Here is a 71,282-nt window from a genome sequence, read left to right on the forward strand (position 1 = left end):
TTTATCTGGGAAGTATCTTCAGTTGCAAATTGATGTCTCGTATGAGGGTAAAAGAGAAAGCCACCAGGAAGGAGACGAGTGTTCCGTCCTTGGTTGGGGATGGAACCAGAGGACAGCTGGGTGGGTCAGGTTGACTAGGACAAAGCTCGTCCATCTTGGAGGGCAGGCCTTTCCCACCACTAAGCTCCAGTGGCTTGAGGAAGAGCTTCAGTGTCAGAAAGACACTGTTACTACCAGATCCTGGAGACAGGCTGTCCATCGGAGTTCTTAACTAGAAGCATGGACCCTGGAGTTTATTTTAAGTGGGGTAGGTACTCGAGACAAGCAAACTGTAAGCAGTCAAAAAATGTCACCTAAGTGAGAAAATAAGCAAGATGCTGGTAGCCCACCTCGCCTCTCCTCTATCTCAGGGTTCATTACAGATGTGTGTTAGCCCCACCAAGCGCTAACAGAGGTAGCAGCGATGGAGGCCCTGCAGGATACGTAATATGTGCTTGGCTGGTCACACTGTCAGAGAGGATATCCAGGCTACCAGAGGCACCGAAAGTGGGAGGCCGCTCCTGCAACCTGTCCGTGTTTGGTTTCTATTTCAGAGATAAACACAATGACCTGTAGCGTCTTCAAATTTTATTTTTAATGATGGTTTAATGATGCTTTAACCTTCCTTGTAGCCCACCACCCACCAGAGACAGTGAAAAAGAAAGGATACAGGGAAGGGGAAGTGAACCTGTTTAGAAAGGTTCTTTGGAGCAACTCCCATCTGTGTTGTCTGGAAATCCACAGTTCAGTTCACAGGTTACCAGTGGCAGCTCGATCCACTCACAAACACCTCACGTGTGCACCAGCAGTCCAGTTTGGTGGAGTCAGGTTAGCAACAGCAGTGACATGACCTAGCAGAGACAGCCAGGCCATAGCAGGAGGGACCCAGAAGGACACCAGGAGAAGTTCTCGGCTATGCCTCTCTCATGGAAGAGAAGATCAGTGAAGAGAACTGCAAGTGTTGCACAGCTAGCTGGGCCAGCGAGCCTAACTCAGCCTGTCACTCCGTGGAGTCCTGTTGATACCCTCCAAAAATCACGTGGCCTTGCCTCAGCACGGCATCCAATCAGCCTGAGTCCTTGGAAGCAGGAACAAACTGCAGCACACCACCACAAGTTTTTGGGTGCATTTCTCTCTATAGTGTCCCGACAAATTCAGCTCAACTCCACGATGTAAGGCGGACCAATACATGTGTGTCATTATCAAAGACTCCTACATCACCCGTCCTTTCACGTGCTTGCTTTAGCAGAACATCCTCTCTCCTGTGTCTGCTTCAGTGAAACGTTCCTTCACGAGTCGGCCTTAGGCTTTCACAGCTGTGTCCACTTTAATGCAATGTTCCTTTCCCGTGTTTTCTCCATCATCCAACCGACTTTCCAAAGAACCCTTTAAGCTTCCACTTCGATGACCTGGGGAGTAAAGGGTTTGTCTCATTAACCCTTCCACCATGAAAAGAAGTCAGGGTGGGAACCTGAGGCAGGAACTGAAGCAGAGGTCAGAGAATTGATGCTTACAGGTTTGCCCTCCGTGGCAGGCTCTGCACTGTGGGCTTGGCCCCTCCCGCATCAATCATCAATCAAGAAAATGCCCCCAGACTTTCCTATAAGCTAATCTGATGGAGGCATTTTCTTAGTTAAGGTTTCCTCTTCTCAGGTGGCTCTAGCTGACAGAAAACTAACCAGAAAACTTCCCTAGTTGGGGCCATCTCTGACCCACCATCCCAGAGTAAGTGTAATTCTAGAACTGTCCTGTAGAGGGCAGCAGAAGCACACAGACTCCAGCCTAACCGCAGCTAACCCACGTGCTGCCCAGGCAGAAGACTCTGGTTCTTCCAATGTTTAGGTCTTTTTTTTTTTTTTTTGCCATCAGGATCCAGAGGACAGGAGTCACCTTGTTCCTGAAGGAGGCATGAAAGGGGACTGAGAACAGCTTTATGCTTAGCGAGGCAAGCCTCTCTATCTTCTTTAGCCACTGCTCAGGGCTCTCAAGTCTGTGGCAGCAAGAGGGATCGTTGAGCCCTAAGGTCTGTGGGACCCATGATTTCCTCTGAGGTGCTTTCTTGGGCCTGCGGTTTCATTTCTGACCAGATATGGTGGATGGAGGAATTCTAGTGAAGTTCAGTAGGATTCTTACTAAAACCGGACAGTTCAGGGACAATATGAGGCCCTACAGTGAGAAGTTCAATTGAACTTTTGAATAGCTGACAAGTTCAGGAAAGGCTGCGAATAGTTTAGTCAAGGAGGGAAATGCTATCAAGACCCAGATACCCATCCACTTTGTGTTTCCCTCCCCTTTGACAGCTCCCTCTGTGTCCCTCACGCCTTGCACTGGCATGCTCTCTGTTCTCCTAGCTGCCCTGAGAGGAAATCATCCTGGCCCTGGTTAGCAGAGGACATCAAGGTTCAGCGACAGAATGGGGCTCATGGTGAAGGTCAGGGACTCAGGAAACTTGCCTTAGAGGACCACGAGGTGCAAATAACCTCTAGCGGTGAGCAACAGGAATTCGCTGTTGTCAGGCTCTCGCCACTAGAGGTCACCCACGAGGCAGGGCACCTGCATCCATTCTGCAGGCTTGCTGCATCTCCTACATGGAGCCCCGTGTTCAAGGTCACAATATCATTAAATATTTGCAGGATATGTGAGTGTCGCCCTAAATCTAGACCACGGACAGCCACATGGGGTAGCCCCCAATTGTCTGTACAGAGAAGAACCAGGAAGGTCTCTCAGTGTTGTGTTATGTCAAACATAGCACCTCTCTATACTTTCATTTAGGGACCAGTCAGTCCTGATTATGAGCAAAGGGATGGGTATACACACTCTAGAAGGCAGTTTGGGGGATGCCCTGCCCTTCCCTGGGGAAGTGAGCTCTGTCCTGTAGACCTTAGTTCTTGGTAGCTCAGGCCCCAGCCTTGACATTGCATGGCCTTGCTTACCAAGGGCTTGGGCTTTAAGATCCTTAAGCCTTGGACACAGGTGGCTGGACAGGGCTCCACAGTGACAAATTAATACTGGCACTCTCTGGCAAGTGAGCACAAAATTTATCTATTATGACATCACTGGGGTGTCTCCAGTGTCCACGCACATGGGAAATGGTGATCACATTGAATCCTGTCCGATTTGTTGAAATAATTGGTTTCCAACTCAGAAAACTGACTGGTAGCTTCTGGATGATGGTGAGCCAACTGATAATTTCCCAGCACACTGGCACACTCCTCCTCTGGCCTGGTCTTAGGGTTTCTATTGCTGAGATGAAACACTATGACCAACAAGCAAGTGGGGAAGGAAAGGATTTATTTGGCTTACACTTCCACATTGCTGTTCATCACTGAAGGAAGTTAGGACAAGAACTCACACAGGGCAGGAACCTGGAGGCAGGAGCTGATGCAGAGGCCATGGGGGTGGGGAAAAGACGCTGCTTACAGGTTTGCTCTCCATAGCTTGTTCAGCCTGCTTTCTTATAGATACTAGCCCAGGGATGGAACCACCCACAATGGACTGGGTCCTCTGCCATCACCAATTAACAAAATGTCACAGCCAGATTACAGCATTTTCTCATCTGAGGTTCCTTCCTTTAGATAACTCTAGTCTGTGTCAAGTTGATAGAAGATTAGCTAACACAGATCCCATGTTTCTCAGACTTTAGATCTGGTGGCTACTGTCTCAACCCAGCTTTCCTGTCCAGCTGACCCTCTTCTGAGCCCATGTCTGGAGTTTCTCTGTCCATCTAGCCTGTAGGCATGTGTGTGTTTGGCTGATCCCAAACTAGGGCCTTAAGTGGACACCACCCCTGTTGTGGCCTTGGAGAGAGGGGACTGCATAGGTTCACAGGAGAGATGGTGGGTGGGCTCCATCTTTCAGAATCTTTATTGTAACCTTCAGAAGTTAGGTGACTTGACCATCAAGAGGAAAACTAGGACAAAAATCACTGCTTTCTGGGGTGGGTGGGCGTTAGGTTGACTAGGGCTTAAGGGCAGTTCCAACATAGGACTTTGTTTCCATTTGTCAAGAAGATGCTGTAGCTGTGGATGTGTGTGTGAGTTTGTTGTGGACCAGATGGAGCTGGGTCAATGCTGTGCCTGGTAGGAAACGGTCGTCTCCGAGGACGAATGGATTCCATGCACACTCCAGTTAGTTTACAAGACAACCTGGCAATAGAAGTGTTTCCTCGTGGCTGACACAGCTGAGCAATTTTTACACACACACACACACACACACACACACACACACACGGCTCCTGCCGTGGAGTCCATGAATGATGGGGTCCAGCTAGGCTCTGGCCAGAAGTTCTCTTAGTTCTCTTGCACAAACTACTGTACTTGGCTGTTTGGAATTCTTTGTAAGTGTGTGGGTGGTGGGGGAGAGGTCATGTCTCTGTGTGGAGGTGTGTGCATGTGGTGTAGGTGGCCGTGGAGATCAGCAGAGGATGTTGGATCCCCGAGAACTGGAGTTAGAGACAATTAGGAACTGCTTGATACGGTGCTAGGACCTGTACTCTGGTCCTCGGCCAGAGCAATACCTGTCCTCAGTACTGAGTGCTTCCTGCATCCCCAGACTCTGGGTGAGTTAGCTCTTAACCCCAGCCAGCTCCATGGCTGCTAAATGGTCACAGCTTCCTTCTCCTGTGACAATTGTTCTTTTTGCCTAAGCCCAATTCTCTAACAGTTTCTGAACATATCTTACTTCTCCCTTGGCAGATCTTTTGTTGGGATATGCTGATGTATCTAAACGCTCAGAGAAGGACTCCAATCCCTGTAGGAAAGAGATTAGCAAACTGGTGTGAGTTCAAATATGGAAGAATCCTCCCAAGGTCACCCTGAGGCAGAGGCAGGGTGATAATGGTCAGTCTGCTTACTTTGACCTTTGGAATTGGGCTGCCTGGAGTCTTGACTGACTCCAGAAACACACCTGCCACCACCACAGCCATGCTTGCCCATGCCTATAGCACACTCTATAAGGTCCATTCTGCTGGATCACCATGGTACCAACACTGTGTTGGAGGGAGGGAACAAGAATATGGCCAGAGCTGCCATTTTAAAAAGCCCAGTGAGATGAGGTTTGTGACGGAAAGCTATGGGAGCAGCCAGTGAGTGCTTTGGGTCAATAGAATCAGGTAATGGTTTTCTGTGCGGCTGAAGGATCTTAGACCTCCAGATTAGAGGACTGGGGTGGGAATCTTCCCACTGACCCTGGTTGGAATGCCAAGCTGCTTCTTATGTTTCAAGAGTTTGTCAAATAATTAGACCAAAGAGATTTGCTTTCTGGGCTGCACCTAAAAGATTAGCCTGAGGGGAAGGACAGTGAAGAAAGAAGGCCTTGAGTGTCTAGCTGCAGATTGAGGCTCTATAGAACCCATGGGGCATTGGGTGGACTTGGTGGCATGGGGTGGTGTGTGTAGGTTCCCCATGTCTGTCTTCCCAGACACCACTGCGAAGGGTCCCACCGTCACGGCAGGGTCTAGTCACCCCATGAGCAAGTGGCAAGACTAGGAATTGACCATGCATCTGGCCATGTCTGTGCCAACCAGCTGGTATTCCTCCAATGTTTCACTAAAGTGTTTTGCACTTTCTTCTTCAAATGTTGGCCTTTTTCCATCCCACACAGCCTGGCATTTGCTAGCATAAGTCCAACCTTAGTGAAGTACCTGCCATTTTTCCAAGCACCTGGCCAGGTTGGGGTGGGGGGCTGAGCATTGTCCCCAAACCTTTCTGCTGAAACATGGCTTTTGGAGTCCTCAGCCCTTTCTGCGAGCCACAGTGGCTCCATCGGTCTTCCCATCACCACAGCTGAGCAAGAGGTGGGTCTGTCCACTCCCAGAGGCACACTGCCTTTTATTTGAGAAGCTCGTTCTATGAGCACAGCTTGCTTTCAACATTTGCTGCTTCGGGCAAATGAAAAAGTTCAGGCCCAGTGAGATGGCTCAGCTAGCAAAGACCCTTGTCACCAAGCCTGACAGCGTGAGTTCAATCCCTGGCACCTGCAGAGCAGAAGGAGGAGTTGCTTGTATTCTCTCTCTCTTCCTCTCTCTCAATCCCTGTGTCTATCTGACACACACACACACACACACACACACACCATTAATTTAAAACAATGAAGCTGGGTGTGTTTTCTGACATGTCCCAGACCTGCTCCCCACAGATCTTCCTGCCAGTCTCAGGAAATGGCACCATATCTACCCAGGTGCTTCAAGCCACACCCGGCGACAGTTCCTCTTCCTGCTCTAAGCTCTGTCAACCCACCCTGCGTGTTAAACACCAAGTCGTCATCACACATCTACCCACCTCAGCCACTGCCTTAGTCTGGCCTTGTATGGTAGCAATGGCTTTGCCTTTTCCCTAGTGATGGCCTGCGAGGCTGCATTTGGAACAGGGTGGGGGGATGGAGGACGTCAGGTAGGGCTGGGAAAGTAGCTCAGTGGGCAGGAATGCTTGTTGAGTGAATGCTTGTTGAGTGAATGCTAGTTCCATAACCAGTACCACATACATTAGGACAGTGGTGCTCACCTGTAGGTCTACCTCAGGAGACCTCAGCTGGAAGGGCTAGAAGTTCAAGGTCATCTTCTCCTTTGCGCTGTCTCTCTCTCTCTCTCTCTCTCTCTCTCTCTCTCTCTCTCTCTCTCTGTCACACTGGCTCCCTGCTATCCTTTGAGATCTCCCTCTGGAGTGTGCTGCTCCAGGTCCCCGGCATTCTCTGCTCTTTGTAGAATGCTCCCTCCAGCTTCTGACATGCCTTGCTCTGGAAATTTGTGTGGTGAGTTAGTCAGACATGCCTTTTACCCCTCCAAAGAGGAGCAATCCTTTTCACCCTTCCTTAGTTAGGAGGCCACTCAGAATGAACCTGCTCCTCTTCCTGGGGTCTGCCACATGGGTCGTTAGATTATGTAAGTATCAATTACTGGTTTATCTCCCCAGCAAGAATATAAGACTTGTCCCCACAGACAAGTGGATTCGTCAAATGAATAAGTTCCTATGTGCAACTGTCACAGGGGACCTCTTTCGGTGGGTTCTCTTGTTGTTGTTGGGCGTCTGGGCCAGGAATTAGCTCATTAGATTTCCACAGGACTCTGGGAGGTGGCTACACGTAATTCCATTTTACAGATCAGGAATCTAAGGCTCAAAAAATCCAAGGGAGACCACACAGCTAGCACAGACGGAGCCCAGCTCCGACGCCAAGTCAGCCTGCTACCCAAGCTCACACGCTCAGCGGCCACTGAGCCATGCTTGGGCATGAGAGACAGGCCCCCGTGCTGCCTGGCTCTCCTGGGCCTCTGCCCGAGTGTTCAGATAATTTTTCCCTCCAAATTTACCCACGAAGTTATCAGATTTCGCTTATCAGCCCTTTCTGTTTTTACCCTTCCAGACTCTGGCTTGTTAAGTGAGAACCCTAAGAATTGTTTTCCTTGCTTTTGCTTGGGGGCACAACCCAGGAGCCTACGATCCCTCTCACCACAGGCAAAGGCCTTAACATTGAGCTACATACCCACTCCACACCATCTGTGTTCTAGCAACATAGGCAGTTTGGGATGGGGCCAGAGAGGATACTTCACTGGTTATGCTAAAGCCCTTGTGTAGTCAGGCTGACTGGCCTTGGCCCAGGTCTGCACCCGAGCAACTGCCATGCATAATGAAGACAAGAGTACTCAGACTTAAGGTGTTGGGCCCGTACACTTGAGATGCAAATTCTCCTGTTGATGAGGGCAATGAGCGGTGTGGTATTTAGGAAAGAATTCTTGTGGGTTAAATTTAGGGGCCTGAAGAAATTCCAAGCCCCAAATATTTTTTTGGCAAGTGTCACAGAGCACTTTCGTCTGATGGAGAAGCAAGGACTTTTTCCCTGTGCCTGGCTTTTCCACAATCTGTCCTGTGTGTGGCTCATGCCAATGGCCCTGCCACCACTCTGCTGCTCTCCTGTTGTTACGTAGCCAATTGACCACTGGGAGTGAGGCCTTTAGGTACTGACAATGCAGGAGTGGGTGTATATAGCTCCTTCCTCTTAGATCAGCCCTTCGGGGGTCTCTTTAAGAGCCTGTGGTTTTGTTTCTTTGTTTTATAAAGCAAGGCTCTTGAACTTTCTCTCCTCACATCTGGTTCTGGGGTTGTGTGTGGGGTGGGGATACATACTCTCTGGATCTCTCCTCTTGCTGGCCTGTCGTCACCTCTCCTCCCCAGGCTGTGCGGGCCCTTCCTCTGTGGGGGAACAGATGAAGTGAATGTGGGGGGGGGGGTAGGGAGGCTCAGAGGGTTAAATGACTTGTCCAAGGTCACTTATGTGGGACTTCCACTTGGCTTGTGCTCTTCTGTACCAGGAACAGAGTATCTCAAGCAAAACAGACCTAGGTATATCTATTTCTTGGCTCTGCCTTTGCCAGGGCATGGTACAGGTGCGTACATCTAACTCAGATCTTAATCTGTTAAATTGTTTGGGTCCCTTGACACTGACTCACTGGGTAGTTTTTTTTTTTTTTTAAATGGATGACATGTGACCATAGTCAGCAGGGAGCCTGGCTTTGCACAGGTCTAGACAGTGGTCCTATCAGAGTATGTCACTGGGCCCCTAGACTGGGTATTAAGGGATGCTCAAGAGATTAAGGGTTGTGACTTGGGCTTCTCGGCCATGCTGGCTTGGATGAAGCCATTACGGATCTCAGACCCTCTGCCTCTCCAACTGTGTCCTAGAAGACAGACCTTAGCCTTTCACTTTAGAGCACCGGTCTGCTCCAGTGTGCCTAGAGCAAGGAAAACCGGACCAACCAAGTCCTCCTAATGGCTCCAGGTGAAGAAGGCAGGAAAGTAATCTCAGTCCCCGAGGGCCATCGTGGCTACACAGCTGCACTTCACAGCTCACAGAGTTCGGGCACACACAGCCCATCTTGACACACTCTGTAGTGGGACACATCCCACCACCATCCACCTCACCTCTCCACCCGGCAAGGACCAAAGTCTGTTTAGAAAATAAACTCCAACAGCTCGTCTAAAAGAAAATAACAAAACGAAACAAAACTTTACTTGCATTTAGCCGTTAATAAATAATTTACAGTATGTACAAGCAGTGGCACTCCACACAGGTCGCAGACATGTGGACTCAGTGAGGGGTCCCCACTTCCAAGCAGAAGGTGATCAAACACAACCAAAATAAAGTGCTTCAACTCTTTTACTTCCAACCTAGGGATAGCTAAAAACCAGCAGGGAGGAGGGGTGGGGCTGACCCCTTCCAGCTACCCACGTGGTTTTGGCAGGGGTTGGGACCTCTGGGAGGGAGAGGCAGGCTCTGCAGCCTCCTGGCCAGTGTATGGAGAGGTCCCTGGGGAGCAGCAGAGGGCTGCTATAAACATTGAGTGTGGCTCCGGTAGGCTCTGTAGGGCCGCTGGCTGGGTGGCCCAGGGGGCTGGCTACACCATTGTGCTGGTCCCTTGGGGGCCTCTGGAACAGCAGCAGAGATGGGAATGGCTCTGGGCTCTGTGGATGGACTCTTGCCTCGAGCTGAAGGAAAGAAAGCTAGGCTCCCAGTGACAGGCCTCTGGCTGTGGCCAGAGAGTTGAAAGAAGGTTCTAGTGGGAGGAGAACCTGCCAGGGTACACGGTGCTGGAAGGCCTCTTACATGATGCCCCCCCCAACCCCCACATAGAAATGCAGACAAGAGGGCTGGGGGTGGAGCTGCTGACCAGCAGCCAGGGAAGTCTAGGAGGCAAGTGAAAGAGCAGAGGACAGGGCAGGCCCGCTGGCCCTATCCACTGGGTCTGCTGCTCGAGCTCTGAGGCCCCAGGGCCGCTCTTGGGAGGGGGACTCTTATGTCTGCTGGCAGGGGCAGGGGTGAGGGTGAGGGGTAGAGTAGGGGTGGTCATGGCAGGAACCGGAGGATCACGTCTCTGTTGAAAACATTCAGAACCAAGCACTTTGATTTCTTAAGTGCAATGGGAGAGGGAAAAAGGGTGGAGCCAGAGAAGGGGCCCTGAGCCCATGAGTGGTACCGCTTAGACCTCAGGCCAAATCACACCCTCCCTTCAACTGTGGGGCTTTCCAGACACCTGCCTGGAAATGGCACCTCAGACACACCCACAGTAGCTGGATGCACAGGACAGTCTCTGTGTAGCACTGGGTAGGAAGGTACCAGGAGGACACAGCCTACTGGCTACAAGGTTACAGCCATTAGCTAAAGATACTGAGCAGGGCCCTCTGGGGGGATCATACTGCTAAGGGGGACCTGTCTGGGGACAGAACCATGTAGACACTCCAGCCCTACTGACGTCAGGTCTTGCGGTGTCCCCATGGGCTTAGTGTGTGCGAGTGTGCTTGTGTAACAGTGTGTGCGCGTGTGTGGTAGGGCACAGAGGCCCCAGAGTAGGTGTGCAGCAGTCAGCCGGGCCTGTCTCAGTGCATTGGGACGGTGTGGAAGGAGCCGACTTTCCCAGTGTCTCTCTGGTGGTGGGGGTGGGACTTCAGCTTAGGGGGCTCTGGTTCGCACATTCACACGGCGGGGTCGGGGTGGAGGGAGCTGTTCTCCCCTTCACACAACTCTACTGTCACAAAAACACAGCATCAATCACCACAACCTTGTCACGTGCACTAATCGAGAGGGGAGAGCTGTCCCACGCGCCCTTAGCCCCAGCCGAAACATCTGACGACGGCTCTGAGGGCACCATGTTCAGGCCATCAGCCAGAGGTCACCTCTGCTGCCGAATGGTCTGCAGAGAACACTGGGTCACAGGGAGCCCACCTGCTGGGCTGCACCCTGATGCTGACTTGGGCCCTCAGACAAAGGAGAAGCCAGGGGCAGGAGCCCAAGGCTCAGGGCAGAGTCTATACTTTCCTCTGTATCCTATATGGCCAAACGTCTAACACAATACAGGCAGGAGGACCAGGAGTGTGAGGGTGCCAAGGAGCATCTGGGGGGCCAAGGGAAAAGCTGCGGCGGCCACAGCGCCTGGCAGCTCCCGAGTCCTTTCAAAGAGGTGTAGCTTGTCCTTGTTGGAGTGAAGCATCTTGCCATCCTCCAGAGCATAGTAGGCGGCCAGCGTGAAGTTCACATCGCCAGTCGTGAGGAGGTCGAAGACGCAGGCCTGGTAGTACAGGTCTTCTACGGGCAGCTTCTCCTTGCACTTGGCCACAGCTGTCTCATATGGAAATGTCTCGGGGACCACAGGAGAGGGGCTGGCAGCTGCCGACCTATGAGGGCTTTCAGCGTTGGCACGGAAAGCCTGGAAGTCGATCTGCTGGTTGAGTGGGCAGCCCCGCAGGCAGAGGTAGAGGCCTTGGCTGTCACGGTCCTCCACAGCGTTGACTACCTCCTCGGGCATTCGGACGGCAAAGGTCAGGTAGCGGCCCACCTGGCGTACCACGATGGTGGTGCCGATGTACTTGGCCTGGATCTCCACGTGCTGGCCTGACACCTTCTCTGTGATCTTCAGGCTATTGGCTCCATGTTTATCTCCTCCATTTTTGGAGCCGTCAGCAAAGGCAGATGGAAGTTCGTCCATCTCAGCTTGGTAGACCTTCTGGTCCACACACTCTTGGAAGTTCTTGAAGATGATGGTGAGCTAAGGGAAAGGATACAGAGAGAGTGGATTAGGGTGTGGGGAGATGTGCCTTAGAGATCTTAGGGAACTGGGAGGCACCCCAGGATGCTGTGAGCCCCCGTTTCTCCATAATGGTCATAGTTCAATACCAACCACACTTTTGTACACTTAATATTCTTCTTCATATATATATATGGGCATACACACACACACACACATACATATATATATATATATATGGAAATTACTTAGAAAAACTTTAGCTCACTACCATAATTTAAAAAAAAATCAGCTCACTCAATATAGAGAAATGAACCATAAAGATAAAATAAAAAAATAACATTAAAGTCTCCAATTAAAAAAAAAGAGGTCCTTAGTTTACTATGATCAGGCTGGAAACTGCTCCCTCCGACATCAGACCCCAAATTGTTCTGACTCATGAGTGCTACCTGATATGGCAGAAGGGACCTGTAAGCTGTGACTGGCTTAAGGACCGAGAGGTGAACATACCCTGGGTTGCCTGCATGGCTCCCAGGACGATCACCAGTGTCTGCAGAGAGGTCAAGGGAGACATGGCCGAGAGGACAGGGCAAAGTGACTAGGAGTGGAGTGGAGAAAGCAGCTCCGCGCCAAGGGATGCCAGCAGCAGGAGCTAGCAAGTTGGGAAGGACGGCCCTGCTACACCTTCCTGATCTTGCATGGAACCTAGCAGAATGGAGGGCTGGAAAGCCCAAAGAGATGAGTGGAAAGCCCATGCAAGTGAGACGACAAGGGTCATGACCCCAGTGCAATTTGGGTGAGGGCAGGGAGGTCATTTCCAAATGGAGCCTACAGGGGAGGGTCTAGGCTGAGCCGGCGGTACCTGTCCTTAGGACCACAGACTCTCCCTGTGCTTGGCATTGCAGGTACTGCAGTAATTATTTCCACTCCCCTGTGACACTGCAAGAGCAGGCGACACCCCCAGTTGCATGGCTACTCGGAGCACTGCAGTAGTAGCTTGCCGAGGGCCACACAGTCACAAAAGGCAGAAGTGTGTCGTTCTGGGTTTCTGACCTCTAAGGCAGTGGTTTTCAACCTGTGGATCACAACGACCCCTTTGGCAAACTTCTATCTCCCAAAATATTTACATTATGATTCATAACAGTATCAAAATTACAGTTGTGAAGTAGCAACAAGTAATTTTGTGGGTGGGGGGTGTGTCACCATAACGTGGAGGAGCTATAGTAAAGGGACATAGCATTAGGAGAGTTGAGAACCACTGCTTTCGGGTCTTGTGGCCACTAGTCTATAGGGTAGCCTTGGGATGGGGCTGAGTGTGGTGTTCTGGTCTGTCATCCTGGGTGTGGTATCTGGCTGTTTTCTAGGGAGGATGCAAAGCTGGAGTCATGAATAATTCTGTGGAAGGAATGGACACCTCCTAGCTAGCTGGTGGGGCCCCAGAGGAGATACTGACTCCACTGTTACCCCAGTGGATTTGCCAACTTAAGGGACGTAGGCTGCTGACAGCACAGGGAGCCTGGCTGAGGCTGGATGCCCTGTCTGGATGCTCAGGAGGTATGTTTGGCAGCATAAAGCGCCATAATAGCCTGAGAAGACTCACAGGGTCAACAGCCGTCCTGCAAGGGTGAAGGGAGTCTCTGGCCCCATAAGCACAGGACCAGAAACCACAATCATTACTTGGATGGGATCAGAAGTAGGACAGTCAAAGAGCCTGGGTTCAGAGATACAGGAGAGCCAGCCAGGAAGGCCAGATATGAGGCCTGGGGAAGGCAGACGGTGCCTAGCTGAATTTCCAAGTTGCCACAGCTGCAAAGAACCCAGGAGGCCCAGGTAAGCAGAATGGCTGCCAGAGGGGAGAAGTCTATAGCCTGTGCCCACCTCAGGCTGAGCAGGCCGACAAGTGTTCAGTTTCAGGAGGGGTTCCCCAGCTCATTGTCTTGTTTTGTGGGTACCCCAGGTAGGGGCCCCGGGACCTGAGAAGACCTGGAGCCTTGTCTTCTCACTGTATCACAGACTCATAGACAGGAGGGGTGAAAGGCATCGGTAGTGTGGGCTGCATGTGACTCTCAGGGGCTAGGGTATTCTGGCTTTTCTAAAAAATGGGTATCTTCCTCCATAGAGATACTAAAAACCAAACCAAACAACCCCCACCACCCCCAAACCAATCCCCCCAAAACAAAAACAAAACAAAAACCCAAAAAAGCCACCCCCCCCCACTCCAACACCAACACGGTTTTAGATTCCACTTATATAAAAACAATACAGGCCAGGTGGTGTACTTCTTTAATCCCAGCACTTGGGAGGCAGAGGCAGGCAGATATCTAAATTCGAGGCTAGCCTGGTCTAAAGAGTGAGTTCCAGGACAGCCAGGGCTACACAGAGAAATCCTGTCTCGAAAACAAACAAGCAAGCAAGCAAGCAAGCAAGCAAGCAAGCAAACCAGAACAACACAACACACACAGCCTGGGCTGGATCATACTATTTCCTTCTTACTTTAAAGAATCAAGGACCTTCCCATGGCTATGGCAGCTTGGGGTCAGGATGCCATGTGATGAGTGACCAGCCCCATTCATTCTATTGCTCTGTGGGAGAAAGGGCCGGGGAGGGGTAAGCCCCAGAGTGTGAGCCTAGGAGACACTGGCCATAGAGCTTTTTAAGAACGGGACTCTATTTCCTGCCTCCCTCCCTATGGCTCCCATTTCCAGTTTGCACAAGGATGTCAACAGAGGCTGGAGCCTGTCCCTGTTGCAGAGCCTTGGGCTGAATGAAAATGCAACCACTCTGATCCCTGACCTGTAAAAATGGCGACTTCATACAGAACAGAGGTGGCCCGGCCAGGGTGGTCTGGGAAGTGGGTGGTCCTGCCACTGGAGGGATGACAAGGTGAGGGACGCTGGTGCTCTTGTTTAGTGTACAAGGCCACACAGACTTGGGGAAGGGGGCTCCTGCTCTCCCAGTGTCAGCAGTCTCCTCGGAACAGGAAAGGCTGGTTTGGCTTGAACCCCCATCTCTCATGGAGACAGCCTCCTGGAAGGCTGACAGGCTGCCTGACTCCTTGGCACTTGAGCCAGGGACCACAAGTAACAACATGAAGGGGGCCTGTCGAAAGCCTGGCGGCCCGCTGCCAACCCACCATGGATGGATGACTTTCTGCCTTTGGTATCCTCTTTTTCAAAGGGGCCCCTGGACTTCTCAGTGCCCCGCCCCAATACACACACACACACACACACACACACACACAATGTGTAGGGGGTGGAGAGAGGGAGTGAGTAAGGGACTGAGGGAAGGAGGAGAGAATGTTAATGATGTCATCTGAAGCCAAGGGCTGGGGGGGGGATACAGGAGGGGGAAAGAGTTCATGACCCCTGGAGGTCACTGACCTGAGCAGATGAAGTAAATAGTATAACGGGTTTCTGAGTGCTGGGGGGGTGGGGGTGGGACAAACGAGGGTGAAGAGGATTGGGGAAGTAGAAGAGTCGACTTCCTACCCTCACAGTCTCAGTTTCTTTTGTAAAATGGGCACAACCAGCCAAACTGGGAGGAGGCCTTGGAGTGGGAAGCTGGCTGACAACTCTGCTCTTCTGTAGAAAATTCTATCTTGATTGTCTTTGAAGACAGAGGAAGGGACCAGGAGGGCTAATGGCAGTACCCTGAGAATGACCAAAGGTCCTGTGTGAGACCCTGTCTGCACGTGGCTTTTACGACAGTGGGTGGGCAAGGTTACCAGGTAGTGAGCTCAGGGTAAGGACCAGTTTGGGGGACTAGGCTGTTTCTGGGAAGTTGGGGTTGGGGCTGCTGGAGCTAGGGAGTCTGTGCTCTGGTAGGAGAAGGTCCCCAGAGACTCTACCACTTTGGGGATGAAAGTCTCTTACATCCCCTGCTTTTCTGGGCACTGTGTTCCCCATTCCTTTACTGGGGACTCCCTCTGTCATCAGGGGTCAGCTCAATGGCAAACCCTACTAGTTCCCAGAGCAGGGCCAGGGCTAAAAGCATCTTCTGAGCACCCCGGGTTGGGCTCTGTCTGCATGAGCCAGGAGTTGAGCCAGGGAAGACACAGCATGGCACGGAGGGGCTGGCATGAGGGAGACTCCATGTTGCTGAATCAGAGAGCACACACATACTGGGAGCAAGAGGCTTCCAGAACAGTGGAATGCCAAGGCACTGGAAATTGGCCACTGAGGTAGCTCACCTGGGGACCACAGGGCTCCCAGTCTGGTCTGAGTTTTGAGTTTGGCTTGGCTACAGAAACCAATAGTGTCACTGTCTGGTCTCGAACAGAGCCAAGCTGATGGGGTCTGAGAGTTTTCTGCCTGCTGTGATCAAAAGTCTGGGTCACAGAGGAAGGGCTGGTTTGCTCAAGCTCTTGCCACTCAACCCCATACCATTCTGGAAGTCTCCATGCTGGCCTGGGTGGGAAAGGCCTCCCATTCCTCCTCAGGCAGCTCTTTGGTGCCCAGAGCTCTGTATCGTAGGTAGAGGGAGTGAACGAATCACACAAACAAATCAACGATCAATCAATCCGCTTGGCTGGTGCACAGTATTACTGTGCTGAGGGCTGGGGTCTAGGTGGACCTCAGCTGTGCAGGTGTTCAAGGCCAGGCACACTGCCTCCAGGACACTGCCAGTTCCAAGGTGGCAGAGGTCAGGCCTCCCTGGTCATGTACAAGCTCTGTATGGGCTCTGTTGCCATTGGTGACCACACCTCTCTCTCCATCAAGAGGAGCAGCAGCCACTTGGAGTCCCCATCCCTTTTGCATCCTCAGCTCTCTCCTTGTGCCCAGATGCCAGCCCTCTGGAGGCCACAGCATGGGGCAGGGAGGCTGGGTCCCTTCCAGAGCCATGTTTGTTGCTGCATTTAGAAGCCACCGCCTCAGGCTCCCAGGAATCATCTATCTTGGCTCTGGGGAAGGAAGGTGGTAAGCAGCTGAAAGCTGCAGGAAGGTGTTTGGATCCTTGCCTGGGGTACCCTTAAGTCTTCTGAGGGCCAGGAGAGGGAAGGGGAGGGGGAAGGCTCTGGCCATAGAGCTGCTGCCTGCTGGGCAGCATAACCTAGTTCTAGGAACCCGGCAGGGCAGCCATGGTGAAGACCCGTTTGTTTCCTACCCAGTAGGAGGGCCCAGAAAGAACTCCCTTGGTAGGTCAGGGCCACCAGAGCAGAAGGAAGTGGCGGCGATGGAGCATTTTTTTCTGGCTGCCAGGTCACCTCACTGTCCTCTTCTAGGGTGTGACATAGAGAGAAGGAACAGAAACAGCCTTGTGGGCCAGCCTGGCACTGCCTAACATGAGGTCTTCCAACACATTCCTCCTGGGGAAATAGACCTACTGTCTCTGAGCCAGACTGGAAGCCCCAGGGGGCTATGGTGACAGGGCAGGCAGCATATAGAGGCCAGGCACTGAGGAGGCCAGACATATGCCCACTGTCTGACAGCACTGTCCCCTCACCTTGATACCTTAGCTCCTGGCAAGCCTGCGGTCACTGGAGACCTTCCCCCTTCCCTAGCAGAAGTAAGCAGGGGAGGGAGAATCTGGGGTGGGTAGGAGTATCCTCTTGCCTGGGAAAATGGGGCTTAGCTGTCTGTGGCACTGACCAGTGAGCAGGGCTTGAGACCTGCCACCCAAACACCGGGCCGTCCTTGGAGGAGAAAACGAGAAGCCCTCAGTGGATTCCGTGGTAAATAGAGAACATGCCAGGCTCAGGAGCTGTCCTGGCTGAGGACAAATCCTAGCTTGGTATTTCCCATCAACTGCATTTTGGGTGAGGAAGTAAGTCCCTTTGCCTCCTGGAACCTCCTGTTTGGTCAAAGGGAGCTACACTAGGCCTGGCCCCCAGGAGGAGGAATGAGAACTTCTGGAGAGCCTCTAGGGTCCTCTGTGAAGCTGGTCCATGCTCCATCCCATTTCTCCCATTTCAGATGCTCAAGGCTCCCACTCTGCCTCTCAGCATCCAGGGAAGTCAAGGAGGCAGGACTCTATGCAGCCAGCAGCTTCAGGTGCTCAGTCATCCCATCCCATAGCCGTGGCCTCGGACCTACATTAAAACGACTGCATGGCATGCTTGTTTGTTTTTTTTTTGAGACAAAGTCTCACAGAGTCCAGGCTGCTCTCAAAGTCACTATGTAGGCAAGGATAACCTTGAGCTGATGGTCCTTCTACTCTATTTCCTAAGACCTGGGATTACGGGGATTTGCCACTATGTGGAATTTTATATGGTGCTGGGGACTCCATACTGAGGGCTTAAAAAAAAATAACTCATGTCCAATCTCATCCCAGAGATGCAGCGGTCAAACCAGGAGGGTTGTATGTGTTCTGGAGCTCGGGTGCAGAGAGCAGTACTACCGCCTTTAACAACTGCTGTGTCTATAAATTCGGCTGAAGAGGCAGGCAAGGCACGGATCCAGAGAGAAGAACACAGACCACAGACTCCTCCTTTGATTGTCTCTTTTTTTGTTTTTTTGAGACACTGCTTTCTCACGTAGCCCTGGATGTCCTGGAACTAACATATTAACATATTCATATTCTCATATATTCTCTCTCTCTCTCTCTCTCCTCTCTCCTCTCTCTCTCTCTCTCTCTCTCTCCCTCCCTCCCTCCCTCCCTCCCTCCCTCCCCCCCTCCCCTCTCTCTCTCTCTCTCTCTTTCTCTCTCTCTCTCTCTCACCCTCTCTCTCCATAGACCAGCCTGGCCTTGAACTCAGATCTGCCTGCCTCTGCCTAAAATGCATGCACCCCACCATCACCCGGCCTCTGACTGGGTTTAACATGCTTCCACCAAGACAGAGTCTGGGGATCAGACTATTCCAAAAGCTTGAGAGTAAGTGTCTTGGGAGCATTTCTGAAATTTGTATTTACGTGTGTGTTTGTGTGTAAAGTGTACCTAAGACTACGGACGTGTGGAGGCCAGAGGTCAATAAAGCTTGTCCTCCTCAATTAATTCTCTGCTGTTTTGAGACAGGGTCTCCTGTTGAACCTGGAGCTCGTCAATTCAGCTAGACTGGCTGGCCAGGGGCTGTCTCTGCCTTCCCAAGGCTGGGGCTACAGCACATGCTGCTGCATGTGAGTCCATGTGAGTGCTGGTGACCTAAATTCAGTCCTCACACTTGTGTGGCAAGCGCTTTATTGACTGAACACTATAGTTTTTAGAGCTATAAGGTTAGCGGGAAACCACCTCACATCTTCGCCTGTGCCGCTCTCACACTTGTACAGGCAGAAGCACACATACTGGAAGCTAAGTTTCTCAAACATTTGTCTTTATTGTACCCATCCCATTCACAGATATCGTTTTATATCTGCGCCATGCTTGGCTATTCTTGTTCTATTTTGCCTAATTAAAAAAAATGTAAGTGTTTAAGGCTGACCGCTTGGGACTGGATAACCGGTCATTTCTGGAGAAGACTGCTTCTCCACCTCTCAGCAGCTATTGATTGACTGTACATACAAGCAACACTAAAGAGACTCAGTAGATTATGTGTAGGTACCACATAATATAAAACACGTATATATGTCATGACAATCAAAGGAGAGGTTGATATACTGAGAGGTCGGAAAGAACATATGAGTTGGAATGGGGACAGAAAGGGGTAGAAATGGTGTAAATACAATGTAAACAAGCAAGCAAATAAACCTATATATTTTATACGCTACTTTCTGACACCAGGAAAGGTTCTCACGACTCTCTCCTGAGCAGTGTCTGTTAAGTCTGAGAAAAAAAATAGACACTAAAGGCAAAACACGGGCGGGCATAGTTGTAAGTTGGTTTATCTCCTGACAAGGAATCTCCAGAACCATTTCTAAACCATTTGCTTCTTCACTGACCACAGTGGTGCCAACAGTGACTGAATAACGTGACCCTGCCGGCCTGGCCCAGCCTCCCCACACCCCTTACCTTGCTGGTGGCGGTGGCGGCAGAGCCGGGCAGCACAGGTGTATTGGTGACTTGGACGTTCAGGTAATTATTGTCAATGAGAGGCCAGGCTCCTTGCACCTTGCATGTCTGGAAGTGGTCTGTGAAAGTCCTGAGGTGTGGGTCCCCAAAGAGGCCGCAGTGAGTGTAGTTGGGGGCAGCTGAGTGCTTGTGGAAACTCTTCTCATAGTGGCAGATTTCGGGGCTATCCGAGCGCTCCTGGCTGTCCGCAGCTGGCGGGAGCGTGCGCACTCGTGGCTGTGAGGTGGGGCCATCCTTGGAGCAGTTGTGCTGGCTCATGAGGTCCTCTATGCCATGGACAGCCGAGTGGTAAGCCAGGTCGCCCCGGCAGGTGCGGGCTGTCCGCCGCGTGCACAGGGCGTAGGTGCGCAGGGCGGCACAGAACTCCGGCACGTCGTCAGAGGCAGGGGTGTGGCTGCCTGATGACGTGGCGCTCCAGAACTCAGAGTTGCACTTGAGGATCTTGCAGGGGGAGATAGCTACGGAGAAAAACACACGTGCCATCATGTTGGGATCCTCTTCTAAGGATCTCTCTGGGCGAGAGGCCTAGGGAGACCTCACCTAAGATGGGGCCACCTATAATACACTGGTATGTGAGCTGTGGAGTAGCTTGCCCTGTCTAGCCTTCCAGATTCTTCTGCATGGCCTGCTATGGTGAGGAGGGTCCAAGACACATGGAACAGATGGCAGAAAAGGGACAGCATTTGGTTTTAGCAGGATGGTGATCATTGACCAATCATCTTTGGGCATTTAAAAAAAAAAGCCAATACATAAGAAAGAAAACAAGACAAACAAGATACTCTCTTATGGGTATCTCCAAGAATTCCAGTGAAAACAACAGAGATTTGATAGGGATTTAGATAATACTGTGCACCCACTCACATTATTTAGATAATACTGTGAGACCCTGTAGCTCTTCACTTACACTCACTTAAAATAAGAGATGACAGTAGACAGTTCTACTGTGTGAATCTGCTGAATGTTAATTTAAGTGATTTCTCTCACACAGCTACAGGGCCAAGAGCCCCTGCTCAGACGCAGCAGTTCTAAGTGTGGAGACAACCTTATCAACCAAAACATCCCCAGTCCCTCCACCAGGTCAGAACAATAACATAATGCCCTGCTGACTTCAAAGATCTTTCCTGTGATACTGAGGACCCCACCTACCACAGGTCTTGGACCTCACTCTCTGTAAGTCATTTCTAGCTGACTAGCTCCAAGGAACAGTTTCGTAGGCTGGGCAGGGAACGCTATCAACCTCAATCAATGTTGGTTGCTATGGTAATTGTATCACATCCCAGAGGAACTGGCTTCCTTGGTCATCTTTCTCCTGCCTGCAGTCTGGGAAGCTAACAGAAAGAGTTGAATTGGCTTACGTGTGGAAGCCAGAGGACATCTTTGGAGAATTGGTTCTTGTGTTCTACCTTGTTGGAGCAGTGACTCTGGTTGTCTCTGCTATGTTCCCTACCATAGGCTGACCAGCCCATGAAATTCTGGAGGAACTCTCCCTCCATCTTTACCTCCCATTCTCTGGGTGGTACACTGGCATTACAGACCCGTGTGTGACTACGGAGCTTCTCGCACGGGTTCTGGGGATTGAACTTACGTTGTCAGGCTTGCATGTCAAGCACTTCTCACTGAGCCATCTTGTTGGCAAACAAAAAGTTACAAACCTTGAGCTCTTAGAGATGACAATAGAGGCTCTGAGAGAACCTGAGAACTGATGGTGTATTGTATCTACATCTTATTTCTGGACATCAGCCACCTATCTGTTCCTGGTCTTTTAGATTCTTCCATACAATCTACAGTGACTATGAGCAGCCAGGCATGTATCCCTGCAGCAAGATGAAAGTTTCTATGCATGTCTCAAGATAAAGGAGCCAGAGGTCCAGCCAGAAGGCTGAGGGAGGGTCACAGCCTAATGCTGGCAAGGGAGCTATCTGAAAGGGAAAGGGGTCTTGCTCCAGCTACTCCAGGCTGGGCCACTAATTTGGCTTATAACCTTGGAAAAGTTCAGTTTGTTTCTCTGCTGTCTGATTTTCTTATACAATCAACCTTCACATCGAAACAAGAAGTAAAATCTTTGAGGGCATGTTCATGGGAACAAGCACTCATTCCAGCAGGGTCTCTTGGTCTGCAGCACGTGCCGGCTGATCTGATCTCTCATGGGTCTCTGACCTACTTTGAGGATGGGGTGCTTACAACCTTTTCTTAAAGGTGCATGCCAGGTCACACACCCGAGTTGTGATGGTATGAGTGAGAAGAGCCCCATAAGGCTCATGTACTCGAGTGCTTAGTCAATGTGACTGAAACTGTTTGGGAAGGATCAGGAAGTGTGGACTGTTTGGGAGGTGTGTCATTGGGGGATAGGCTTTGGGGTTTCAAAAACCTGTGGCAAGTCCAGTGTTTCTCCAACACCCCCCCCCCTGGGGCCCACTGTTTGTGGATCAGGATGTGAAGCTCTCAGCTACTGCTCCAACACCATGCCTGTCCACTTCCTGCCATGACACTCATGAACCATGAGCAAGCCCTCACTTAAATGCTTTCTTTTGTAAGAGTTACCTTGCTCATAGCTCTTCACAGCAATAGAACAGTAACTAAGACATAAGCACAGAGAAGTCAGCCTCCATCTTGAGACTCAGGCTTCAGGCTCAGACTCCGGCGTGATTGCGATGCCACTAGTAAACAAGTTCCCTTTGGTTGGTACCTGTTGAACTTGTTTTTCTTTTGGTTTGAGAAGTTATGAATTATCTGTGCATTAGGGAAAATATCTGATAGAAGACATCAGTTTCCCCATTTTTATAGTTTTATGTACATCGAAGAAGGTTGACTTACATCAGACTAGACCCAGGCATGGCGGTACTGTTCACAATTTTAATATCTGAGAGGCAGCAACAGGAGGGCTGGCAAGTTCTGGGACAATCAGGGTGACACAGTGAGACCCTGTCTCAAAACAATCAAAATATGACCGGTGAATCAGCCAAGGCCATTGGTCTTTTGGACAGCAGCCATGGGACACTAAAAGACTCCTTAACATGGTCTCTCACCCAAAACTTGTGCTCCTGGCATCCACAACCGGGAGCATCCGAGGGCCCAGCCTGTGTGGAGATGGAAAACCTTGAATATTTCCCATCCAGACGGAGGTGAAGAGAGGCAAAAGGTATGTGGGAGCAGAGGGACAAAAGAACTGCTGCACTGCATTGGCTTCAGTGGCCTCTGCTTACCCCATTCCTCGGAGCAGAAGGCTGGCTTGCCACCCTGCTGTCTCAGAATCACAGGAAGAGGTACTGAGAAAAACACCTCAGACACAGACGCTGCCCTGACCGGAGCCTACATGGGTTCAGTTCACTTCATGCTCACCATGATGAGAGGAACAAAGATGGAGGCCCTCTATCACCCATGACACAGTCCCTTCTAGAGCCTCCCATCCTTCTGAGCTGGCCATCTCCAAATCAGGCTGCCTGCACATCTGTGGCTGACAGATGGCATCAGAGAGAGGCCACTCTTCGGGCACTCTCGCACTAGGCATTGGTTCCCTACTCCTCGGGAAGCTAAGGGACCCTAAGTGAACATCTGTGTCTCATTCGCTCCATTTCTCAGCCATGTGGGAGAATGTTCGCCATGCTACTGCCCAGGACAGAGGAAACAGAGGGCCGAGGAGAATGGTGGCATGTGAAATGGCAGGCAGTGGAAGGAAGACACTGGACTCCATTTCAGTTCTGATAGTTGTGAGGACCTGACTCTGCCTCAGTTTCTTTCTCTGCAAAGAACGATATGTTCCCATCATGCCTGAGACCCAGGGGCATACAATAAACAGGGTCCCAGGTCTAACAAAGAGACACAATGTTCTGAGGCTAGAAGTTGATCGTAGGAGACAGAAAGGGTACAGATGGCAGTCATCCTCCCTCTGTCCTCTACAGCAGAATGGTCCAGCCCTGCCTCAACTAGGAGTTAGCTCTTCCTTCCTCTTCCCTGCTCCCAGAGGTCTGAGCTGTCATTTCAGAGCTCAGCGGACTCCCCTTTCCATCCTGGCTCATATCACCTTAACTGGGCAGTTCCTTCAGTCCACTGACCACTCACACTCAATTTGGACCACCCTAGGGGGACCAACTGTCCAAGGCACTGATGTTGTTAGCCTGCTGCCTCCTTTCTCACCTCCTTTTCACCAGGCCGTGTGCTATGAATTGAATCCCACCTCTCCCTGCAAATCAGTCCCAAGGCCTAACACAAAGAGCGTCTGGATTGAGGTCTCTGGGACATGACTAGGCTCAGATGAGGTTATGAAGATAAAGTCCCATCATGGTGTTACTGCCCTTACAAGGAATACCAGAACTTGCTATCTCTCTCCTCACTTCGAGAAGATGCTAAAGTTGGCAGTCTGCAAGCCAGGAAGAGGTTCTCCCTGGAACCAAAGCTAGCTCTGCTGGCTCTACTTTCCAGAACCCCAAGAAGTAAAATGAGAACTGTGTGGTGCTATTACATAGCCTGTACTGACTGATATATGTATGTATGTGTATATATATATATATATATATATATATATATATATATGTGTGTGTGTGTGTGTGTGTGTGTATGTGTACATACATTTCTTTCTATCTATCTATCTATCTATCTATCTATCTATCTATCTATCTCACCCACTCCATTTCCTTCCTGGGCCCTCTTTATAAGCAGCCACTCTCAGTGGAGGCATCATCTGGCTAGGTATCAAAGGTCTAGGCAGATTTTGCTTCTCACACTCTGTTCCTCCTATCACATCCTGAGAACCTGTTCCCAAGGTGACCCAGGCTTGGCATGATCCCCTTGGCTCTGCAGAAAGCCAGGGTATTGATCAAGAAGTGGCAAGTAAGCTCTTGCCTCTCTGCCTGGTGATTCCTGCCCCTCCTGCTTGGGTGACCTATGCCTCAGCCTGATTCAGGGCACCCATTAATGTCCCCTCCCTACTTCTTGGAGGATGGAACGGTCAGAAGGGCTGGCTCCTGAACTTGTCCAGTCTATTTTGTCCTTGCTAGAGAGCAAATGAAGAAACTTTGGATTCTGTGCAGGAAAGAAAAATGGGGGGCACTTGTAATGTTTTCACTTAGAGAGATTCAGAGGAGACTGAGTGTCAGCAAACAAGTGGCAGATTTGTGTTACAGGCTATACCTAGTCAGTCTCAAAAAATGGGGACCATGCTGAAGAGGCATTTTGAGTTTGGGGCAGATATACAGGGTCAGACCCACAGTTGTGTGACCACCTTGAGCTGCAGGCATGCAATGGGGGTGGGGCAGGGCTAGAAGTGCTGATTAAGCAAAGCCTGCAGAACTCAAAAAAGAGGCTCCATGAAAGAGAAGTTTGTGCTGCTAACGCTGTTCAGCTGTCATGAGCACTACTAAGGTGACCTGAAGACGTATCATGCACCAGATGTGTGCACATTGCCTCTAACTCTGCAATGGTTCCAGGACTTACTCTTCTTTTGAGGCAAAAAGATGCACACACAGGCCTTGAATGGCTTTTTTCTTAGGTTCCTTGACACAGTAACCACAGAGCAAACTGCTTTCATCTCGGGCTCTCACTACTACCCTGGGGGCAGGACTTTTTTTTACCTTCATTTTACCAGTTGGAGGCCTCAGGGGGTGGAGCTGCCCCCCCACCCCCCCACCCCCCCCACCCCCCCACCCCCAGTCACAAGAGTGCCTTAGATGTGCACTGGTCTTGGGACTGCTTCTAACCTTTTCTTTTTCTCTCTCTCTGTGGGGGTATGCAGGTATCACCGCACCCCACGTTTGTGTGTGTGTGTGTGTGTGTGTGTGTGTGTGTGTGTGTGTGTGTGTTGGACTGGCTAACCAGCAAGCCCTCAGGATCCAGAGCTGGGGTTACAGACATGTGCTACCATGCCTGACTGTTAAGTGAATGCTTGGGATCTGAGCTCAGACCCTCAAGTTCACACAGCAAGCACTTTATCTGCTGAGGCATCTCCTCAGCCTCATTCCCATGCTTTGCAGAGCCTTTCTTCAAGAAACCATCTGAGATGGTCAGTTCCCCAATGTCCCAAATGCTGCGGTTCTGTGGCCCTGCCTGGTTCCGTTGTCACAGTACAAAGTGATTCTGTGCCCCATGCCTCTAGCAGAAAGGCTCGTGGAAGGTGGCTGGACTCAGATGCTGCTGAGAAATGACCTATCTCTGACTCTTGAGGATTCACTGCGGCCCGCCCCATAGCTCTGAGACCTTAAACTAGCCTTGTGGATCCTCACTGAAGCTTCAGAAAAAGGCTGAACTCTCCCACTGTGGAGCTCAGAGCAAGCCAACAGCTTGCAAGACAGTTTGCAAGATGATACTGACAGTGATAAGTTGGGGGCAGGAGTGACTGTGCCCAGTGAGTGCCCTCTGCTGCTGCTTCAGAAGGTAATTTGACTCTGTGGTCTGTCAGTCTGAAGTGATATACATACAGCTGTCATTCCTTAAAGACCTTGGGGAGGGACCTCAAAGATGCCAAGGCTGGACTGTCCTCAAGGGTAGTAAGCCGAGAGGGCCCAGAGACTACTCTACAGAGGCTTCACCCTGCACCCCATGTGCACTGCACTAAATCACCAACTGCAGACTGCTTAGAGGTCAGGAACCTAGAGGCAACCGGTCCTGGCATCAAAAGCAGAAACCATAGGGTCCTCTAGTTCCAGGAGGCTGATTATTTTATGTGCTATATGCTTTTCTTTTCCTTCCTTCCCTTTTTTTTGGGGGGGGGGTTTGGTTTTTCGAGACAGGGTTTCTCTGTGTAGCCCTGGCTGTCCTGGAACTCACTCTGTAGACCAGGCTGGCCTCAAACTCAGAAATCTGCCTGCCCCTGCCTCCCAAGTGCTGGGATTAAAGGTGTGCGCCACCACCGCCCGGCCCTTTCCTTTATTCTTAAAGGAAGGGATTCCAGGCAGTAAACTGGGTCTTCTGAGGCCAGTGTTCATACACACACTGCCCCAGTGTGTAACACATCTTACAGCAGTTTGTACAAACAAGGGAGAGGCAGCCTTTCTGAGCAAGTCCTGAATGCTTTCTGCTTGGCAGAAGGATGCTCACTGCCCCACAGCGGCACGTTACTGCTCTTTTTCTGGGTATTACAGACAAGAGAGTGGTGCTCACCTCACCTGGTAGCCAATACGTCCAGAGTGGACATGATTAGAAGTTCAAACATTTTCCTATTTCTTTTTTTTAATTATTTTTTTACATATGTGTGTATTATGCAGACATGCGTGTGTGCATACGTCTATCCCTCAACACATATGTGGAGGTTTTCGAACAGCCTGTAGGAGTCGATCTCCTACCACGTGGGTTGTGGGACTCTAACTCAGGTGGTTAGTACTGGTGGCAATACTAAGCTCCTTCAACCTTCTGAACCATTCAGCAGCCCTGTTTTTCTATTTCTCATCATTCTGGGGCCAAGGAAGCTTCTGGGGTCCCCTTTGACTCTTACTTCCTGGCAAATCCGGTCTTGACAAGCTTTATTGATACCATTGTGCCTCCATCGAGATGAAACATTCCAGAATTTCTAATGCCAGCCCCGCCTAAGCACAGAGTGTGTTCTGAGAACAGCATTCACACAGCAAGGGTCTTTTGAGATTTCAGATGTCATGTGCACTCCCCTCATCCCCTCCCCCACACCTGTGTCCAACCCTGTCTGGTGGAAACCTGGGACTTCCATGTATCCAGGGCTCAGAGAGCATGTATTTGCTCATAGCTAGTCACTCACATTTTAAAGACAGAGCTCCACAGTGCCTTCCGATTGGATTGAGCCACAAGGCTCAGGCTCAGATGTCATTATTTTTCCGTGGATGGCAACCCCTCTGGGAGGCAGAAAGGCAAAGCAAGATCTCAGAATACCAAATCGGCCAGCATGATAAAAAATATCTTCACGCTAGAGCAGCAACATCTCCGTTTGTTCTCAAGTCCTCCTTTGAGCTGTTAATCAAGCCCAATCTTTCGGAATAATAGCCTGCATATTACCACCCTGTTTGCATGACAAAGCATCCCAATAAAACTTATTTTGCTGGGGCCCAGAGGGGGTGTGAAGGATCAACCCTGAGAAAGGAGTCTTAGGAATTCCGTGAGGCGCTCCAGGGGCCATGAGTCCACGAATAAAGACAATGTAATTTGCCACCAAGAAAAGCCCAATAGACCAATAAATTACCCTCGTGCAAAGGGATTAGATCAGGTTTCAGAGGCCTAGGGGAGGGGCAGGGTAAGACGGGAGGGAGACAGCCATGCCTTCTCTTAAAGAGGTAAGAATCGCTTAGAACACAAGCTCCAGGGTAAAGATGTTTTCAACTCTGCTTGCACAGTGACTGAACTGATTTACTTGCACGGAGCTCTGGATCCTGATGGGTGCTGGAACTGTGCTGTTCTCGGAACACACTCTGAGCTTAGGCGGGGCTAGCCTTACAAATGCTGGAATGTTTCATCTGAGTCTGGATGGAGGCATGATGGTTTCAGCGAAGATTGTCAAGAGGCAGCTATTGCCCAACTTCAAATCACTGCCCTTTGCTGGTGGAACAGGAATCCTCTAACACCCCCAGCCCCCACACCCACTAATCGGCTGTCATCCTGATAGATTCTGCCACCAGGGGGCACTTGATGAAAAAGGGAAGGTGTCCCTGGAGTCCCCACTGCTGGCCTTCCCACCAGGGCCCTTCTGCTCTCCTCCGGCCTCTAGCTTCTTTGCACGTGAGTGGCTCTGAGTAAGCCCAGCAACCTCCTTCAGTTCCTTTGTCACTCTGGCCTCTGACGTGGAAGCTGTGTCCTGCTGTGTACCTTGGTGGGATCCCTAAGTCTTCTGGAGCCTACTAAGCTTCTGGTTCCCAAGTTTAGCTCCCTCGGAGGAACCGCCCGAGGGAGGGGGAGGGGAGTTCCCTTTCCGGGCAAGCGGAGGAATGAAGCGCCTGCCTGATGATCTCAGCCGGTGAAGAGCGCCCGCAGGCAGAAAGCCCCAGCAGCAACACCAGGCACCAGTGCTCTATTTAGTGAACAGTGTAACTTAAGAGGCAACAGCTTCAATTAGGACACAGGCAGGTGGAAGAAAGGAGGGGAAGCTTCTCTAAGTCTGCCTGCCTCAGGGAGGGGCCAACGCTGAAGTCTGAAGTGTCCATGTTCCTTTCCTCACTGCCCACCTAGTCCTGAAGCAGACCGTATTTAGCAACTCTGGTCACATCACCATCCTGAAGGAGGTGGGGAAAGGGCACTAAGGAGGAAGGCCAGCTGAAGATGGGGCCCACTGAGCATGAGCCCCATGCCTGGGTCTCCTGCAGATTCTGGTCCCACAGTAATGAATCTTGGTGTATGTGGGGATGGAGTTGGGGGAGTTATGGGACAAGAACAGATGCCCGAGGCTCCCTGTTGGCGTCACTGCGGCAGGAATTTTACTCAATCATCCTGGTGTAAACACCCAGGTGTTTGGCCCCAGACACTGAGAGGGACACACCCAGCAGACTGGATTTTTTGCCAGGTGCTGCACAGCCTACCTCTCTTAACCTATCACTACAGCCAGAAGGGATCGCCACTCCTGTGTGACATTCCATGGCCAGGCAGCCTAAGGGCCCCAGAACTGCCACTTCATGACAAGGTGTCTCCCACCCATTAGCTCTACTGGGAGTTGTCTTGAGTCCCTCAAGAGTCTAGTCAGCAGGACAAGGCTGGGAGGAAAAGGGAGCTTCGGGGAAAACCTCAGGTGACCTAGGAAGAGAAGGCAGATATGTTGGGGAGTTGGAGGATGAACTCACTGCCTACCTAGCGTGGGCACAAAGTGGCTGAGTGCCACTCCTAGAGCTGGGGCGGGACAGTACTGCCTCCTCCGTCACACCCAGCCAAGGCTGCCCTGCCTCAGCCTCCACTCATGCCAAGTTGTTGCAAGCACCCTTGATGACTGCCAAGGAGAAGGGCACACCTCAGCTTTCCAAACAGGCCACCCTCCCCCAGCTCCCACAGGAGCTGTGTGGAAACAGCTCCTGGGCAAGCAAGAGTGGCGTGGAAAGCCATGACTTCGCCCTCTAGTGGGAGGCCCAAAGGCAGTCTGTGAATGGAAGGCTGAGAACATGCCTGGGTAACAGGGGCCCATAGGGGTCAAGCACAGGGAGAAGAACTTCACCCCAAGAACATCCTGTTTTGGGGAGAAATAGAACAACCCCAGGCAGGCAAGAGAGGGTCAGTCGTAAGGGAGGTAATAAAGGTTTTCCCTGGACAATGAAGCTGCAGGTCAGAGCTCTGGTGTTTCTGGTTGGAAGCATGACCCCTGTTTCTGACTCGGGGTTCACACCTGAGGTGACAGCTTTACAGCCAGACTTTGCCTGCAGGAATCTAGGCTTTTCTGCTTAGCTGCAGGTCAAAGCAGGTCAAAACACCACTGAGGCGAAGAAAAGAAAAAAGAAACAAAAACCTACTGCTGAGGTACACTGTCTCCACCCCTGCAGGTGCTGGCAGGGCACATGCCAGGCTGGTACCTAAGTGGGAAGCACAGCACTGAACTCCTTTCTATGTGGGATAGGCTTCAGAGTCAGCCTGATAGTGTCTAGGTGTCTTAGCATGAGTAAGACGGGGCACAACACATCATCAGTGAACTGCTGCCGGTGTGTCTCTCCCTGTCCTGTGACATTGCTATCTTCCTCTTTGGAACACAACATTAGAGAATGACAAAGGACAGGAAAGGCCTTCGGAGGCTGAGAAAGCACTGCAATGCATTGTGGGAACCGGGAAGGCACTCTTCATGCGGCTGCCCAGTGTCATGGTCTCACAGTTCTTTCTTGTCCCAGCATTCCCTTCCCCCAACTCGCATCTTAAGGCTCACCCACTCAACAGCAGAGCTTGAACAGACTACACAGCAAATTTAACAACCGTGTTTATCCAAAATCTGGAAAGGGCAGGAGTCTGGCTTCTGCCATTGGGCACTGCTTGGTAACTGGCTATGTGTAACACCATGTAAATTATCCTCAAGCTCTGCCTCCTCATCAGGAGCGATGGTTCCTGAGGACTCGGTTTAACTAAAGGAGCGATGGGAAGCTCCTGGTACTCTGTGACCATGCCATCCACTGAAGAACCCTTACAATTATTATCCTCCTCTAGCAGCCACATCTGGGAAAGTGGGAATGCATTATGTTTTGAAGGACACTTTCAAATGCTAACTAGGAGTTGTCTGTGAGAGGACGGACTTTTTTTGTTTTTTGTTTTGTTTTGTTTTTTGGTTTTCCGAGAAAGGGTTTCTCTGTGTAGCCCTGGCTGTCCTGGAACTCACTCTGTAGACCAGGCTGGCCTCGAACTCAGAAATCCACCTGCCTCTGCCTCCCAAATGCTGGGATTAAAGGCGTGCAGGTGGCGAGTGTTTTTTTTTTTTTTTAAATCTGTTTTAGTCTTCGGCTTTTTAAAATGTCTATTGCTTTTATAATCAGAAACAATATTCGGGGGAGATATGGGGTGTCTGGGGGGGGAACCTTGTGTTTTTTGTCCTTTGAACAAAAGCCAGAATCAAAAGACATTTAAAAAAAAAAAACCAAAACCCTAATGGCTTTGTACCTTCCAGGACTCTGATAGAGAGGCTTGGGGTTGTGGGGGTGGAGAAGAGAAGAGCAGGAAAGAGGCTCCCACCCTTAACATACAGAATTAGAGACTGAAAAGACAGAAACCCAACACCCATGAGTCCATGGAGCCGGGGGATGCTCAGCCCCGGGAAGCTAAGGTTGACAGATGCCTCGGGAACCAAATGTCTGCATGAACCACAGTAGGTTACACTGAATTTGGAATCTGATCAAGTAGGCAGGAGGAGGAGGTGAGTGTTCAACTCAGAACTGAGTGGTGCAAGACAAGGCACATAGCATCCCCCTGGGAAAGGGGATAGAATACGAAGAGGAGGTGGCTTGGATGTGCTAGATCCTTTGGGAGCGAGGTTTGGGCTAGCAATCAGAGAGGCCCCTCCTAGATGCTGCAAACAAGGACCTTGAGGTTCTGAGTGTGGCCCATCGGGCATGGGATTGGAGTAGGACACCCAGGCAGCCCTGGTGGTTACAATGTGGCAACAGAACCGAGCAGGAACGGCAGAGGACTCCCAGCTCTATGCGATAGGACTACACGGAGGCCGTTTTGCAGGGAAGACATGTTCCTGGACAGAGGGGTCCCAGACCCAGGTGGGGAGGGGATGCAACTACGGAGCCCACATCCTGGTGTGCCTGGGACCCAGGAGACATGTGAGGAGTCCTGACTTTCAGTTTTAAAACTTGGAAAATCTTGGGCAAACTGGTGAATGGGCCATCTGAGGAAAATAAGGCCTTCGGGGTACATCTCAGCCTAGTGGCAAAATAGTCAGGCACTAAGCTGGTACTCAATCCAAACCTGAAGCTGGTAAACAGGTCTGAGAAAGCCAGAATCTTTAGCAGGAACTGCAGTCCCTCCCACACATCAACAGTTCCTCAATCTTACTCATTTGCCTCTGCAGGATCGCAGAGTCTCCACCTCCCCATCTCACCCCTTGTCTGTCACACTGGGTTACATCCTTTACCGGTCCACTTTCTTTCTAGACAATCCCTCTTTTGGGCAGCAGGGTGACTACTAGCAATTCTCCCAACCTTGCAGAGGGCCCCCTTCTCCTAGAAAACAAGAGAACTTTCCCCTTTCTCTCCAGTTCACCCTCGGAGCCTAAGGGGCCATGGGAACTCTAGGAGTTGATATCTGTACTCTCTGCCTTTTATATCCTGGCTGCTAGTCACCTATCTGCCTCTTGTAACTGAACATACTTTTCTCCCCTCATCTGCAGGCTCTCCCCCAACCCCCAAATCACAGGCTAAAATCTAATCCTCAAAGCAATGGTGTTATGAACGGGATCCAGGACTTTTGGAAGTGTTTATATCATGGGAGTAGAGCCCTCATGGGACGGAGCCCAGAGAGGCAGCTTTCCATCCCTCCTGCCTCGGAGGGACCTGGTAACATCGCACAAGACACATGGACTAGAACGCTCCTCTCACCAGATTCTCCAGCGGCTGGTTCCTCGGTCTCTGATTTTCTAGCCTCCACAGCTATAATCAACAAATTTCTGTTGTTTTTAACCTTCAAAAATCTATGGTATTTTGTGATAGAAACAGAAACTCTCCTTTTGGGACCCAAAGTCCAACTAAGTGGCACAACAATTATATAGAAGAAGCAGGTTTACAAGTTACACATTCTTAAATAGCAGTACTGATAGAAACGGTCTCATATCCATGGCCATGCACGTATATTGAGATACTTAAAAGAACGTTAGTTTCTCTAAGCCTCAGTTTCCCCGCTTGAAGACTAAGACTTCTACAACACGGTTCAAAAGCATACAGGAGGGGCTGAAGAGCTGGTTGAGCAGCTAAGAGTACTTGCTGCTCTTGCAGAGGACCAGGATTCAGTTCCCAGCACCCACACAGGGCAGTTCACAAAACCAAGTACTCCTGCTCTTGGGGCTCTCGTGTTCTCTGCTGGCCTCTTTGGGTACTGCATACATATGTGGCGCACATGCAAACATGCAGATATACATGCATACACATAAATAAAAGTAAGTGAACATTAAAAAAAAAACTATTAGGGAAAGAAACAAGAAAGGGAGGCTGCATTGAAGCTGCCTTAGAACTAGCCCTTCAAATGAAACATGCATCAGACCCCCCCTCCCCCATGCCTCCGATGGGTTTCTCTTAGAAGTCTGTTTGAATAAGTCACAATGGTCTCACAGCTTAAAATGTATCTATTTACTGTGTGCTGAAGAGGATGCTATTTGTGGAAAACTCTCTTAAGAAGTTTTTTCCGGCCTCTCCTCCTGCCCCCTCCCCCACTCCCCACCCCATAGATGCAGCTACTGCCCGGTCCTCTATCCTCTGTATTCACCCCTCCAGCCCTTCTCTCTACAACAGGCTGAAGGCTTCCATCAGAAGGCTGCACTCAGGCAGGGACTCGGGAAGTCAGCCATTGATGTTGAGTAAGTACACATAAACACTCAACACACACAAACACTCTCAGTCTGGCAAAGAGAAGGCATCTTTCTCCACCTAACTATGTCCAATTTAATTTGCACCCCTGCTTACTGCTGGCAGCCATTCAAAGTAGGCAAGCTCTGAACAAACCTAGGCTTTCACAGGGCTGCTCGGCCAGTTTCCACCTGTTTTTGGGGGGGTGAGGCCATGGCTTTCTCTTTGTCCTGAATGTCCACTCACTGTCTAGTAGAACCACAGGCTTTCTGACCTTTCTTCTAGGGTATCTTGTTTGCCGGACCAACATGTCAGAGCATGACAGCCCATCTCTGCTGTGGAAATTACACATCTAGCTCTTCCCCACGTCGGAAACTGTCTTTTTGATCCAGGTTTCCCGGGCACTCACATTCCTGAAGGCCTCAGTGTATTTGGTTGTTGGTGATCGGCAGCTCAGTTTTCACAAAGGTGGGCAGTTTTGACTAGATGCAACTGTCAAAGGCCTCTGAGAAGGAGAAACCCTAGCCAGTTGGCAAGATACAACTCAGCTATCAGCTGCATCTGCCAGGATTTAGTTACCAGCCTTGAAGCCAAAAAGAAATGGGTTTCTTGGATACGAAAGTGGCGGAATTTGAGTTGTGAATTATATAACCCATCAGTGTGCCTCAGACTATACTGCTGCTAATTTAAGATGAAGAAAAGTTTTTAAGACAAAGAAATGGATGGGAAATATCACTCCCTCCCTACCCCTAACCCCACCTAGCCCTTGCAAGCTCCTTCCTCTTCTCTCCTTCCAGCCTCAGAGATTAATAAGTACTACAGCTTTAAGAGCAAGAGGTGTTTTTTTTTAAGAGCCCTGGGAGCCCCCCTTCTCAATTTCAGCCCAGAGCTGAGATCACATCCCCCAATGCAGCCAAAGGACAAAAGCCATTTATCAACCCATCTGAGAAAACTTCCAATGGGCTGGATCTTTATCCAGACCAAACCAAGATGAACACCAGTGCAAGTTGCTGCTTCTTTGAAATTCTTTTTACTTTCCAATGTTTATTATTTTAACTCTTGGGAAGGAATAAGATCCGTTTTTTAAAGAGACCATTTAGCTGAGTGGTTCTCAACCTGTGGGTATCGACCCCTCCGAGGTCTAGCTACCCTTCCACAGGGGTGGCCTAAGACCATCAGCAAACAGGGATACATCACAACTCATAACAGTAGCAAAATTATGGTTATGAAGTAGCAGCAAAAAAATAATCTTATGGTTGGGGCATCACCCACAATACGAGGAACCGTATTAAAGAGTCACAGCATTAGGAAGGTTGAGAACCACTGATTTAGATGAAGAAATGTGGGTCTCAAAACCAGGAGAGTTGTGGGGGAAGGTTATCCCTCCTGCTGGAACCACTGTGGGGGTTTTGATATTTCCAGGGCTTACTGGGTATGAGGGCTCTTGGAAGATTCTGACATCCTTATCCCTTTGTGGTCCTGAGCAGGGATCTATCTCTTCAGGAGAGAGCTTCAGAAAAATAGCTTTGAAAGTCTAGGATGCTCGTGGGTTTGGGAGCTGCTGAGGGAGCTGAGACGCTTTGGTTAGGAAGGCACTGGGGACACTGCAGCCCGGCTGAGACAAGAGGGTAAACTGACCCTTACTCCAATAGTGCTTGTTGTCTCTGTTGTGTGCTGAGAATGCCAACTTGCAACCAGGCCTAGCCTGGACTGACTGCCCTGTTCTGTCAGTTCCTTGAAACCCAGTTGGCTGAAGAAGAAATCAAAACAACTCAATCCCCGTCCTAACTCAAGTTCTTTCTTGCAAATCTCAGCTGCGCAGAGGCAGCACAAGCACATCTGGCCGCGCTGTGAGGCAGGCTGGAGTTTTTTTGTTTTTTTGTTTTTTTTTTTTTTTTCTCAAAGACACTTCTGAACCCCACAACACAATGGAAACGGCCAGGAGATCCCGCCTTACAAGGAGGACCATTTGGTCATGACACTGTTTATTTGTATTTTAAAAAGAGAAAAACGGGTGAAAAGCGTTTAACTGGCCTTTTCTGACTCTGAGCAACATGAAATAAAAATGAAATAAAAGTTTTACGAAACATTATAAAGAAAACAGACCGGGGATTTAAGCTTCGTTCACTCCCCCTCCCCCCCCAAAGGGGAAAAAAAGTAAAGAAACCGGAGCGTTTGGGAAGGAACAAACGCTTCTCTGTGGAGTTGGGCTCCCTTCCCCCAACAAAAACAAGAGGTCCGGGCTCGGAGGAATTTGAAAGCAGCGATCTGCCAAAAACATTGTGAAAAACTATGGGGGATTCATTGGAAACAGATGGGCTTTTTCAGCTTTAATTCTGAAATTCTCTCGCTTTCTGGCACAATAAAAACAAACAGGGGGGCGACGCAGAATGTTATCAAACAGGAATTAGCACGTCTGAGCCTGTGTCCGTGGGCTTTCCCGCGTGGGCCAGCGTGGGGGCGGGACAGGGCGGTGAGGGACTCGTCTGGGACCTCCCCAGCGCCCCCAGCTCCACCCCTGGGCTACCGACAGGTTTTGCAAACTGGTGGGCGAGGAGCTGGAGAAAGTGCTCCTGGTGTCGAGTCCGAGCCTCCTTTGGAGGACCCAAGAGGCGTTCGGGGAACCCGATTTCTCGTAGGGAGAGAGGGTCTGAGAGGCATTCCAGGTTCTGCAGATCTCCCCACTCGCTCCTGCCCTTCGGAGCTCAGACAGGATTCCCTCACCTTTAGGTTTCCACTGACACCCATCTCTCCCTCCACAGGGCTCGGGACAAAGACTGGTAGAAATGGGAATCTGGGTCCCCAGAAGGCTGAACTGGGGCCCCCCAACTGACGCCGGTCGGCTGTTCCCTCGACCAAGGAGCTGTGCCTTACCTGTGGGGAAGCTGCAGAGAAGGAAGGCGAGGGTCGGCCACAATCCCAGGGCTGAACGTCCTGCCCCTCTCCCCATGCCCATCCATCCAGCTCGGCCTGTTACCACTAGCCTCTCCCTGGAAGAAGTTTAGAAGAAAAGGAGGGAGAAAAAAAAAATCAATCACGCTGCGGAGAAGAGGCAGCCTCGCTCCGCCGGCGGGAGCAGCGAGCCGGGAGGCCCGGTTCAACTCCGCCACGGGCGCCCCGTGCCCACCCCCACTCCACCCCCGCCCCGCCGCCCGGCCCCGCCCTCGCCATCCATCATTCGGTTCCCCGCCAATGTCCCAGCGGCCCCGCGCCCCGCCGCCGCGCGCCCCGCCTTCCCGAGCTCAGGTTTCATCCTGGCGGGCGGGAGGGAGTGAGGAGAGGCGGGCCAGGCGGCCGGGCCGGTGGCCAAGGGACCTGGGGAACCAAGGGCCCGCGAGTGCTGAGCAGGTTCTCGGCTGCGACCTAACCGCCACCCCCCACTCACCCAGGTGGCTCAGGACAGGAGGGTCTCAGCTCCTTTAATCCTTCCCCATCAACATCCCATTCAAGTAGAAAGACCTTGCAGACAAACTCCAGCCTCCCTCTGCCACCAGACTACCGCCCCAAAGTCCCCACCAACAGCCCTTGGCTCATTTCCCCACTTCAGATGTCTCGCCGGTGCAGAAGACTGAGAAGCCTTCTCCGGAGTTGTCAGACTCTGGAGCGAATGACCCACTGCCACTGCTGCGCTTCAAGGATCACACCCGCCTTGGTCCTGGGCCACCCAATTGGACTCTGCTGGGATCCCCTCCAGCACCACCATCTCTAAGCACCCGGTCGCTTCGCAGAAAAACTCGGCCCTGCTGCAACTGAGATCGCTCACGAACTGTGATCTTGCGAGCCTAAAGCTGCTTCCAGGGACACAGCTACCAACCTAGGGAGCTAGAGACATGATGGTCCTTGGGGCGCGCAGGGCCGAGCCCGCTGGTGTGCAGGCAGAAGCTATATCCCTAAGGCTCATCTTGGAAAGGCTTCAGGGTGGTGATGTCCCTTTTTCGGTCTCTTATTTTTCCAGGAGAAAAATGTCTCCACCCCAAGGTTTTCTAGGCCCCACAGCTCTTTTGCCTTTTGGGTATTTAAGGGACTGGCAAGTTCCGCTGAGCAACATCTTCTGGGTGATACAAATATGCCAGCGCAAGTGTTTTCAGTCAAACGGATTCCTCCGCCCCACCCCACTCCCCCAAGCCTGCCCATCTGGCTCTTTGGGGGGAAAAATTCTGGGTTTTGATCCAATTTCTCTTAAGAGCTATCACAGTCTTCACTTGCAGGCCACACAAGCTGCAGGGCTACGTCTGCATTTAGTACTCTGCTGTGGGAAAGGCGACTAGGGAGAAGGAGGCTGGGGGTGGGGGATTGGGGAGTCGGGGGCGGGGCTTCTGCCCTGAAGTCACGTGGTGGCTCAGACGAGCAGCAAGGCAGCACAACTTCAGAATCTGGCTTTCCCGAAGCAGGTGAGTAAGTGGAGACTAATTCCTCAGCCACCTGTGCAGCCAGAGGCTGCAGTTGCCTTTGGTCGAAAAGCTCTTGGTAGTAGCTGCTGTCCCTTCCAGTTGGGCTACCCCGGTATTCCTCTCAAATATTTAGGTCTCAGACTACCAGGCTCTCCCTATTTATTGTTCCCTTGAACTGGAGCTTCCAAGTGGAGTGTAGGGTTTGTCTAGTGAGAGTTCACTGGCCTGACCAGCCAAACCCAACAATTGTGTGGAATCACAGCGCGGCAGCCTGCTGGAGGAGCAGCCCGGCATACTAAAGCAGGCACACAGCCAGACTGCTCAGAGACCTGGTGTGACTTTCCCCCTTCTTAGCTTCAGCAATTAACACCGTTTGCTGGAAGATGCCTTTCAGGAGCTCATTCTAAACCTTGCATAAGGAGGGCTTTTCCAGCAGCTCAAGACACTGTGGCTCCAGTCAGAACGCTGTGGGCTTCAGAAGGAAGGAAGGTGTGGAAGATCGGATTCTCTAGCCCCTGCCCTAGGCCCAGTGGCAGCAGGAATTTTCATCTTAACACCTGTTTTCTCCATGTAAGAAGGCCAGTCCATTATTGTCACCTAAGGTCACAACTGAATACAATTTGGGAGGGACACTAGGCTCTGAGGACCCCCCCCCCGTTAGGAATGGGTGCTATCTTGAGAGGAGACTCAATTACAACATATGTATGTATGCTTATGTATAGATACATGTATGTGTGTAAGCATATGTATGTAGCTGTGACTATGTGCACATGTGTGCGGGCGCTGACAAAGGCCAGAAGAGGGTGTCACATCCCCTAGGAGTTGTGAACCTCGCCACATGGGTGCCAGAAACCAGACTCTAGTCATCTGTAAGAACAGCAAGCATTCTTAAGCACTGAGAAATCCCTCCAGTCTGGGACCCGACTTTTTATTTTTCTAGCTTTGACTTTGGAGTTTCCTATGTGTTTTGATCATATTCAATCCCCCACTCCCCCACCCCTTTTCTTACCTATCCAAATTTGTGTCTATCTCTTTTAAACCCTTCAAGACCAATCTGTGTTGCATATATATATATATATTTTTTTTTTTTTCCTTGGGTATGTGGGCTTTTACTGGTTAGTTTATCAGAGGTAACTCTCTTTCCTCTCAATAGCTAACCATTTGCTCCATGGCTATCTGTTTAGGATGGACTCTGTATTGTCTTGGGGGATAAAGAAATAAGGCGATTCTTGCTGTGGTATAATATAATATGTTCTCCAATTGTCCCCAGGGAAGGCTTTAGGAGGCGGAGCCTGGTGATCCTTATATTCTTGGGACATGTTTTCGAGGAGAATTCTGAAACCCCGACCCTTTTCTTTTCCTTCTTTGCTTCCTGGCCATGAAGTAAATCATCGACAGTGCTGTATGCTCCCCAAAGCCATGGGCCCATCTGGTCAGAGTCTGGAAACTCCCAAACCATGAGTCAAGACAAGCTATTTTCTTGGAACACAAGTCTCATGTCCTTTGTCCTGTGCTTCCTGTCAGATCTCCCACTCCTCTTTCCCTCCTTGCAAAGACAGACACCTCATGGGAAGTCACCATGAGCCCTACCTGTAGTTTCAGCAGTGCCTTCCAAACAGAATCTTTTTCTGCTCTGCCCCTTTCTTAGTCACAGACACCCTGAGGGAAGCGTCACTGCATGGAGCAGGGAGACCTCAGGCCAGTGACATTCCACAGACCCTCCTGGCTTCCATAATCTAGCCTCACATGTGTATGAATACGTATGTATATGCATGTGACTGTAGGTACCTGCAGAGGTCAGAGCTGTTGGAGTCCCTGGGCTTGGAGTAACAGTCAGCTATGAGCCAAGTGACATGGGTATGATGGGTACAGAACTTGGGTCCTCTGGAAGAGAAATACACACTCTTAACCATTAAGTCATCTCTCCAGCCCCTTGATTCATTCTTAAACCGTCTGTGCTGGTTTACATTTTCAGTTACGATAGGTTCCCTGATCATCGTTGTGTAGAGGAGGAAACTGTGACTGAGTGATCAGAAATATTCACCCAAGCAGGGCATAGTGGTGCAGGCCTTTAATCTCAGGACTCAGTAGGGGATTGGGGGGGGGGGGGAAGGCAGGCAGATCTCTTGAGTTCTTCGAGGTCAGCCTAGTCTACAAAGTGAGTCTCAGGACAACCAAAGTTAGCGAGATACCGTTCCCTCCTCCCGAAATCTTTCCTGAGATAGCTGCTATTGGGGAACCCCTCGTTGTGTTCTTCCTGTTTTGAGACAGGCCGTCAAGAATAGCCAGGTATGTTCTGGATCCAATACAGGCTGAGGTCAGAGGAGACCTGAGGGGAAGGTGGGTATTACTACATGTTGGGGCCGAGGCTGTTTACCGAGATGCTATACTGTTTTCACTGCAGTTGAATTTAACTGATAAGCTTTTCCATGTTGACAGAGATCTTCATTCTGTGATGGCCCACCCCCACAGGTCTCCCTGGTTCTCCTGGGCGACACAATTACTTGTTCTGGCTAGGGCAAACCATGGCATTCTTCATTTGGGTCACCGTAGTCTTGGTTTAGCTTTCTCTCACTTATACAAACACAACCCTGGAAGTGAATGGTCCAATATTAATTAGTCCTAGGCATTTTGTCAACCTTAAAATGGGGATGTGTCAGTGGCTCTCAATCCACTGTTAACCTCTCAGTTATGAATCTGATAAAATTTTTGGAATGTTCTATGCTTTTGGTCTACTCTAAAAAAAATAGGAGAGGGGACAGGGGAGACAGTTCAGTTGGTAAAGCACCTGTCTTGCAAACATGAGGACAAGAGTCGATTATTTGCCTAGTCTGAGTGTGATCCCAGAAACTCACACGTGTGCATGCAAACACACGCAGAGCTTACTTACGCTGTATCTTGAGGAACTGGATCGGTTTGGTTCACTTTTATAGCTCCAAGTGTGAACCTGTCCTTTTATATTTACCCAGCCTCTTTGCTATGTCAAGGGCTACACTGGGTCTGGCTAACTTGGAGTTGAAGCAGTCTTTGTTCCAGTCCTCCAGGACCTTCAAATTTGTCCAGGCTTTGATCCTATCACCTCTTCGCCTTCATCTCCCCACACTAAGGTCCTAAAGGAACAAAGCAGCACAGCCTCTTGTGAAAGATGCTCTCTTGTTATTTCATAACAAGAATGGTTAAAGGTTGCTCATCCTTCTACAGCCTTGAGATACTTTTCTGCAGTGGAAGGACATAAACTTACTGCCTGGGAAGAACGTTATATTTTGGTTTGGTGTCCAGTACCATTTCTGATACAACGTTAGCAGTTTCTGAGCATCCGGCCCTGAATGGCTTTTAACTAACAAACTACAAAGACGCCTCAGGATCCTCCTGTGTGACTACAGCCTAGGTTTGGGTTATGTTATTGTAGAGGCATTCATCCGGGCAAAGCTTCCTTTGTATTTTCTCTCTCAGCCTCAAGCTCACGCTGTAGTTAATCAGCACTTGTTTGAGAGCTCCCTCCACAGTACCTGCATCCCATCGGCAGGCTGGAAGCATCTGACCTTTCTTTCTTCAGATAATCTATGTAAATATAAACTAAGTCTGGGTGCACAATTCATCCTGGGGGATTCCCCCCTGGTCCTACTTCTTCATCCAGAAAAAGCACTGCCTTATCCTATTTTTGTTTCTTGCCTCTGAGGAATTCTTTTTTTTTTTTTTTGATTTTTCGAGACAGAGTTTCTCTGTGTAGCCCTGGCTGTCCTGGAACTCACTCTGTAGACCAGGCTGGCCTCGAACTCAGAAATCTGCCTGCCCCTGCCTCCCAAGTGCTGGGATTAAAGTCCTGCACCACCACTGCCTGGATACCTCTGAGAAATTCTAATCGTTGACAATTCCCTTCTCCCCACTCTGGAGTCAACAATCTCTTATAAGTGACCTTCCAGGTGGAACCTTATAGGATGGGATTTTGAAGGTATAGATTTATCCCTAGGTCTCTTCTTGCTTTTAGACTTGTTTGCCTTTCCTCACATTGAATTGTCCAGTCTCACGTTCTCCCTATAGAAGCTGGTGTGCTTCATCAGATAATTGATACTTTACAGTATGCTTAGCAATGGTAATTTAGTGCACATTCTATCAGAGTGACCACTAAAGGGGACAACTACACAGACAGGCTCCCTTTATGGGTGTGACACAGTACATGCACAAGAGCCAAGTTTAAGGACAGTTGTCCTTCTGGTCATGAGGATATCACTACCGTCCTTTCGTCCTTTCTTGTCATCACTATCTTCTTCCCTACAGTAGACGGTACGCTAGGCGGCCATGGAACTTCTTCTCCATGGTCACTGCGGTAACAGGTTAGGAGAGAACTTCTCCCGATTTATTTGCTCCCAAAGCATTTGTAAGTTGCTGTCATTGCTCTGGCACTAAGAACTTCTTCAGGGCTTGGGAGTAGGGTTCAGTGGTACAGTAATTGCCTGGTGTATGCAGTACTCTGGGTTTGATCCAGTAACACAAACACACACACACACACACACACACACACACACACACGCCCATGCTTGCCTGCACATGCACACAAACACACCTCATCATAGATTTTGGTGACTCTTGCAACATGCTTCTTGAACCATTTGGCCCACTTCACTTTCCTAGCTTTTCTGGCTGCCCTCCTTTCTTTCTGTGTGTACATGCTATTTTTGTTTTGATGGTTTTTCCGTTACAGTGAGGATAACTTCTTGGTAATTAAAACGTACAGATTTTTTTCTCTAACATTTAAATGTTACTTTTCCTAGAAGAAAAAAGTTCTCTTTTAGAAACTGAGGCAGCATTCCCCTGGGACACTTTCACATGTACTGGAAAAACATTTTTGCAGATTCCAGCCACTTCTGAAAGTCTTTTTAAATATGTTTCATCAGACTAGCCATACTTTTTCCTCACAAGAGATACATTTCTTTTGTTAATGTATTGTTTTTCTATCTCACTCTAAGAACTGAGGGCTCTGAGCTGGGTTTGAGGTACCCTGTGATGCTCAGCAGATGGGCCTGGTCTACACTAGGCAGCTTAGTAGAGGATCTGCCATCCTGACAGAGGATGACAGTGCCCCAAGAAGGGTGTTTTTGGGGTCCTTAGGAGCCCTGAGTTTGCAGCCAATTCCTACAGTCACAAGACAATGTGGGCCTTACTGAGAGGCGTTGGGAAATGGAGGCCAGGAGCATCCTTTAAATAGGACAACAGACTTGCAAAGCATGAGGCCCTGTCCCACTAATGCATAGCTATTACCCTCAATGCTTTTCTCCATCAGTATTGGCCTCACAGCATCTAAAACAGCTTCTGTCAAGATTTTATTTCTTGGATAAACTAACAGACCCATACACAGGTCCGCCTTCTGGTCTATTCGTCACCTTTCCTCAGAAAGTTCAGATTGGGCAGTGTGATTACTGCTACCAGGATGCCTCAGATACGGTCCCAGCTGCTTCCTAACCATGCTCTATGACTCTGGCCCATGGTATACGCTTTCTCTTGCTCTGAAAAGAAGCAAGGGCTTGTTTTGTGTTCCCTGTGCCCTGTTTTCCCAGCCTGAATCAAGGTTGCACTGGACTCCTCCTGATGATCTTCTAGGAGTTTCTAGGGCCACCTTTCCATCTTTGTGCCTCACTCCGTCTCACTTTCTAAGATCCTTAGCAAGCCCTTGGCTGAGCCTTTTTCATCTTTCAGCATTTTCCCCATGTCTCCCCATTGGGATTATTAACTGGCATGCCACTGGCCTGCTGTCATGATCAAAAATCTCTTCCCCTACTTTTTCTTCTCTTGAGAGATTTGTTGAAGATCCTAAAACACATAACATTTAGTGTATAAGACTCCCATTTCTTCTTCCTACAAAGCCCAGTAGACGAGCAGGGACATTGTGAATTACTTGTCAGTGCTGAATCTCAATCTTTCAAAGATGCTGCCATATTTCTGAGGCAATCTGTCTGGGGATAAGGACTGCCTACTTTTAGCTGTGTGGTACAATCATGGCCTGTCCTGTTTTGGTCCCTTCAGCTCCTACACTTGAATGGCCTGGCTGCCACAGGGATATGGCAGATGGGTCTCCAAGTACTGCAGTCCCCCTTGTAGGGACTTGTAGGGACGTATCGAACCCATGCAGCTCTGTAATGAATTGTCCTTGCCCAACATCTGACTTTCAAACAGTTTCTGGAGCTTCATCTGTAACATTTCTGCATTCTCCGAGTGGAAATATTGCTGAGCAAGTAGGAAATGTTATTGGAGAAGTGACATTTTTATGTTTTACTGTCAGCATGAAATTTGCCAACAATGATATACCTGAAACCATACCCTAAAGGCATTTAATAACACCCTGTCACTTGAAGCAGCCAATAAGATGGCTCAGTGGGCAAAGGTGCTTGTTGCCAAGCCAGATAGCCGGAGTTCCATCCCTGGGACCTGCATGATAGAAGGAGAGAACTGACTCAATTCTCTAACTTCTAACACACACACACACACACACACACACAGACACACACAGAGTAATTAGAAGGGGGAGAGAGGGCTCAGCAGTTAAGAGCACTTGCTGCTCTTGCACAGAATCAGGGTTAGGTTCCCAGCACCTATATGTGAAGACAGTTCACAACCATCCATAACTCTAGTTCCAGGGGATTAAGGCACATACTTGGTGCACATCCATACACAAGGGCAAAACACTCATGCAGATAAAATGAGAATAAATAAATTCTTAGAAAATTAGAAGCAGCTTTTGGATTCCTATACACCCGAAAGTTCCCGTAATGAGTGGACCACACAGTCTTTTCCTCTCTATTCCAGTAACTTCCTGACAGCAGAACTGGCATGAAACCATTCATCCACATGGCAACTGTGGGAACGGACAGCAAGGGAGTCTGTGTCTTTCTCTTCAAGAGCAGATGGCTACACTATTTGTATTAATGAACAACTCTGTGCCAAGCACAAATACCGTGGACAGTTAGCAAGAGGAACCGGCATTCAAGTTAGTAATCAAATCCAAAACTGCTCGGAATGGTGAAGGGCAGAGGAAGTACAGAAGAGTCCCCACTGACAGGAGGTGAGGAAGGACCCGTCCGGAAGGAAGTGCTCATGTGACCTTCCTCCCCACCACTGCTCTGATCCTTATTCTTGCCTAAGAGGGAGAACACTTCCTCATCTTCTGTGTGTGAGAGAGAATATAGCATCCTGGGCTAAAATTACACAGTCTGGAAAGACTACAGTTGTAAAAGGGGGATGGACCTGCAGCTCCCTTAGGAGGCTGATGTGAGGAGTCAAGGAGTTCACACTCAGATTCCACTCAGAACAGCTGCAGAAACACAGCAAATTTCGAAAGTGGTTTCCAACGTTAGATGAGTACCCTGGATAAAGACCATCGCTTGGGTTATTATAGAATGCCTACGACGTGCCAGGTTCTGTTAGGGCCTTCGCAAATGTGGAAAATGGGGCGGGGGAAGACCCACAGCACCCTGTAAGGACCCCTAGATAACCTTGACCTTGGGTAGGTTTTAGGACCCAGTGAGTCCTCATTACAAGAAATAATTCTGTAGAGGACTGCAGAATCACCTTAACTATGCATGTGGATGTAGCCAGTCCCTGTTTATAAATATGTCCAAGACTCAAGATGGTTAAGTGACTTGACCAAGGTCCCCAGGAATACAAATGTCAGGGCAGAGCCTAAATCCAGGCCTCATGATACCAAGTCCAGTGTTGTTTCTCACTAAGCCACAGATGCACCTGATCTTCACCCAAGGTTTATCTTCTCCTGTCAGCTCAATAATACATCCCATATGCCTCGTGATGGAGTGTGCATTAGAAACGGGAATATGTTTAGAGGAATACTATTTTACAGACACTAAAACAAATAGAAAAATGTTCTTAGAAAACGAGTATTTCCCTCAGCATCCTCCTCCGCCCCTCCTAAGCCATGTCGGAAGTTTAAAGAGTTATAGAATTCTTCATCTGTCTTTTGGATGGCAAGAGATTTTTAAATTTTTTTTTTCTGCCAAGTAGTCACAGTACCCTCTCCTGGGTTTAGGCATGTTCTAGACCACCATGAACAATTACACAACAAGAAAATACTTAAGTTGGTCCAGATGTAGAATCTATTTATTCTCTGCAATTAGCCCACAACCATTCCAGGGCAGTCTCAGATTCTAAGTGAATTCTGGCCTTGGATGGTAGGAGGGATGTGTGTGTGTGTGTGTGTGTGTGTGTGTGTGTGTGTGTGTGACACAGAGGGCACCTGCCTGCCTTGAGCGTCACTTCCTCCTGTATACTCTTAACTCAGGCTGCTGGAAGGCAGCAATCTGCTCCTTACCCAGAGTTCAAGTCACTAGACGCTACAATGGTGGTGGACACTTACTCAAGAAGGCAGGCTCCTTCAATATAGGAGTCCTTTTCTCAAAATAGTTCCAGCAGAAAAAAAAAAATGAAAACATTGTCAAACCCTGAGCTGGCCTTCAACTTCTTACATAGCCAAGGATGGCCTTGAACTCATGACCCTCCTGCTTCAGCCTCTAAGAGCTGGGATTATAGGAGTGTGTCACCACTAGTTTTTATATGATCCTAAGATGGGACATTGAGTAGTCAGTTTATCATCGTTATGGTAACTTCCAGAGGAAAGCATTGGTTTTTTTTTTTTCCCTTTCTGAGGTAAGATCTCCCCGTGTAATCCTGGCTGTTGTGGAGCTCACTCTGTAGACCAGGCCTCAGAGTCAGAGATCCACCTGCATCTTCCTTCCAAGTGCTGGGATTAAAGGCTTTATTTACTCTGCTTCGTGGTTTCAGAGGTGTCAGACCAGAATCTTTGTCTTCATTGTTTCTAGGTTGTTGTGAGGCCATTCATTTTGATGGCAGATGCTACTCATCTCACGGTGGACAGGAAGCAGGGAGGAGCAGAGCAGAGTATAAGGGACAGGAGACATCCTTCAAAAGTGCTCTCCCACTGACCCAGCCCCTCCAATCAGGCCTTGTCTCCTAACAAATCATTACCACTCCCTCTGGTAACACTGTCAAATCATGAATGTACAAATGGATTAACCCATTAGGAAACCAGAGCCTTCAAGATCCAACCACTTCCTAAAAACCCATCAGCGGACAACCCCAGTGCATGAGTCTCAGGGGCATCAGTTCAAACACAACAGACAGCATTCTCTAGTCGAAATCGCAAGCTAGCTTTGTAGCGATGACCGGTGTGTGGCAAAGTAGGCTAAACTCTCATGAATCTCTCGTGCTAGGACAAAAATGCGCTGCCCATGCCTAGCAGGGATGAGCCTGTATGAGATTTCACCACGACCGAAAATCTCATAGCAGCCTCTCAGCAATGCATTTGCACTAAAACTGTATTCATTATTTAAAATATACCTTCTTCCATCAAAAGTATTAAGTTAAGTAGAATAAAAACATATCACCCACCCAAATGTCCAAATATTAATTATTATTCTCTCCAAGGTACCAATTACTGCAAAGAAACCCTGTAATTTTTGTGGTCCTGTCAATGAGCTATGCATTTCTCTGTGTTCTTCTGATGACCAGGAAAAAAAAAAAATCCTCATGTGATTTCAAGTGTCCCCTGGTTATGTTTTTGTAAAAGCAATCTATTTTTCAGGATGACACCATCAAGGGCAGAAAAATACATGCTGGGAGCTTGAAAGCCAGCCTTCAAACAGATTAAAATGGGTATCCTTGCCAGGGAAAAGTTATCCAGCAAGACCGAGTGGGCTATCGGCAGACAGAATCAAACTTTTCGAAAGCAGCCTATAGAGTGTGATGCCAAGGCTTATAAACAGGTGCTCAGGAGGGAAGGGCTTGCACCGAGTATGAAGTGCTGAGTACCCTGTGTTAAGTCTACAAGGAAAATGAGTCGCTTGACAGAATGCCTCAAGTTTGGCTGATGGTGCATGTAAGTGACAAAGGCTTCTAAGGCTGCCACCAGTCAGTCTTGGAGTGTGTGCCTGTGGCACCTAACACATCATCAAGAAAGAGGTTCTTCAGCATGCCTATGGACAAGCAAATCATGTTTGCATCCCTCCTCTGTGAGGCAATCATGCTAAGAGGGATGTAATGGTACAGAAACTTGCATGGAGAACTGCAGCACATCAGCTCTGTGCACAGAGATAAGAGCAGAAAGCACTATCAGGTAACAGGACAAATTGTTCCTGTCAGCCAGGGCAAGCTCCCATGAGGAATTTGAGGTCTGAGCATCCTGGAAGATGAACAAACATAGTGACTGTTGAAATGCTCCAGTGAGACGCAAGGCGACACATTTTAGAGCTTTTCTCTCCTTGTTGCTCTCTACTTTGACCCTCGAAGGACACAGAATCTAAAAGAATTGGCCTTCCTTTACTAAAAATCTTTTCTTTTCAGGGACTTGTGATTCCCCTCTGATTTTTCACACTCTGGTTAATATTTTGGTTTCAAAAATACTCTGGCAGTATTTTGATTTCTGAAAGTTCTACCTCTGGGCAGCGATGCTTAAATAGACAATGGAAAACCACAGAGAAAACCCAACGGGGAATTCTGTAGCTAACCGTCTTCATAAACTGTGCTTGTGACCTTTTATTCTCCACTCGGAGGGCATGCCTTTGTCGACTCATCAATTAGCAGTGCTTCTAAAATGGTTTAAATAAAAGACTTTTGCATTTACATAGTCCATTTTTCTGCCAAAATCCCAAAACTGCTCCTCCTCGTTTTCTTCCTCCTTCTCCTCTTCCTCCTCCTCTTCTTCTTCCTCTTCCTCCTCCTCCTCCTCTTCCTCCTCCTCCTCTTCTTCTTCCTCCTCCATTATGAACTTCTATACCTCACTGGACTTCCTGCCCCTCACCCCTGACTAGGCCAGGTGCAGCAGGTTCCACTGAAAGGACAGCCAAGAAACTAGGTGTCTTCCTTTAAAGATGTGCATTTGTCAGCAAAGACCCTGAAGTCTGTCTGTCCTTGGTAAAGCAGACCTTAACTTTCCCATCATCCCTGTCCACTGCGAAGAGAAGGGAGGATAGAACCTGGCTGTTGTTTAAAGAAAAGAAGAATCTGTCGTTTAGGCTGGAAACCAGACAGATGCGAAAACCAGAGACTCTCCTCACCAGGCTAACCTCAGTCACCTTTTTTTTTTTTTTTTGAACGACTAAACAATGAAAAGTCTGAAACTCGAAGCCATTCTCTTCAAGGATTCGGAGAAGCAGAAGCAGACAAAAGTAATCCAAACAATTACATTAAAAGGGTTTTGGCTAATGTGTTTAGTAGAATTAAGATACTGTGACTAGTCTATGATGTTTTCTGATAACCCTCCTCTGGCTGTGCTGTTCCACTTGGGTGCACCCATCCCCCACATCTACTTTGGAAGGTTTCGGGGACGTAGACTGTTTCATTGTCTACCCTGTACACTTCAGGCAGAACTAGATTCTGCAGCCACGTACAGTTTTTGAAGTGTGCTTGAACCGAATTCATTTAGCAAGGCTGTAGCAAAAAAGAACACTTTAGACCCGTGGTTCTCAGCCTTCCTAACTCTGAGACCTTTTAATATGTTATAGTGACCTCCCCCCCACCACAAAATTATTTTTGTTGCTACTTCATAACTGTAATTTTGCTACTGTTATAAATTATAATGTAAATATGTAGCATGTAGGATCTCTGATATATGACTCCTGTGAAGGGGTATTCAATCCCCAAGGGGGTTAAGACCCACAGGTTGAGAACTGCTGCTTTAGACTCAGCACGACGGCCACGCCCCTACACATCTCTGGCATCCTCTCTTTTCCAGCCTGCTTCCTGGGAGCAGTGAGCATCCTGGCTTGATTACTTCCTGTCCTGGTGTCAGGGATGTGCAGTATCTACTTCTTTAATTTTGAACTTGGGCTACCAAAGACTGCTGTAGAGCACAGTCAGAAATCACAGTAAACAGGAGCCTCCACGCCTTCCTCCTGTGTCAGCCTATATCCTGGGCAGGTAGCAATGAAAGTCAAAAATGCCCTTCTTTATAAGAGGTCAAGTGGGACCTTTTGTCAAGACCCCCTTTTGTCATGATTATTAAGCAAATATGTGTGAGTGGAAAGACAGAGCTGAGACAGAATGCAGAGGGTAGGATGGGCAGATGAGCCAGATCTGTATTAGAGGTGAGTGCCAGTCTTCATCTGGGAAGGAAATGAAGGGGCAGCGCTTTTGGAAAAAAGGAGGTTTGGAACTGAGGATGTGGCTCACTGGTAAAGTGCTTGCCCGGCACGCACAAAACCTTGGGTTGGAGTTCCAACAATGCATATATTAGATGAGATAGGAGAATCAGAAGTTCAAGGTCATTTTTGGCTATGTAAAAAATGTAAAAAAGTCAGTAACAGCCCGGGATACATGAGACTTACAAGAAAAGAGAAAAGAAAAAGGAGGCTGGATCCCTGCTTACTACCATCGCAGCTCAGGAGTCTCTAGGGGAATGCGCTTTGTCACAGGCAGAAAGCTACAATGCTCTCCCAGGAGCCAGAGTGCCCTTCACACAGAGAGAACTCATTCCCTGCTAGTATCAGCTGGCCTGGAAGGTGGCAGCACAATCCAGCCATAAGGAATGTGCAGCCCGCCTGGATGTGTGGGTGCCCCACCCAGAGCCTTTGTCCATCTGCGTGCCAGCCTGGCAGTCAGTCATTCCAGTGAAGTAGGCTTGCTTGAACAGCAGAAATTCTTCCCCTTGTGTGTGAAAAAAAAAGAGGCCATTTGTGGGTACACCATTCCCTTCCAGTGCAGATGGCACGATGCTCTTTCCCCTCTTCAGTTAGCCTTAAGAGCACACTTGAACACCTAATCTCTTTCCTAAGAGTCAGGGCTTAACACCAACTTCACAAATCACCTATATGGATACAGATGAACTAGAGAGTAGTAAAGTCACCGTACAGGCTTGCCAGATCTCTGGACCAGATGCCGTAGGACAAAAAGGCAGGTGACAGTTTACTTTGTTTTTGCTAGAAGAACCCAAAACTACACAGAGAAGTCCTGAAGGTGACATCCTGCCACTAACACAATTCGCCATTCTGTCCCTGGAGCTAAGCTCCAGGCATCGGGGTGCTCAAGCTCTACAGGATGGCAGGAGCCCCCGAGAACTAGTCTTTCTGGACATGTTGGCTAGTTCCCATCTCTCCATCTCGTACAGGCGAACTTTGAGGACGCCCAACTTTATGGCTTGTGAGGAGGGTACAGATCACCATTTCCGCTAGATGGCGATATTTCCCCTAATCCATCTGCCTCAAGACACCCAATTTATAAAATAAATACAATCCAACGCCTTCCGAAACCACACCACATAATAACAGCGCACAGGCTTCCATTAAATTCCCAGTCTCAGGAAATTGACTCTCCCTCCGAGAAAATCTAATGCAACTACTTTAGTAAGATGCAATCGCGAGTTGCATCCAAGCGTCTTCCATACTTGCACCGGTCCCCCAATACACCTGTCCCTCTTCCCTAGTTATACCCAGAGTCAGGAGCTGAGTCCTCGCGGTGCCTTGCCTTCCTCTTAGGAACGTCGGACCTTTCGGGATTCTTACCCCTTAGTTCCCACCCCAAGTCTGGCACACCGGACGCTCCTAGACCAGGGTCACTCACACTGCACGGTGTTCAATGCCTACTCCCCCGGGCAGGTGCGTTCATTTCCAGCATCTGCAACCCTGGCCTGGGTGATGCGAGCGAATCGGGTTTCACGGTGGGTCAGAGGGGTGACCAGATCTGTCAAGAGCTCTGTGGGTCAGGGAGGCTCTCGCCCCAGGAAGAGGTAGCGGGGCAGGAGAGAGCGCTCCACGCCGGTACACAGTGGGTGGGAGAGGCGCTCGGTCTGCCCAGCCACGCGCAGCGCCTGCTGCCCGCAGGGCAGCATTTTAGGGGGAAAAAAGAAAAAAAACCCACCAAACCACAAAACTTTCCTGCTGCCAAGAGCGAAGGCGATTCATCCGAGGCAAAGCCCTAAGTGTGTGAGATGAGACACCGGGTTGGGGGAGCCACTGATCAGTGAGGTGGCCGAGCCAAGTGTCGGCAGCGCCGTGGGGACCTCAGGCCCCCCTGCCCTGCTGTCCGTGCTTACCTTGGCGGCTGCATGAGCCCCTCCAGCCCGCAGGGGTCGGCGCTGGCGGGGCTGCGCGCGAAGACTAGGTGTAGGGCGGTCGCTCGTGGGCCCCTGGGTGAGGTGGGAGGGGCCCGGCTGGCGCTGGTCCCCGCAGCTCCGCGGACTCAGTAGCGGCCCGGGGCGCTCCGCCTGCTCCCGGGCTGCATGCCGGCGAGCGCCTGGAGGAGCGGGCCTCAGGAGCGGCCGGCTGACCAGTGCTTCCCCGGCGCAGGGCTCTGGCGGCGCAGCTCGCTCTTCCGAGACGCCTGCAGAGTAGGGCGGCCCGGGCTAACCTGCTGCCTCGCCCGGCCTGTCGCCGCCACCGCCACCGCTGAGCGCGGCGTCGCGAGGTTCGTTTGCGCGCGGCTGGGAGGGGGCGGGCCGGGCGCCCCGGGAGCGGGCGGGGGGCGAGCGCGGGCGGGGCGGAGGGAGGGGCGGGAGAGGTGGGGTCTGGGCTCCAAAGGCCCCGCCCCGCCGCGGTCCCACCCTCCTCGCTGATCTGTGCTAGTGGGTGTGTGAGGACGTGGGGGGTGAGCCTTCCGGAAAGCGCACACTTTCCCTGCGGGCTCGGGATCCTAGGGTGCGAGCAGCAAGTGAGGCGACCCTCTCTCCCGCTAACACATTCAACTTTCCTAACCCTGGGCAAGATGGCTTGGGGTCTATGTTTTTCAACCTGGGGGCCTACGGTGGTTAGAGATTTCTAATCGTGGATAAATATTAACATCTGCCGAGATTCACCTTTGTTCTATAGGGATCTTACTCTTAAGACTCTTGTTGGAAAAAAATAAATAATATGTATATTGCATGCACAGTGCGCGAATATACTCGACTAAAATTACACTCAGTCTGGAGTAAAAAGACTGTCTTGCAAGCTCTCTCCACTGTGGACCAGCTTCAGAGGTAACCTCCGGTCATAGCGTTCCCCACCCTCAACCCCAGCCCCCGCCCCGCACCCTTCTCGTATAGATTGCCAGAGGAAACTCCCCGGCTTCTCGAAAGGATTCTTCATGCAGCTCACGCACACATAGTGGAGAGCACAGCCAGCCGCTAGCAGCTCATCTCCAGGGTCTCACCCCAACGCCAGCCACGTATAGGTCTGAAACCCTAGCTGGGGTGTGAAGTCAGCTGGGACGCACAGCTCACACTCAAATTAGTACTGAACAGTTAGTGCTGCCAGGATATTTTATAACAGGGTTACGACCTGATCTTCTCTTAATCTGAACCAAGCGCTGGAATTTTGATAGGATGAGAACTCTGTATTTAATGAAAAGGTAGCGTCAGTATTAAGACCCTCATCGTTATCTATGCTGTGGTCTTAAGGGATGTGGTTTTGAACCCCAGTGTTCTGCATTTTATGGGCCAAATGAATTAGCATAATCTATAACTGAGCTATAAATAAGCTCCATGTGCTTTTAGCAGGAAGGGATTGGGCGTTGCAGTTGGCCCGTTTCTATAATTAGCTCCGACCTTGGACAAATGTTTTAGGTCTGTTGAGCCTCAGTTTCCTTGTCTATAAATAAGGGAATTGTACTAGAAAGTGTGTGTGTATGTATGTGTGCATATGTCTGTGTGTGTCTGTGTGTGTATGTGTGTGTGTATGTCTGTGCCTGTGTGTGTATGTGTGTGTATGTGTTGTGTTGTGTCTCTGTGTGTTTGTGTGTGTGCGTGTTTGTGTTCCATCATCCTCTGCTTGGGGACACGCCCCTAACCCTATCCCCAATTCTCAAATCCCAGGTGTTGCTTTCCCCAGCTCTGACATCAATCTGTAATTATACCTTTATTTGTGGCCTTCTCATCATACTTAAGTGATCAGGAACCACTCCTTAGGGTCATCACGCCATCCTCAGCACCCAGGAGAGCCTGGTGTATAGCAGAAGAACCATAATTGTTATCATTTGGGTCATTTTCTAACCCCCCCACCTCGTTTTTAAAATGTTCTTTGGACGTGCCTAACATTTCACAATATAGACCTCATTTTCAAAAGTTAGAAAGTAGATAGTAGGTTTTTCTTATTTTGGGATACAAACAGCCCACTTTCTTGACCAAGAGGGACTGATCTCAGCTGGACCTTGGGTCCATGGAGGCAGCCAGAGTTATTTACATTGATGAGCGTGGCCGTGAAAACAAGGAATATTAATGACACTCATTCCATACTCAATTGCCACGGAACTCTCTGCACAGGCAGCTGAAATACGCCCATATGCACCGGCTTTAAATAAGGCCATGGGGTGTGTCGAGTGTGTCAATAACAACTGTGCCTGGCGTCAAGAACAATCTAGAAACATTCCTAATCTAAAACTCCAGGGAACTTTTGTTTTTCTTTTAACCCTGAATTCCTTAGGAACAGGAAATAGGCTAATTTGTTTTTAAAGAGTGTTTTGTTTGTTTGTTTGTTTGTTTGAATACAGTGGTAGTAAACTAGGTCCGGGAAGTCACAGGTATATCTATAGCTGGTTTTTCTACTCCTCTCCCTCCCTCCCCTCCCTCTTTTTGGTTTATTTGTGTAACCTCAGCTGTCCTGAATTTTGCTCTATGCATCAGGCTAGCCTTGAACGCAGAGATTTGCATATTTCTGCCTCCGGAGTGCTAGGATTAAAGGCGTGTGCCACCACACCCGACCCCAGTTTCTCTTATTTGTAGAGTAGTAGAGGGAGAGTTAAAAATCTGGCTTCATAGAAAGACAGCTGGGACTTCTACCCCTTCTCGGTCCCTTGCTCGCAGCGGAAAGGCAGGTCCTTTGGCTGCCAGTGCTGCAGCGGTTAGGTGAGAGAATAGTCAACAGCGGGCGAGAAGTGTCCGGCTTTGGTGCAATCAGGAGGTGGCTCTCTGAGCACCACCTCGGGCCGGGGAAAGCTGGCAGAGCTCCCGGGGTGTGGAGCAATTTGCTGTTTCTGTCTGTTGCAAATGAGTGGTGGCACCTGCTGGGGGAGAAGGCAACCTCTGGAAGTGAATTCAAGATGAGTAGGGGAAAGATTTCTTCTTGCCTGATTGACAAAACAGCACATGGCAAGGCTGACTCTTCCGGGATGGAGTACCCCTCTTAGCCTGTCTTTTTTTTTTTTTTTTTTTTGATAAATTCAAGTTCAGAGTTGTGAAAGTGTTGCTCGGGACTCAGAATACCGAGTCAGAACCCTGCCAAAACCCCAGGGAAGAGAGCCACTCTGGCTCACCAATGGCCTTAGTGACACCAGGGAACAGGTGCTGGGAACTTGCCCTGCTGGGTGGATGTCTCTGCAGGAGTTTTGTGTTAAACACTTGTTTCACCATCAGGCCCCAGACTGGATCCTGCATGGAAATCCTGATTGCAAAACAGTCTTTGCCCTCAGGCACCTGCAGTGTAGCTGGAAAATAAGAGTAAAGGGATCTTTCTGAGTGTCAGGCTCCGCCTCTATCAGGTAGAACCTTCCCTTCAATAAAATAGTCCCAGTAAAATCTGCATCTGCAAATGCTACTTTAGGTCAGCCTGCTGGCCTTTCCCTCCAACCAGTGACAGCACCAAGCTGTGATCTGCTAAAGGAGGCAAATGTGGAAGGGAGGGACATAGCGGCATTATCTGACATCTTCAGTTAGATTTTATTACGGCCAGCAGCTGTGGGGTGTGTTGGGTTTGCGGGACAGTGGAATGAGGAACATGCAGGCTGTTTGCCAGAAAACCACACGAAAGGGAGATGTTTTAACCAGGCCAAAGGTGGCAAGAAACAACTGAGTTTCAAACGATTTACATCAGGTCTAAAAATGAATGCTGAGGTAGTAATTATATTAAGTTAGCTTATGGGGACTCCCGAGATAGCTCAGCAGGTTAGAAGTGATTGCTGTGGGAGCTTGCTGCCAGGCCTGAAACCTGAGTTCAATCTCCGAGTTCAATTTCTGGGACCCACAGGATGGAAGGAGAAAACTGGCTACAGCAAGTTGTCCTTTGTCCGCCATCTTTGCCGAAGGCTGAGCAAAAGAGAAGGGAGGTGACTTGGAAAAGACTAGAAGTGGATGAATGGAACTTGGTTTGCAGAGGCAAGAGGCAGAAGACCAGTCAGGAGATGCTGTACTGTTGGTATGTTATCAGAAGTATGATCCAGGTGCTAAAAGGAAGAAGGAGCTGCCCAAATGTTTTGCAGAATTGAGAAATGACGAAATACCAAACTGGCAGAAGAGAGGCAGGTAGATAATTCTGTGGTAGAGTGCTTGCCTAGCAAGTGCAAGGCCCTGGATTTAATCCCTAACACTACAAAGGATAAAAACATACAGAAGCCATACAGTTTTGCTCCGAAGAGCTGAAGAAGGGGAAACTTGAGAGAGAGAGAGAGAGAGAGAGAGAGAGAGAGAGAGAGAGAGAGAGATCGTCAATGATAATCAGACTCGGATGGCAGGGCACCCCAAACCATCCTTTGAAAGTCATTTAGTTTTCTATACCTGATAGTATGTGTGAATATTTAATCTAAAAACCCAAGGTCTGTGCCCATGGGTATGAGTCATGGGTAGACATGCTCTGTTAGCTGGCAGACTGAATCCTATTCCTGCAGCCCTTGTGAAAAGCTGGATGCAGGGGCCACATCTGTTGCAGAGTACTTGTGAGATGGGAGGTGGAGATGAGACAGGAGGATTGCCTGGAAGCTTGCAGGCCAGCTAGCCTGGAGTCCACAGCATGGCAGCAGCGACAGGAGATAGCTTGTTTCGTAAACAAGGTAGAAAGAGAGAACTGACTCTAAAAGTTGTCCTCTGACCTTCTCATGCATGCTCTGTCACATAGATGGCTGACACTTTCATATATGCAACACACACACACACACACAAACACACACACATACACACACACACACACACACACACAAGTTAGGAAAGAAAAGAAGACCAAGTTAATTCATCAAGTTCGCTGTCAGCATTTCAGCCCAGTTTCCTATGTACGGTAGAATGGTAATCAAAGCAAAATGAGAATTTTGGCTTCTTAAAAAACTCAACTGTAGTCCTAGGAACAGGAAGCAATCATATTTCTTTATTTTTTCTCCTCTTCTTCATGACTTTAAGACAGAAGAATAAAGGGACTTGGAAGTGGACCTTCCTGGGAAGCTGACTGACTTAGACATAAGAATAGTTGGAGGGTTTGGGCAGCCGCAGCTGCAGACCAGCTGGGGTGTGGTCAGTGAACACATCCTCCCGGCCCACAATAGCACCCACAGAAGCCAGGCCATGACAATCTAGAGGCCTTGGGACCAGCTGGCAGGCCACATTCCCTTTGTGGTGATCTGGGAGGTGGGGAAGCCTGCTGGCTGCTTCCTCTTTCTCCTCTTCCTCTCCTTCCTCCTCCTTTTCCTTTTTTCCCTTTTTCTGGCTTCTTCCTCCTTCCTCTTCCTCCTCTTCTTTTTCTTCTGTCTTCTTCCTCCTCCTCTTCTTTTCTGTCTTTTCTGTCTTCTTCATCTTCTTCCTTTCTCTTCCTTCCTCCTCCTTTCTTCTGGAGGTGGGGAGGGGATCTGTCTTGGATTTTGTTTTGCAATCATTTACTGAGTTCCTCCCCTGCCAGCACAACCAGTGTCTGTAATAGATGTTGCCTATGCCTGTATGCCCATCCTTCGAGGTAAGAACAAGTAGTTGTATTTTTTAGGAAACAGGTTCCAAAGTGAACAAGCAGTCAGGATTCATATTCATGTCTACCCAAGGCCAAAGCCAATACATTTTTTATACCAATCTTGTGGCCTTTTGTTTGGTTGGTTTGGTTTTCCTAGTTCCAGACCTTTCTTGTTAGGCTCAGGACAGAAATACTACACACCCTGCGTCCCAGGGAGTCAGCACGGACCTCTACTTTCTATAGTGTGGTCAAAGCTAGAGGAGTATGAATATTGTGCTGTCACCTGCTGTGAAATGCATTCATGTTTGTAGGTGAGCACCACTGTGCCCTGTGGGCTCTGAGGACTCTGAGTCATGTGAGCCACAGGGAAGCTCAGAGGGACACTGTATTTCATTAAGCCTTCTGATGAGTGTCCCAAGAGAAACCGAGTCGTACCTGTTTCCTGGGCTCTTATGTTGGTTGCTAAACTTTGGCTCCTTTGGGAGGGAGCCCAAAGTAGGATTTATTGAATAGAAATAGATCCTACTTCACACAGGGAGACCTTGACCAAGGCTAGCTTTAAAGATTCCCTTAGGAGAGCAACAAAAATTGAGTGTAAACTACAGAACACACAAGTTTAGGCATGAATAGATATTAGAGGGGGGGACACAGACTTGTCCCCCACTTATTATGACAGAGGGTTTTAGGCTGTCTTAAGGACTTATCATTATCAAGAGATACTACTTAAGGTGTTCAGTATGTATTCATGCACGTATGTATGTACGAATGGATTTGTTATGTAGGTCAGTCGACCTTGAACTCTCCATACTCTTGAGTACTGGGGTTATATGTCTGCGTCATCATTCCTGGCTTCAATTATTTTATAAAAAAAATATGACTAGTATTTACAATGTATTGCTGTGATTTTGGTTAGGGCAAGGCGGACTGCTGTAAAGACTTCAAGAATAAAATTTATTCGTTGCAATCTAGGGTGAGGGGTTTTTTTGGTTGATAGGAGGCTGTGCCCCGTGAGGTCATTCCAATTCCTGCCAGTCACTGTTTGGCTCAGTCTCCCTCTCCCAAAGGCTTATTGTAATATAAATAGTTGGAGCTGGAGTGCAACACACCTGGGCTGCAGATACAAGCAGGACAAAGCATGTGGAGGAGGCCTAGCTCTGTGTGGATCATTGTGGCTTCTCGTAAACCCCCATCTAGCTGCAAGGGAAGCTGGAAAATTCATGTTGCTTGTCAGTCACCAGTCTATTTCTATGGAACATGGACCTTAGATTGTGGTTGACCCTTAGCCATATTTGGTTGGCAACCTGAAGTTGAGTGCATCTTTGTTTGATTTTTGTTTTCTTTGGTTCTCTCTACATAGCCCTGGCTGTTCTGTTACTTACTATGTAGACCAGGACGGTCTTGGATTCACAGAGATCCACCTGCTTCTGCCTCCTGAGTGCTAGGATTAAAGACATGCAACACTGAGCCCAGTTCATGAATGCATTTCATTAATCTAACATGGCTCAGAAGGAATACACTGGCTCTGGACCCAGAGGACCTGAGTTTGAATCTGTGTTCTGTCTCTCATACTGGGGAAGATACATTTTCTTTTTGTCCCTTCCCCCACCTCCCCTATTTGCTTCAACTGCTGTGCCCTCCTTCAACAGCTGCTGAGAGGCTTGGCAACACTACAGTTGCTGGATATCATTATTCCAAATTGGAGTAAATGAAAACGACCCTAAATTAGCTTGAAGAACTGGAACTTTTGTTCGAGACCCAAACCATCTTATAGAATCTACAGACAGGACATCTAGATGAATTTGGGGAAAAGCCTGGAATTAGAGTTGGAAACATTTGATGGAGACAGAATGAAAGAGGGGGAAAACCCTGTCACTGTACCCAATCAGTGAATGATCTCGGTGTTGATGGTGGCGGCAGAGGCGGTGGCAGGCTCCTGCTATCTGCCCCAATGTTTTATATCCTTGAATCAGAGACACACACTCAGCCTTTATATTTTCATGTGCCTAAAACAGCTCATTGGCTGGGCCACTTCCTAAGTTCCATGTGGCTGATCCCCTTCAATATTCCCTAGTTATTACTTACTAAAATCTATATTCCATCTTTGCTGCCCTAGGCCCAGTCATGCAGCCTTCTCTAGTTGCATTCTCCTGACTCCTACATGGCGGCTATGTTCTATGTCCCACATCTCTGGTGTGGCATCTTGGTTCTTCTTCTCCCAGCCTGGAGACTTTCTCTTCCTTCCTTCTTTCTCAGTTCCTTGTCTGGGAATCCTAAAAGCCCCGCCTCTATCTCCCTGTTCAGCCATTGGCTGCCAGCAACCTTATTTACTAATCAAAACCAACTGGGGGCAGAGTTCCCTTAGTGTTTTACATTTGGATTCTTGTACAATTTGGGGACCCAAATACAAGCCACATTAGACCAAACCTGCAACAAACCCCAGGAACCATCCATGTATCATCAGATACTGTTGGTACTGACTTTGGAGATTAGTGTACTTCTTGCTCTAATTTTTCCTCTTCTGAAAAATTCCCAGACATTACAGATACTACTTTCGGTGTAAGGATCTCTATGTCACTGGGAGTATAATGGGTCCTTTATCTGGTAGGGAAATCACTTTTGCAGAAACCCCAAATTCACTTCTCCAACACCCAGCCAACACACCAGTCCTTTGCTTCTTGGGGGCTTTATACCTCATCATCCTGATGGAGAGCAGGACTGCCAAGTTCAGGAGAGTTGTGGTTGGCATGGCTATGGACAGTTGCTTGTTTGCAGCCCCTAAGATTTTAAAATTGTGTTGGTTAAGATCTTCCAGTGCACACAACAGCTGCACCCACCTCTTTGGCCTCTAGAGACAAAGCACAAGAAAGAAGCCAGCCACTTAGCCTTGGCTTTGACACATGGAAGGGGCCTGTGATCCTGGGACCTGAATGAATTCCCAGAGGGAAATACCAGGAGGAAGTTCAGGTCACATGTGCCCCCCCAACCCCCGCCCCAGCTTCTTCAGACTAGGTTCATTTCAGGAACTGCCTGATCCTCCAGGGAAACTACTTTACACAGCGGAAGTTAGCTTTCTTGTTTTAAATAAGCAGGATCCGGATATTGGATTTTTTAATTTTAGAAAACATAAAAATAAAGCAAAAATATAAATATAAATGAAAAAAAAAGCTTCACTATTTTCCTGGCTGTGGAAAAAAACAAAACAAAAACAACCCTCTCCCACCAAATACCTAGCGCGGAGCCTGGAAGCCAAGATCTGAAGAACAGAGGCAATCAGTGGATTTGGAGCTAGCCCTGCGCGTTACGTTTGCACTCCTGAGCCATCGGTCATCCCTATCCCTCAACGCGGAAGAGTTTTGAGGGATTATAAGGAGATACAAGGTCACTTTCATATTCCTGGGAGAAAAACGCCTCAATTTGCAGTAAGATCTCAGATTGGACCTGTGACTTTGCTATTATTCAGGATCAGTGACTGTGATTCAGATGGTAAAACAGGGCAAGCTGGCTTTTGCTCATTAACCTTCCTTTCGCACCTCGAAGGATAACCTCAATTTCTTTGGGATTATACTGGAGCAGCCGATTTATGAAATGCCAGCGGCAAGGCTGGAGTCTGCACTTTCTGGGTTTTGGCTGGACTTGCCTGTGGGCCGCTCTGCATATTAAAAGGTCTGGGCAGGCTGTATGCTTTGTTTTCCCTGCTGTAGTCTGCAACAAGGACTCAGGTTTGTGTATCTATCTGCGGCTCTTTCCAAGGCTGGGCTGGCTGGCTCCCTTTGCATCTGGAAGCTAATGGTGTGGATACTGCTGTTGTGTGCCTGGTGACGGGAAAGCCTTGGAAAATGTGTTTTAAAATCATGAGTTTTGCAAAGTCCCACAGCTGTGGGACTAGAGACCTGTGGAAACTCTGTCCCAGATGACAATGCACCAGGGAGAGCCAAGACCCAAGGGATGAATTCTGGGGCCAAGGGTGCATCCTCAGCCCTTTGGGCTTCCGCAGTGCAGTGTGTGGGCAGAAGGGAGAGAGTCTCACGTTGAAAGGGAAGGCTCCCAGCCACCTGTGGCAGGAATATGGAAGCCTAGGGGCAGGGCAGGAACTTCTCTGAAGGGAAGCAAGCCAGTGGTGGTTTTCTGCCCAATAATACCCAGGGGACCAGAAAGCCAATACTGCGGAGCCACCAAGAGCCCGCTCCCAGGACGACCGGCTAGCCACCGGAAGTCACAGCCGCTTCAGAAGGACTAAACATTTTGTATGTTTTCACACCAAATTTCATTCTCATTACCCTATGGAAAAAAATAATCACAGTGGGAGGAAAAATTAAAATATAAAAATCTTAAAGCGAGCTCGTGAAATGAAACTTCATCGCTATCACCTGGATAAATGGTGCCTAGGCATGGGATGTGTGCCTTGAGGTATAGAAACGCTTGTGTGCCTGTTGGATGCAGAGTCTCTGGGCATCCGAGGCCTACAGATAGAATCCAGTGGGCTAGAGTATAAAACAGCAAGGGCAGAGAGAGCAGAGGTTTCAAATGTATACCCTCAGCTTAAGGACAGTTTTGAAAGCCCAGATCCAAAAGCTTATGGGTTGTATGGCTGGCTTACAGGCAAAATGAAGTATTTTGAGAGATTCTTCTTTGAGTTAGAAACTGTGAATTTACTTCAGACCCCTCTGTCTTCCTTCGCAGTGATTCTCAGTCCTTCTGTCTCTCTGCCAGCTTTCCAGATGTTTCTGGAACCCTGTTGTCTGTCACACCCTGCCCCTTTGCTCTCATGCCCTGCCTCAGGCCCACTGTGGCCTCTGTCAGAGACCCTTAAACCCTCTTCTCATACCGACTTTTCAGAGTCCCCACTGGCCTAGCATGTGTCCCAGGGCTCCACAACAGGCTCTTGGACACCGATAATCACTAGGAAAATTCAAAGCAAAACCATATCGAGGTGCCCACACACTATCCGAGTGACTGAACTAAAAACAAAGACAATATGAAATGCTTGCAATGACCTGGGTGACCTAGAGAACTCAGACAAACGTGGTGGAACTGTAAAAATGGCCCAACCACTCTGGAAGACAGTTTACAGTTTTCTTCCTTTACTTCCTTTCTCCTTCTCAATCTCTGTCTTCTTCTTCTTCTTTTTTTATTTTAAAGATTTATTTATTTATTATATATGAATACACTGTAGCTGTCTTCAGACACACCAGAAGAGGGCATCAGATCTCATTACAGATGGTTGTGAGTCACCATGTGGTTGCTGGGATTTGAACTCAGGGCCTCTGGAAGTGCAGTCAGTGCTCTTAACCACTGAGCCATCTCTCCAACCCAATCTCTGCCTTCTTCTTCTTCTTCCTCTTCCTCTTCCTCTTCCTCTTCCTCTTCCTCTCCCTCTCCCTCTCCCTCTCCCTCTCCCTCTCCTCCTCCTCCTCCTCCTCCTCCTCCTCCTCCTCCTCCTCCTCTTTCTTCTTCTTCTTCTTTATGTGTGTGCGTGTGTGAATTGAGAATTTTGTGCATACACAGGATTTATCTTGGTCACATTCAGTCAGTCATCCCTCTAATTCCTTTCGGATCCTCTCCCCCATCTCTTCATACTCACTCTCCCCCCCCATATAGGTGTGTGTATGTATGTATGTATGTATGTATGTATGTATGTATGTGTAGGTATGGCTGTGTACATGTGTGTGCCCATGCATGTAAAAGCCAGCAAACAATCTTGGCCATTGTCCATCTTTTTTTTTTGAGACAGGGTCTTTCATTGGCCTGGAACTCTCTAAATAGGCTAGGTTGGCTATGGTGCCCCACTCACTCGCCTATCTCCCCTTCCCTTCCTTAACTCTGGGATTACAAGCACATGCCGCTGTGCCTAGTGATCTTTCCCTTTAAATTTTATGTGGGTTTTGATGCACCAGACTCAGGTCCATATGATTGGAACACAAGGATTTTACGAATTGAGTTCTCCCCTCAACTTTATTAATCCTTTTTCTTTTATTGAGGCAAAATGTATATAGAATAACATTTACCATCACAGTCATTTTTAAGCCCCAGTTATGTGGCATTTTTTGGAGTTGGGGGACAAGGTCTCCCCCATGTCGCTCTGGCTGGCCTCAGATTGCACAGAACAGACTGGCCTTGAATTTGTGATAATACTTTTGTGTCTTCCCTAGTTGAAACTTTGTACCCATAAGTACCAACTTTCCATTCTCCTTTCTTCAGGGTCACTTCAAAGCCAAAGCTGTTTCTGAGGCCCTGGTCACCCAGAGGGCAAACTCTCTTCATGTACATGAGCTGTGGTACTGTTCCCTTGCTGGCTCTCCTGTGACACCCAGGATCCCTCTGATTTAGGTATCGGGCCTGGGAAGGGGTCTGGGAAGCGGTCCTAGGAAAGCACTCTGGTTTTGGTTGAAATGTTTGAACTCTATAAAACTCTATATGTGACCAGGATGGAGGACCACCTTGAACATTTTTCCCCCCTTATCTTCCTGTCGCCACTGTATCATGATTTCTTTTTAGTTTTGCCAAGATTGGAACTTTGTTTAGTGAGTGTGTTGTGACGGTGTCTGCCTATAAGGAAATTGTTCGAGCCTTACGACATGCGAAGATATGTCAAGAACTGGAAAAGATATTTTCAAAGACTTGGAAGAAAGCCTGAACATAAACGAGAGGCAAAAGGCATATTGAAAAAGTCGATGAAGCTTGAATATTCATACTTTTGGAACTTGGAAACAGTTTAGAACATTTGAATAAAAAAAAGTGAGAAGTTACAGACTCTAATTTGGATGTAGATGAAAGTGAAGCTATTTTGTGTTTGTTAAATTTGTTTCTTGAAGAATGAGACTGAGGTGGAATCTTCCTGGAACTCAGGAACGAGAAGCCAACACAGGCAACATGACAAGACACTGTCCCTTAAGGAAGACTAAAACTCAGTAAAGTGAAGCAAACTGAGTGGACTATGAGTGGACAAAACAGAAGTCAGCGAATTTATTTCAACAATAAAAACTGTAATTGGCCTCCTGTGGCGGTGGATGCTTGTAATCCCAGCAACCTGGAAGCTGAGACAGGAGGATTACTGTGAATTTGAGGCCAGTCTGGTCTCAGAGTTCCAGGAAGACAGGGCTACATAGCAAACCCCTGTCAAAAAAGAAAACAAACCAAAAAACTCTGTAAGAAAAACTATATTATAAGAAAGTCATTTAGTGAAAGGCATTTTACTTGAGACAGAAGTGATGAGTAAGCCCTTGGGTATTTTTTTTTTTTAAATTTATTTATTTATTATATGTAAGTATTCTGTAGCTGTCTTCAGACACCCACAAGAGGGCATCAGATCCTATTATAGATGGTTGTGAGCCACCATGTGGTTGCTGGGATTTGAACTCATGACCTCTGGAGGAGCAGTCAGTGCTCTTAACCACTGAGCCATCTCACCAGCCCCGCCCTTGGGTATTTTGATTGCTCAGTTAACTAAGGGGTGTGAATCATGTGGACAGTTTGAGGAAAGATTTCAGTTTCTTAATGATTTGTTCCCAAATCCTGATATTAGTAACATGACTACACATGTTTTGTTTGTTTGTTTTGTTTTGTTATTACTTTTTTTGAGACAAGGTTTCTCCTTGTAGTCCTGTCTGTTGTGGAACTCACTTAGTAGATGAGGCCAGCCTTGAACTCAGAGATCTGCCTGCCTCTGCCTCCTGGGTGCTGGGATTAAAGCCGTGTACCACCCATTGCCTCCCAGCTATGAGGACGACATTTCTAATACACACAGTCATGAAGGCATCAACAGCAACTGGCCAATGTGTTTCATTAGTGTAAAGACTAGTCACTGCAAAGGAAACCCAGAAGTTACCTGGAATATTATAGCGTTTATAGAACTGTGAGGGTTTCTCAGTCTTGGCAACTGCCTTGAACATTTGCACATCCACATTGGAAATTAGTTACAAAGTGGAAAAAAAAAATCAGTTAAGAATAAAAATCAAGCTTCCATCTATCCCACTAGAGAAAGGGCTGAATTATTCCCCCCCCCCCGGTGTGCCCGTCTGGCTCGCCCCCCCCGTGTGTGTGTGTGTGTGTGTGTGTGTGTATAGAAGACATTACTTTGTTATGGACCCAGGCATTGTAGGCAAAATCACACAAAGATTTGCTGGGCAGCAAATCCACACAAAGATTAGATGGTTCTTCTGGATGGTAAAACATTTGTCATAAACTCTTTAAAGTATAAATTTTCCTTATTCTAAGTAAATATTCATTTTCATATCAAATTCCCAAATTCTTGAATTTATTAGCCTCAGGTTTGCCAGACTCTGAATCTACTGATGCCCTACTCTGTTTTGACCTGTCTTGCTCTGTTTGTCTTAGGCATGCTCTGAGACACCTGTGTGATATCACCACTCCCAATCATCAAAACACACAACCTAGAAGACCTGCTGGTTCATGCTGTCATCTTCCCCAGAGTTGGCCTGCTGTGTCAGGAGCCAGGCAGTGGGCATTTGAGTTCCAGGGATCTTGTCTTATACTCAATGATGCCAAGAAAATTATTTATGTTTTCATTATTTTTGTCCATAAAAGAAGGCTACTATACATACCTTACAGCATCATTGAGAGGATGAAGTGACTTACAAATGCTGAGACAATGCCTGGTAGTATTCCCAGCAAGCCTTACATATGTTAAATACTCAATAAAGCTTGAGTTAAGGAATTTGCAATCCTGTTGGAAAGAAAGGTCATGAGTATGTCAAACAGGGGCTTCCAAATCAAGGCCATTCATCCTTCACAAACTGTGTGATTTGGTGGAGAAAAAAAATAGCATTTTTATTACCTAGAGTGAACTTTCAATGAAGCTCACTAACTGTTCTCTCGACAAGTGTTTGGAGTGTTGCTTGATTCTCTGATTCTTCAAATGTTTTCTGCAAGCCCACAGAATAGCAACAGCAAATAGCAACAGCATGCTGGCTCTAGACCTTGTGATCATAAGTTCATGTTCATCCTGCTGTTGATAATCATAAGCCTATGACATCTTTCCCTCCCCTTTAACAATATGTAGTATTGCTATAAATCTCTAGATTTTTTGAGGGATATATGTACTTGTGATTTTTTTTTTAACACATCAGTTTGGCCTGCCTACGATGGCCACTTGGAACAAACACTAAGGCGGAAGTAGTTGCGAAGGCTTCAGGGTGATTGACAATGATAATCATTTGCCTTAGAGCACAACAGAGCAGATCACCCTTTACAATTTGGTTGAATCTTGTAAGACTGGGGTGTCGAAAAGAGTTCTGTCTTCTGCCTAAGTTGGCAGACTGCCCAGCCTCACGCAGTTTGAACTTTCCAGCCCCATAATTTTATATGCCAATGTCTCAGAAATAAATCCCTATGGACAAGAATGTGTACATGTCACTCAGTCTTCATGGACAAAGGTTACCAATAGCCAAGGATGTTCTAGTTGCCATATTTATTGTACTAAGTAGTGTGGCATTTGCATGGAACCTACGCACATTTTCATAGATTTGAAAATCTCGTTGAGATGACTTTGTTTCTGATACAGTGTAAACAATACTCTGTGGGTGGATGTTCTTTATTCAGCATTGCGGGGGAAAACTGGCAAGAAAAGTCTGTGTGTGTTATTATGATGCTACCTGAGCATTTCTAGGCTGCAGCTGGTTGAATCTACAGGCATGGAACCCATAGAAAATGGAGAGCCAACTTCTGCTTCTCTAGAAAACCCTGACTAGACAGTATTCCAGTCACTCAACTGGGGGCTGGAGAGATGGCTCAGAGGTTAAGAGCACTGACTGCTCTTCCAGAGATCCTGAGTTCAACTCCCAGCAACTACATGGTGGCTCACAACCATGTGTAATGGGATCCGATGCCTCTTCTGATGTGTCTGAAAACAGCTACAGTGTACTCATATACGTAAAATAAATGAATAAATAAATTTTTAAAAAACACTCTACTGGAGACCTATGAGGGAGGAGGTATGTGCTCACGCCTTCATCTCTTCAGTGGGAACTTACTGAGATAAACACCAGGAAGGAGGCAGGACATGGCTTGTAAAATGCCACTGGAACATAATGGACTCAACTTGTTGTTCCCTGAAAATATCTGGTAGGCACTTTGTGAGTGGCAAGGTAGTGAGTGTCCTTGAACCTCAAAGACATACCCAAGACTTGGTTAGACAGAGCTCCTTTTGTGTCTAAACCTCAGTGGTTATATGATGGGAAGATGGACAGACTGTTCCCAAACAGTCCAATCTTCTTCCCCTGCTTTCTCCACAGCTGAACTTGTTACGTTTTAAGCCTTTTAAATTTGTGGGTTGCTTCTACTTGCCCACGGGAATAGGATGGGCTTAGACACCTTGTGACTGCTTTGGAAGTGGAGGGGAAGGGAAGAAGAGCCAGAAGGGAAAAGATGAGGTCGGAGCATGCCCCGACAGAGAGCTTTGATGCTAAGTCTTGCCTCCAGTTCTGTGACTATGGACTGGCCACAGGCAAGTCATGCAACTTCTCTGAACTCTCTCTTGTCACCTGCAAAAGATAGCCTCTTTCCTTGAAGGGCTGGCAAAAGGAGCCAATGAGATCCTGCACAGAAACACCAAAAAGGCCACTTGAAAGACAGATGATTCACTGCATGCCAGAGGGCAATTCTAGAACTTTATCCATTGTTCCTATGTATTCTTCCCTTAAAGATAGTAGGAAGCTTACCCACCTTTTAGAAACACACACCACACACACACACACACACACACACACACACACACCATACTGATTGTTACCTAGATGTGGGAGGTACTACTCCAGGAACGAATAAACTAACGTTACATTTCTAAAGACCATTTCTGTGTAAGATCCATTTCTGTCTCTGTCTTCTTTCTATATATATCCTTCCTTTTTTCCTCCTTTTCTTTGTATTTTAATACAGGGTTTCCCAGAGTTGTTCCAGCCAGCCTTGAATTCACTCTGTAGCCCCTCAGGGCTTTAAACTTGTGATCTTCCTGCCTTAGCCTCTGGAGGAGCAGCTAGGATTACAGGTGTGCACTGCCAGGCCCAGGCTCAGGCGCAGATAGATCTTTTTTCTTATCAGATGCCAATCAACTCCCCAGGACAGCTGCTATGGGCGTTACAGAAACAGCCCAAACTCTGAGTGAAAGAGCAAAGCCTTTGGGGTCAGAGATGAGCTGGAGTCCTCCTGCACAGTCTCAGTTCCCTTACTGCATATCAGGAAACCACATTTGCCTTATTCGTACTTTCAGATTTGTGCAAAGTGAATGGTGTTCTCTTTTATCGTTTGTGAGTCCAACTCTTATTGACTCAGATGTTAAATCAGCCTCTCTCTGATCACTGAGGACTTTCAGTAACCATGGCCTTCTTTCCAGCACCGGCCATGTCTAAATCTGTTTGGATAGGGATGTGATGGGAAGTGGAGAGGCCTCAACATTCTTTGAAGGACCATACTGTAGAAGTACAGGAGGCAGAACAGTCCCTGCAATTGCTGGTGACACTGCTCCTCTCTTGCCAGCTCATGCTCTCCACCAGCCCCTGCCACCTTGCAGGGTAGAACAGAGTTGTTTTTTTTTTTTTTGGCGGTTAAGACTCAGGATCGACTCAGGTTTCTGAGACTAGGTATTCCCATCAGTCAGATGACACAAGCACCTGTCCAGTACCAAGCTGTCACCCACCCCCACAGCCAAGACAGCTAGGGGCATCTCATTCTTCTATCCTTGGAGGGTAAGAGGGAACTAGAGCCCAAAGCTTTCACCTGGGACACAAAAGGCAGCCATGGTAGAGTTGAAAGGTCAAGAAGAAAAAAAGGGCAGACTCCCAGGGACCTGCTGCTTTCCAGCTGCCATCTGCTGCAAGCTGGGGTCCCAGCCATGTCTTCCTGTTAGAAGGTTTGCCCCCCACCCCTGGAGATGCTGTCCTTGAATCAAGAGTGGTTCAATGACCCTAATCGACCATCTCTTGTGTAGGTGTTCTCTAATTGCTATATTAATCTGTTGTTTGCTTTTTTCCCCCTTTGTGGTTTATAGATGATATGGACAGTGGGAGGGTACACTCATGGTCACATACACCTCTGCTCACTCTCACAGGCAGGGATAGTCCTGCCTGATCTGAATCAAGTGCAAGAGACATTCATTTTGTTGACTTTTGACAGGTGCTGAGAGCCAACAGAGTGAGAATACATCTGGAAACCAGGAGCTTACTAAGGGAGAGAAAGAAGAAAATAGAAAATCAAATAGGATTTCTCATTCAGAAGGGCTCGCAGAAGAAGGGTGTTGTGTAACAGTTCCCCTTCCCTCAGCATCCTAACTCACAGTGAAGTGCCTTAAAACAGGAAGGTAAACAAATCAAAACAGCTTCAGGAAGTCCCTGAAACTGACTAGGTTTTCTAGGCCCCTCCCTACCAGAGTAAGCAAGAGCTACAAGTACCTCTCAGACAAGGCAAGTTGAAAAGAAAAAAGACTCTGAAGCCAGACCAGTTACCCGTAAGAAGTCCAAACCAGCTGCCTGGAGGAGGCTCAGGCCAACTGAGGCCCCTGGGAAGAACACTCTCCAGCCTGATGACTTGCCTGCAGGCTGTGCAGTGTGCTTCAGGTTCCCAACTTTGTGAGCCGACATCAGTGCTGAGGTGGGCCTTGGAGATGCAGCTGGCTTTTAAGTCATTTCTGTTCCTGTAAGTAATCCCTCACCCATGCTCCTGTATGTAGCCCTAGTAATGCTTACTTTTTACCAAATTGGACTTTGGTGATATCCATACTTTGGTGTATTGTTGGTTCCCCATCCAGCATGAGTAGACTTGTGTTAGTTCCAGGAGACAGAGGGCTTGGAAGGAGTGGATTCCTTGAGAGGGAAGTAGTAGAAATATGACAGTAAGCAGAAGTAGGCTAGGTACAGGGATCTTTTTGAGTAGTTTGGGTAGCCATAGAAGGGACAGCCTAAAGAAAACAGGAGAGTGTTTAGGATTCCTCCTAAAGGATTTACACAGTGTCAGTGAAAACATGGTTTGTGATTGCCGGTTGCTATCAGATGGCAGTCAGAGAGGGGCTGGGGTGAATGGGGGATTCCTTTTCTCTGAGCACATTTCTGAATCTTAACAGTTCGGGCCTTTGAATTTAGGAAAAACAACGAACAAGGCCAGAGAGATGGCTTAGTAGGTAAGGATGCTTGCCACCAAGCCTGATGAGCTGAGTTTGATCCCAGGCCCTACCCATGGTAAAAGGAGAAATTGACTTCCCAAAATTGCTGTCTGATCCCTATATGTATGTTATGGTATGCAAACATGCACAAATACCATACACACATACGCAAATACATAAGTGTAATAAGAATATTTTAAAAAGAAAAAATAGCCAATAAGTAAATTCATGAATAATGAAATGGGAGTAGGTTCAGAAGAGTTTATTGTAGTGAGAAAAAATGTATCACAAAAGTATATCGGAAATGCTTACATTGGGAGAGGATTATTTTCCTGGGTTATAATGTCTTGTTAGGCCCTACAGAGGTTTCAAACGTGGTCATTTTGGCTGCACCACATGAAATTACTATATTTGAGATCAGCGATGTTGGTTATTGATTTCACTTTGCTTAATTTGGGGTTTCTCAACATTGGCATGGTTGACATTTTCTTAATCCCTTATTGTCTGTGGGCGAGCTCTGCGTAGGACGCTTTAGCCTACACTCTGGACTCTACACATTAGAAGCAGTGACATGTCCCCAGCAGTGATAATCTTCAATTTTTTTAAAAAATGTCTTTAGCAGTCCTGGCCACATACTCTGTGGGGCTGAGTGTGAGATAAAAACACAGGGCTCTCGTACAAGCATTTATTAAGAATTTCAAGACAGAAAGCTGGGTTTGCGATAAAGCCCTTGCCTGTCATTCCAGGACTTTGCATCGG

At 48.5% G+C, this 71,282-nt stretch overlaps 1 protein-coding gene across 1 annotated transcript; it reads right to left on the bottom strand.

Annotated features, from left to right (window-relative positions):
• Positions 1-9,007: 9,007 nt before the first annotated feature.
• Positions 9,008-36,519, bottom strand: Rgma (repulsive guidance molecule BMP co-receptor a). Its single transcript, XM_028776682.1, has 3 exons — positions 36,271-36,519; positions 19,430-19,947; positions 9,008-11,569 (listed from the first exon to the last, which is right to left on the bottom strand). The coding sequence occupies exons 1-3, from the start codon at positions 36,350-36,352 to the stop codon at positions 10,868-10,870; spliced, it is 1,302 nt and encodes a 433-aa protein (XP_028632515.1). The 5' UTR covers positions 36,353-36,519; the 3' UTR covers positions 9,008-10,867.
• Between the last annotated feature and the right edge of the window lie 34,763 nt (positions 36,520-71,282).

This window comes from Grammomys surdaster, unplaced genomic scaffold (genome assembly GCF_004785775.1).
Source record: "Grammomys surdaster isolate TR1022 unplaced genomic scaffold, NIH_TR_1.0 271, whole genome shotgun sequence".
Taxonomy (NCBI): domain Eukaryota; kingdom Metazoa; phylum Chordata; class Mammalia; order Rodentia; family Muridae; genus Grammomys; species Grammomys surdaster.

What these genes read in the sequence shown, in the direction of transcription:
- Rgma (XM_028776682.1), bottom strand. Translation starts at nt 36,352, where the DNA reads ATGGGCATGGGGAGAGGGGCAGGACGTTCAGCCCTGGGATTGTGGCCG. An exon ending in TCTCTGCAGCTTCCCCACAG is followed by an intron (nt 19,948 to 36,270) that starts GTAAGGCACAGC and finishes TTTTCTCCGTAG; the next exon opens with CTATCTCCCCCTGCAAGATC. An exon ending in CCGCCACCGCCACCAGCAAG is followed by an intron (nt 11,570 to 19,429) that starts GTAAGGGGTGTG and finishes CCTTTCCCTTAG; the next exon opens with CTCACCATCATCTTCAAGAA.